Source organism: Lutra lutra, chromosome 17, assembly GCF_902655055.1.
Source record: "Lutra lutra chromosome 17, mLutLut1.2, whole genome shotgun sequence".
NCBI classification, from domain to species: Eukaryota; Metazoa; Chordata; class Mammalia; order Carnivora; family Mustelidae; genus Lutra; species Lutra lutra.
In genome coordinates, this window is record NC_062294.1 from 42,468,797 (window position 1) to 42,539,694 (window position 70,898).

Below are 70,898 nucleotides of genomic sequence, written 5' to 3' on the forward strand. Positions count from 1 at the left end.
CAGTAACCAACACACTTCTGTATAATTTCCTTGCTGCTTCTCCCTTCTAGCCATGAAAGTCTTTCATTTTAAAACAACTCCTCAGAGATTGTCATCACCTAGATTGAATGCTGCCCAATTCGAATCGAGTTTTGCCCAAATAAAATTTTTAAAATATGCCTCCGTTATCTTAACACCCTCTAGAAAAGCTTTGCTTTAGAATCCTTACTTCTAGCTGTGGGAGTGTTTTGATTTCCTATCTCTTGACCACAGGGAATGTTACACTTTTTCTTTCGTTGGCTTCATAAGTGAAAAAATTTTTAAGTACTATTTTACATTTCTTCAATTAAATTTTTTTAAAGATTTTATTTATTTATTTGACAGGCAGAGATCACAAGTAGGCAGAGAGGCAGGCAGAGAGCAAGAAGGAAGCAGGCTCCCCACTGAGCAGAGAGCCTGATGTGGGACTCGATCCCAGGACTCTGGGATCATGACCTGAGCCAAAGGCAGAGTCTTTAACCCACTGAGCCACCCAGGTTCCCCTCTTCAATTAAATTTTATGTTTATTGATCATATTGTTCATTTTCTTTGTGAGTGCCTGTCCACATCCTTGGCCTATATTTGTTGCTCGGGTGACATTTGTTTTCTTGTTCATCTGTAAGAGCTCTTTACATACTGGGGCATGTGTCTTCTTTTTTTTTTTTAAGATTTTATTTATTTGACAGACAGAGATCACAAGCAGGCAGAGAGGCAGGCAGAGAGAGAGGAAGGGAAGCAGGCTCCCTGCCGAGCAGAGAGCCCGATGCGGGGCTCGATCCCAGGACCCCGGGATCATGACCTGAGCCGAAGGCAGCGTCTTTAACCCACTGAGCCACCCAGGCGCCCCAGGGGCATGTGTCTTCTAAGGTGTTAGCCTTGGCTCTGAGTTCAAACCCCAGGCTAAAAGGTGGCCCTCAGGTTTCCTAAAGCAGACCACGGTTCTTTGCCCGTCTGTGAAAAACACGACGGGGCTGGAGTAGAGCGGGAGGTGTACGAGATCCTTCGCGCAAAGCCCCACGGGGTACCAGGAGATTCTCTCCTCAGGTCCCGGGCGTCGCCCGTTCGGCGCCAACTGGCGGCCGTAGTGCGCAGGAACGGAAGCTGGGCCGCCCTTCCCCCACCTGCTTCCGGCCGCGGCTCAGTTCTCGCGCCTCCGCCTCCGCCGCGGCTCGTGGTCGTCCCGCCATGGCACTGTCGCGGGGACTGCCTCGGGAACTGGCCGAGGCCGTGGCCGGGGGCCGGGTGCTGGTGGTGGGTGCGGGCGGCATCGGCTGCGAGCTCCTCAAGAACCTCGTGCTCACCGGCTTCTCCCACATCGACCTGGTGAGGGCCAGGCGTGCGCGCGGGCTGAATGGCGGGCCGTCTTGCCGGGGCCGGGGGCTCGGGCTCCGGAGGTCGGGACCAGAGTTGAGGGGACGGGGGTGGCGGCAGCAGGCCGGTAAGCCCCGGGGTCGTAGCTGCCTGCGGAGAGGGCGCTCCTCGAAGGGGCCTGAGCCGGCCTCGCTGCACGCCGGGTCTGCTGCGGACGCCAGGGAGGCCGCGGGCTGGGGTCTTCCGGGCGTCGCGCCGCGCGGCCGCCCCCTGCCTCCCTGGCAGCGCCAATTTGTGGCGGCTCTGGGCTGTGGAAGCGGCCTCGTGTGTGTTCGCGTCAGAGCAGTTCCCCAGCTGTAGTAGGAGGCAGGACGTGATTGTTTGAGTCTCGTGGATGTTGTGACTTCATTTCGGCGGTCTCCCTTAACTCAAATACTGGTCCAGAGCAGAGGGTGGCGGTAATAGGAGCCAGTACGTCGTGAGCGCTTGTCCCGAGCCCGGCGCAGTTCTGAGCGGTTAACTTGCGTTAACGCGTCTAATCTTGCTACCTCTATAAGGTTGCAAACGCCATTTTCATCCCATTTTTTTTTTTTTAACAGACGAGAAGAAAAGTGAGGTTTAGAGGGGTTTTAGTAACTTATTTGGGTCACGAAGCAAGTGGCAGGACTCCTTTGGAACTCGCGCTCCTCTGTTGTGGGTACGATCTGCGTGACTGTCATTGTTATCTCCATAGACACCGTCACTCAGGTCGTTAAAGATGTCGGTGAGGATTTTAACTTTTGCACTCACGTACAGTGGCTGTAATTTTAAATCATTTCTGTTAAACTTTAGATATTGGGGATGTTTGGAGTTCGGATGTGAGTTTAAATTGTCTTAAAGCATAGTGGAAGCACGGAATGGAAAAAAGTGGAAGTGGCAGACTGAGCTAATAAAGGCGTGACTGAGGAGGGGGGAGAATTCACACCTTTTTTTCTTTTTTTGGGGGGGGGGACTGTTAAAAGGTTAGTCTTCCCATCCAGGTCTATACTGCAGATCCAGATGTGATTGTGCCTTAGCTGGTAACTATTGCTGCATGTTTAAAAGAACAGTTTTGTAATAGACAAGACAGTGGATTGGGCACCTGAAAAATAAATGCTGACTTTTTTATTTGATTCAGTTTTTGTAATAAATGTGGAAAGTACAAATAGAAAATGTTTAGGTGGTTATATAATATTTTCCAGAATTATAATCAAAACTGTTAAGATGTTTCATGATTAGAATGTTTGATTACTTGTCATATAAATTTATTGAAATGGAATGAAAGTCATTATTATTTTCTTCCCTTATGTTTATTTTAAAGCAACAATTAGATAAAATTAAAATGTGACACTTTTGAAACCTCATGTAGACATTTCCTTTAACAGCCCTTAGGTAATAATAATTGTAAATGGAATTGTATGTAGATGAAGACTTGAACTAAAGTAGCAAAAATTCAATAACTCTCCCAGGTATCATTTAAGAAAAACAAGTCACAGTTGAATCTAATGTAACAGACTTGGAAGGATAATTAGATTGGTAGATAAATGAATTATCTATTTATTTTCAACAGACACATAATTTTATGCCATCTAAGGAATTTCCAAACATGCTTCTCAGGATGATTAAACAACAACAAAACATGGGTCCTTCCTTAAAATAATATTTTTTTAAGATTTTATTTATTTATTTGACAGAGAGATCATAAGTAGGCAGAGGCAGGCAGAGAGAGGTGGAAGCAGGCTCCCCGCGGAGCAGAGAGCCCAATTTGGGGCTCCATCCCAGGACTCTGAGATCATGACCTGAGCCGAAGGCAGAGGCTTAACCCACTGAGCCACCCAGGCGCCCCCTTTCTAAAATATTTTTGAGAAAGTAATCTCTGAAATTAGATCCCAAGTTTTTAAAAATATGTTAAATTATTTTTATCAGCTTAATAATTTTGGTATTACTGGTTGAAAATGAAAAACTTTTTTTTCTGCTAATGTAACAAATAGCAAAAGTTTTGGGTTATGGATACTGAGGATAGTGATATTGCTCAAACATACCAGAAAACTTGTGGTTTATCTGGAGTTTATGCACTTGTAGATTGATCTGGATACTATCGATGTCAGCAACCTCAACAGGCAGTTTTTGTTTCAAAAGAAACATGTTGGAAGATCAAAGGCCCAGGTAACTTTATTTTTTTTATGCTATTTCTGTTTATTCATTAATATTTCTGCACTTTTTTGAGGGATCTTCTTTTTATGATATCAGATTAATTGGGACTCTTCAGTAGGCGGGAGAATATATTCTATACACACACACACACACACTCAGTATACTCAGTGGGAGGAGAATATACTCAATACTTGCGAGATTGTGAAGAATAAAGTTGTAAAGGACTAAAGACTAAACCCTCCTGTTTTGGTCTGCTGAGGAAATAAATAGATGTGCTCTACCCAATCCTGTAAATGGTGTCCCATTCATATTTAAGTTTCAGATTGTTTCTTAGGATGAGCATTGTTCCAGTGTTCCCTAGAGGTTGACTGTTCTATATATATGAGGGCCAGAGAAGCTACAGCCTATTCTATGCTCTTGTTGGGTGGCCTTTCCTGAGGTTCTAGCCACCTTGACCTTTCTTTAGTTCCTTGAATGTTCCATCTTGATTCAGGGTCTTAAAGCATCTTTTCACTTTGCTTTTCTCCCAGCCTTTTTGGCAAACTCCCACCCTTTTCTCGTTTTTAATTTTCAAATTTTGGCTTTCTTCTCTAGGGATACAATCTGAATAAACCTTGTAGACTAAGTCAGACCTTCCTCTTAAAACAACTTCTACTTTTTCTTTTCTTTAAATTTTTTTTTTTTTAACTTATTTAAAAGTAATCTCCACACCCAATGCAGGGTTCAAACTCACAACCACGAGGTGAGATCAAGAGTAGCATGCTCTTCCGACTGAGCCAGCCAGGCACCCTATAGCTTCTACTTTTTCTAGGTGTGATTTATCATAGTTAGTAGTTTCGTTTATCCACATTGATTAGTGTCACTTTGGCTCACCAAGTGCTTCATGCAGATCCTGGTACGTAGAAGATACTCAGTAAATGTTGAATGAATGAATGAATGAATCACACTTAGTTACTGCATTTTATATTTTTGTGGAAGCTTGCCATTCATGTAGATGTGTATAAAGGAAGGGGCCAGCTCTCCTGTTATTTTATAATTATGTGTGTATCTTAATGAAGTTTTGTCACATTTTTATATTTCTTTAGTTTTTAATAAATAGGATATGTAAGTAGGTGAAATGAAAGTGTTATGTGCCATAAATAAACTTGAAATACAGAGAGAAATGTTGTAGCTATTTAGTAGATTAATAATTTAGTGTTGTTTGTTTTTCCAGGTTGCCAAAGAAAGTGTACTGCAGTTTTACCCAAAAGCTAATATCATAGCCTACCATGACAGCATCATGAAGTATGTTCTAATTATTATGTTGCAAAATTGTGTTTGTTGTGAATTAAACTTTGAGAGCATTAGGTATTTTTATTAGCCAGATACAGGAGTTTGAAGTCATTCTGCTTTTTTCTTTTTCTTTCTTTTTTTTTTTTTTTTTAAGATCTTACTTATTTGAAAGGGAGAGACAGGGAGAGAGGAAACACAAGCAGAGGAAGTGGGAGAGGGAGAAGCAGGGGAGCCCAGTCTGGGGCTCTACGCCCAGGACCCTAGGATCATGGCCTGAGCCAAAGGCAGACGCTTAACGACTGAGTCACCTAGGCACCCCATCATTCTGCTTTTAAAAAATGATTTTCCCCTCCTAACTATAGAGAACAAACTGATGGTTATCAGAGGGGAGGTTCATTGGGGGTGGGTGGGTAGAATATGTGATGGGGATTAAGGAGGGCACTGATGATGAGCACCAGGTGGTGTATGTAAGTGTTGAATCACTGCATAACTAATATTATACTGTATGTTTACTAACTGAAATTTATTTTTTTTTATATTTTTTTAAAGATTTTATTTATTTATTTATTTGTCAGAGAGCAAGAGAGAGAGAGACAGCACACAAGCAGGGAGAGAGGCAGGCAGAGGCAGAGAGAGAGAAGCAGGCTCCCTGCTGAGCAAGGAGCCCGATGTGGGACTCGATCCCAGGACCCTGGGGTCATGACCTGAGCCGAAGGCAGCGGCCCAACCCACTGAGCCACTCAGGCGTCCCTACTAACTGAAATTTAAATAAAAACTTAGAAAAGAAAAATGATTTTTCTGGAAAAATTAAAATGTGGTAGTTGTGCCCACATAATAAGTTGAGTTTTATTAACAGTTTATACATATGATTTAAATGAGTTCGGTAAGAGGTAAGATATTTTAATAATTTAAATAAATAAGTTACTTGGAAACTTATAAGGGCCTCATTTTTTTTTTTAAAATAAAGATAAACTATGAAAAATCATTATATGTGATGATTCAGACTTCTAAATATATTGGTCTCTTTCTGATTGATTTCAGCTCTGGTCTTTTTCAGTTTAAAAGGTTCTTTCCCAAAATAATTTGTTTATTTGGACTTTGACTTCTGTAATATAACACTAGGAATTGTAACAGGGCCATAGTTTTCACCGCTCATAAATATGCTCTGATCTCAGTAAAGATAGAGCAAATATGTAATTTTGGAAGTGTTGAAACAAAGGAACCCTGGGTCTAAATTATCCTTTATAGTTGTCTAACTTATAAGTAAATGATATTAGAAATAATAACTTATTGTTTAAGGTCTGGAGTTAGAGAAAATCTTAAGACTTTTTCAGGAAATTTGTATCTCCAGTTTTTTTTTTTTTTTTTTTTTTTTTAAATTTCTGGATGTTTGCTCTGCAACCTTCATGTGGTTCTATAACCTCTTTACCCTGTGTTGCTTTCCCAGTGCTGCTAAAAGCGGGGACCCTAGAGGCCTGAACCCTGCCTGATCCTGACCATGTGAGGTGAAGCTAGAGGCCAGGCAGATCCTGGGAATGTGTTTTTTGTATGTTCCCAGGCTGCCCGGGGTAGGCCTGGTGGGACTGGTGAAGTCATGCCATCTTTCTGCCAGTGTGAGATCTTGGTCTTGGGCCCTAGATTGCTGAGCAAAAAGCATGTCTAGTCAGGGGATTAAGGGGAAATGATTTCTTTGAAATCTGCTGTGGAGTTTTGAAGAAGTCAAACCTATTATGTGATATAGACCCCTAACATCAATTATTTTAGCACTGTTACTTTAATATACCTTTTAGGACCCTGTATTCTGCTGTGACGATCAGGTATAAGGCCAGTTGTTTTGGTGACACTTGTTTTGTTTTGTTTTGTAGCCCTGACTATAATGTGGAATTTTTCCGACAATTTATATTGGTTATGAATGCTTTAGATAACAGAGGTGAGATTATTTTAATACATTTAATTCCTAAGTATTCCCCTTCACCCCCTAACAAGGCCATTTCCACTTTTAGTGTTTAAAGTATTCCTTATGAGTTACATCTAGAGGGAAGTAAGGTTAGGTTTAAAATTTGCCAGTTGATTGTAATTTTAACTAGAACTGGTTTCAGGCAGGAATTTAGCTATCATATACTCTGCTGTTCCATCAAAACGTGTGAACATAGAAGTTGTTAAAATCGCTAAAGAGGGTGACTACATATGGTATGTGGGTGTGTGCTTGTTTCAGAGTATCCCATCACTTAAGCACAGTGTGACTTCCTTCGTTTACATGGAGATCTAAGAAATATCAGTGCCTGTATCTCACATCTCATCTCATCTCAAGACCAGTTAAGTCAGACTCTCAGAATGGCGCCTGATCATCACATTTTTTTCAGTTTCCCACGTGATTCTAAAGTGCGATCAAGGCTGTAAGCAAGAGGATGTCAAAGTTAGTATAGATGCCATGGATCCTGAATTATTTTAGGTATAGGTGGTCCTGTAAGAGAACAGACTGGATTCAGTTTAGATGTACAATCTTAGACCATTTAAAGCTTTCCACAATAGGAGGTAATGTTTCTTCAGTCAAGTGTTGTATAGCCAGTCATAGTTCTACATGTAAAACAACATTTGTGGGATGGTTTGTAACCATTTTGAGCCAGAAATACCAAAAAAAAACACAAAGTAGCATGAGAAAGGGTCAGAATGACTTTTTTTGGGTAAGATTTTATTTGAGAGAGTGCACATGAGTGAGGGGGTAGGGCCAGAGAAAGAAAAAATCTCAAGCGGCCCTGCGCTGAGCATGGAGCCCAAAGAGCCTAATCGCACGACGCTGAGATCACCTGAGCCAAAGTCAAGAGTCGGGTACTCAACCGGCTGAGCTACCTAGGCGCCCCAGAATGACTTTTAACTAGACTCTTTATTTCCCTTGCCTTAAACTGCCTTAACAGTTCAAAGTTGATATTCCACATTCTCCGTCTACTTCCATGTGTTACCTGATATTTTATTAGAATAATAGTAAGGACTCAGAATACATCGAAACAATGTTGTAACCAAGATTAATAGAGTAGGCACATCAATAGAGTAAATTTGTGATATAAATTCCTTATGTTTGGAATTTTGCTAGTGAATGTCTCAAGTATAATAGTTTTATTACTCTGGTCATAGCTATAAGAAAATTGCATGACAAATTTAAAAAAATAGTTTGGGTAAATGTTATCTTAATTGAAGTAACTGATTTTTTTTCCCCATAAACCCATGCTAACTAGTGTTTTTCTTCCAGCTGCCCGCAACCATGTTAACAGGATGTGTCTGGCAGCTGATGTGCCTCTTATTGAGAGTGGAACTGCTGGTTACCTTGGGCAAGTAACTACCATCAAAAAGGTAAAGTAAGTTTTTTTTTTTTTTACTTCCCAGATATTTATTTGGGACCTTAAGGAGGGAAGACATAAACTTTGAATTTATATGATACGGGCTGGTCAGCATCCAAAATGTGGGGATTTTTGTGCTCTGATAAAACTTAGATACTATAAAGGTGATACAAAGAATATAGTTTTTTTTTTTTGTTTTTTTTTTTTTTTAATTCTGTGCTACTTGGCTTCTATAGCTTATATATTAAAATTACTAGAATGGTAAGTATAATAACATTACCTTTTTAAATTCTTTATAGCTATGAGACAACATGTCATTCTATAGTTGATGGATGATAAAACAGCCTTTTGCAACTTTTCTTATTATCTAAAGTATGGACTTAATAGACCTGAAGAATACTTTGAAAATTTTTGGTGTAGTTGTGAAATACTTTAAGCGTTTAGAAGAAATTAGAGAATAGAGCAAATAAGGACCTGTGGGCTCATAACCTAGTTTCATAAAATTCAGCATGGTGATCTTCATTCTTTTGGTTCTTTAGGAAGTTAAACCAGATACATTTGAAGAGTCATCTTGCAGGTTTTGAAACCAAAAGTCAAATTGAACTCCACTTAAAATTTGCAACTTTTGTCCATTATTTAACAGTTTACCCATGTTGGAAATTGTGGCACTGCTGCTTTTGTTTTAGCTGATAAATACTACTCTTGGAAGATTTAGTATCCTTTTACAAAGACTGTTATAAATATCTGTGTATTAAATTTAGTTAGATCAGTGGAGTCCTTCAGAGTCTGTTCATAGGTCACAGCAGTAGTTCTCTTTTTCACTGTGATTTGAGGGATGGCTGCCCCCAAGAAGGTTTACTGAAAGGACACCAGAAATGGTATTGTGGAGAAAATCCTGGATCTGCTGCCATTTATATTAAAACGATTGGCAGGTTTTGGTTCTTTAACCATTATTAGAAAGACATGGCTCGTTAACCTGATCCTAAGGTACTAGTATGTATTAAGACTGAGGTTAAGAATTGCTGAAATGATGAATGTTCATTTGATGGTTTTGAAAAATTTTCTTAGGTGCCTCAAGGATTTCTTATGTTGCAAATTAAAATGTAACCCTAGCTCAACAAAATGAAGAGTATTTTGTTTGGTAATATCTAGGATTTTTCTGTGTATCTAGGTGGTTCTTGAAATTACTACTTTCAGTTTTCTTAATGTTTAGGGTATTATAAGGTAAGGCTATGAATGATAATTAAATAACTGGGGTCCACACCTTTGAGAGAATTGGTTAGAAAGCTGTTGTTTGTGTATCTAGTAGTTTTTCCTTTGTTTAGTGTGATTAAGGTAAACTTCTTGTATTTGATACTCAGGTGCAGTGTGGTTTTGTTTTGTTTTTTTGTTTTTGGCCTGTTGTAAGTGCTGTTTACGGGGCCAGGAGTCAAGAATCCTGGCTTAGAATTAGCTGTCCGTGTGATCAATTCAATTCACTTTTGTTTTAGTTCCTTGTGTATAATGTAAGGATTTTGGAGTCACTGATACTGTAAAATTTCCTTGACAGTTAGAATGTAGATGAATGAATATTTATGATGATACTATTTTATAATGTTGAAAAACCACCATCATGGGATAAATACTTTTCTCATATTCTGACTTTGCAGGGTATAACTGAGTGTTATGAATGTCATCCCAAACCTACCCAGAGAACTTTTCCTGGCTGTACAATTCGTAACACACCTTCTGAACCTATTCATTGCATCGTTTGGGCAAAGTATTTGTTCAAGTAAGAGTGTATATATTTCCTGGTGTATTTTTAGTACTGATGATGGGAAATGAGGTCATTTTTTATTTATATAACTTAGAGTATACTTAGGAGCAATTTTATTTAATTTATTTTTTACGATTTTATTTATTTATTTGACAGAGAGAGAGATTACAAGTAGGCAGAGAGAGGAGGAAGCAGGCTCCCTGCTGAGCAGAGAGCCCGATGCGGGGCTCGATCCCAAGGACCCTGAGATCATGACCTGAGCTGAAGGCAGAGGCCCAACCCACTGAGCCACCAGGCACCCCAAGGAATATTTTTTAAAATATGGCAAAGAGACTTTCCGTTAACTTTCTTGTAATATTTTTTTTTTAAGATTTATTTATTTGTCAGAGAAATCATAAGTAGGGAGAGAGGCAGGCAGAGAGAGACACAGGGAAGCAGGCTCCCTGCTGAGCAGAGAGCCCAATGCGGGATACGATCCCAGGACCCTGAGATCATGACCTGAGCCTCGGCAGAGGCCTAACCCACTGAGCCACCCAGGCGCTCATCTTGTAATATTTCTTGGGCTCAATTCAGCCAGCATTGCGTGCATGTCTGTTATATACCATGGACTATTTAGATTTAGGAAGCCTGATACTGGAGACAGGCATATAACTAAATTCAAATCTATATAACTGAATTCATATCTGTGTATTTAGAACTATAAAAACATACTTAGAAGTAATTTATTGGTTAAAAAGTAAATTATGGAAGTTAAAAATACTTTGTAATGATAATGAAAATAACTGCATGTGAAACTTGGATGCATGGAATGTGGCAGTTGGAAGAAAAGTTGTAGGCTTACACACATGAAGAAAGATGGGCATTAACGAGCTAAGAACCCAACTTAAATAGAAAAAGGATAAACTCTGAGGAAATAAGTGGGAAGGATGTAATTGAGGTAAGAGGAAAAAAAATACTTTGTTGAGTTCAGTCATGAAAAGGAGAGAGAAATAACAAAATGGGGAATGTAATCTCAGCACAGATTTAAATGATAGTAAAGAACAAAAGGATGATGATAAAAAGATGGTGCCTGTATATAGAGATTTTTAATGATCTGGATAAATTATTTTTATATTTACTTTTTCTTATTTTAGAGAGATAATACAGGGAGAGGGAGAGAATCTCAAGCAGACTCTGGGCTATAATGCAGAGCTAGATAAGGGGCTGATCTCATGACTCATGAAATCACAACCTGAATTGAAACTCAAGAGTTGGATCCTTAACTGACTGTGTCACCCAGGGGCTTCTGGATAAATTCATTTGGGAGGGGGGGGAACCTGACTTAAAAAGAAGTAAGAAAGCCTGAATAGTACTATATCTTAGGGGAATTTTTTTTTAAATATTTTATTTATTTATTTGACAGATAGAGATCACAGTGGGCAGAGAGGCAGGCAGAGAGAGAGAGGAGGAAACAGGCTCCCCGCTGAGCAGAGAGCCTGATTCGGGGCTCGATCCCAGGACCCTGGGAACACGACCTGAGCCAAAGGCAGAGGCTTTAACCCACTGAGCCACCCAGGTGCCCCACTTAGGGGAATTTAATAAGTGGTTTAAATTTTGAATAATATACCAAACCTATGTGAATTTACTGGTGATTTCCACTAAACTTGCAAGTACTGTATCATTATAATGTTAAATAAATTGTCCTGGAGACATTTTTAAAAACGTGAATACTTCTTAGGTTGTATTATGGTGCTGTTGTCTCTTATCACGAACCACTTAAGGCCATTATGGAATAAAAGGAGAATTTCAAGACTTTTTTTTTTTTTTTAATAATTTATTTATTTGAGAGAGCACACATGTGCATATTTAGCCCTATTAGAATGTGGAAGGAGCAGAGGGGTAAAAGGAGAGAAACAGATTCCCCATGGTGTCTCAGAGCCTGAGCGGCTCAGTCTCATGACTCTGAGATTATGACCCTGAGCAGAAATCAAGAGTTGGACATTTAACCGATTGAGCCACCCAGGCACCCCTCATGACAAAAATTCTTTTTTTTTTTTTTTTTTTTTAATTGCTAGCGAGAAGAGAGCACAAGCAGGGATAGTGACAAAGGGAGGGAAAAGCAGGCTCCCCACAGAGCAAGGAGCTGGATGTGGGACTTAATCCCGGGACCCTGGGATCATGACCCAAGCCGAAGGCAGACACCCAACTGACTGTTCCACCAAGGCGTCCCAAAAATTCTTAATAAAATAAGAACATTTTATCAGCCTGATAAAAGATATTTAAAACCCTGCAACAAACATTGGTTTTCCTTATTTTTTGATTAAGGTATAATGTATATGCACTCAGAAAAGTACATATACAATGGTATAACAATGAAATTTCATAAAAAATACACTTTGTAGGGCACCTGGGTGGCTCAGTGGGTTAAGCCTCTGTGTTCAGCTCAGGTCATGGTCTCAGGGTCCTGGGATCGACGCCCCCCCCATGGGGCTCTGCTTAGCGGAGAGCCTGCTTCCCCCTCTCACTCTGCTTGCCTCTCTGCCTACTTCTAATCTCTCTCTTTCAAATAAATAAAACATCTTTAAAAAAAAATACACTTTGGGGGTGCTTAGGTGGCTCAGTGGGTTAGTAAGCCTTCTGCCTTTGGCTCATGTCATGATCTCAGGGTCCTGGGATTGAGCCTCGCATCGGGCTCTCTTCAGCGGAGAGCCTGCTTCCTCCTCTCTCTCTGCCTTCCTCTCTGCCTACTTGTGATCTCTGTCAAATAAATAAATAAATAAAATCTTTAAGAAAAAACCCCACATTTTGTAAATTATTTGGCAAACGTTTTTTCTTTTTAACAGAGTTAACAGTTTAAATTTACAGAAATACTGAGATGATAATACAGTGTTCCTATCCAGTTTCCTCTTTTAAAATTGTTTGTTAGTATGACACTAACATGTAGTAATTAATGAACCACTATTGATACCCTGTTTTTTTTTTTTGTAAGATTTTATTTATTGGACAAAGAGATCACAAGTAGGCAGAGAGGCAGGCAGAGAGAGACAGGGAAGCAGGCTCCCCACTGAGCAGAGAGCCCATGCGGGGCTCGATCCCAGGACGCTGAGATCATGACCCAAGCTGAGGGCAGAGGCTTAACCCACTGAGCCACCCAGGCGCCCCAGTTGATACCTTATTTATTAACTGAAGTCCATAGTTTATTCAGAGAGTTCTTTGTTTTTACCCCGCATCCCTTTTCTGTTCCATGATACTGTGTTACCATTAATTGTCTGTCATGTATCTTTAGGCCTCCTTTGGCTCTGATAGTTTCTTAGACTTTCCTCCTTTTTTATGACCTGATAATTTTGAGGAGGGCTGGTCAGGTATTTTGTAGGATGCCCCACTAGGGAAATTTTTTTATTGTGTTAACGCTGTTATTATGAGCTATTGGGAGGGAAATCACAGAGGTTGATAAATTGCCATTTTCATCACATCATATGAAGAGTAAATATGTTACTGACATGATTTATAACTGTTAGTGTTGGCCTTGGTCACTTAACTAAGGTAGTGCTTGTCAGGTTCTTCAGGATAGTTACTCTCCCCATCTTCCCGCTTTTACACTGTACCATGCACTTTGGAAGGAAGTCACTGTGCAGCTCATACCTAAGGAATGGGAGCAGTGTTCTATTTCCTTGAGGGCTGAGTATCTACATAATTAGAGTTTTCTGCTTAGAAGGTTTGTCTCTTCTCAACTATCTGTTGACATATTCATCATTTATATCTGCATGCATTCATATTGAATATATTTTATACTTAGGGTTAAGTCCAATAGTATATTTTGTTGCTTAGATTGTTCTAGCTTTGGCCACTGGGAGCTCTTTCTGTTAGCTCTATGCTTTTAGACATGCTGCCATCAACGTGGGTGGAGGTGTTTGGGGAGCAGTTCCTTGCTTTCTGGTACTAGATGTTCCAGGCTCATTATGTTATTTCCTGCCGTAGAATCAGACCTTTCTCCAAGGAACCCTGATACCTTTTATTGAAGGATGGCATTAGAAACCAAGATCTGAATGCTTGGCATGCTAGGTGTCATATCTTTTGGGCCCTCTTAGCCAACAGAGCAAAAATATATCTATATTAATTTGTATATATACACAAATTTGTAAACATATCTGTATATTAAGCTAAACATGAATTCATACTGGTTATACTTATTCATACTGGTTATTCATGTTGGTCCAGCTCTAATCTATTATAATCATTCTAGCTTTCTCCCCTTGCTTTTCTGTACAGTCTCACACTCAGTCAGATACTTCCACTATTTGCCATCCATATACAATATAAGCATTACTTTTAACATATTTTTTTAAAGATTTTATTTATTTATTTGACAGAGAGAGATCACAAGTAGATGGAGAGGCAGGCAGAGAGAGAGAGAGAAGCAGGCTCCCTGCTGAGCAGAGAGCCTGATGCGGGACTCGATCCCAGGACCCCCGAGATCATGACCTGAGCCGAAGGCAGCGGCTTAACCCACTGAGCCACCCAGGCGCCCCTATAGGCATTACTTTTAAATATTTTTGAAAGTTTCTTTTGTTTATTTGAGAGAGCATGCACAGTGGGGGAAGGGGCAGAGGGAGAAGAAGACCTCTGCTGAGCCTGACACAGGGCTCTATCCCAGGACCCTAGGATCACGACCCAAGCTGAAGGCAGATGCCCAACCGCCTGAGCCACCCAGGTGCACCAGTATAAGCATTATTTTTAATGATAAAAGTTACAAGTCATCCCCTTTGAAATCAGAGCTGGCATGAGGATGCCCATTATTGCTGCTGCTTGAAATGACGTTCCGAGCCCACACAATCAGACAAAATGGAAATATAGGAGAAGAGATGAGGAAAAAAAGAAACATCACTCTTTATGTACAATATAGTTACTTGTATAAAAAGTTCCAAAGAACCTATAGACAGATTATTAGAAATGACGACAGTTCGGGGCGCCTGGGTGGCTCAGTGGGTTAAGCCGCTGCCTTCGGCTCAGGTCATGATCTCAGGGTCCTGGGATCGAGCCCCGCATCGGGCTCTCTGCTCAGCGGGGAGCCTGCTTCCTCCTCTCTCTCTCTGCCTGCCTCTCTGCCTGCTTGTGATCTCTCTGTCAAATAAATAAATAAAATCTTTAAAAAAAAAAAAAAGAAATGACGACAGTTCAGCAGCATGGCCGACTAAAAGATTACATTTCTATATGCAGCCTCAGGCAGTTAGGAAGTATAAAAATAGATAACTCACTATAAATCCTATAATTAAACATTAAAGATAACTAAATATAAAGCATCTAAAAACATGAAGTACCTGATACTCTCAGGTACTTATAAATCTTGATTTATAAGACCCAATATGGAAAATTATAGTAACTATTGGAACATAAAAAGGAGGATAAAGAGTAAAGAATGTATTTGTGGATTGGAAGTGTTAGTATTGTGTATGTGTCATTTGTCTTCAAGTTGATCTATAGATTCAAATGCAGTTCCAATTAAAATCTCATGGTGGGGGGCTTGGTTGGCTCAGTGGGTTAAAGCCTCTGCCTTCAGCTCAGATCATGATCGTAGGGTCTTAGGATCAAGCCCCGCATTGGGCTCTCAGGAGAGAGCCTGCTTCCCGCCGCCTGCCCCCCACAACCCCCCGCCTGCCTCTCTGCCTACTTGTGATCTCTGTCAAATAAAAATAAAATTAAAAAAAAAAATCTCATCAGGGTTTGTACTGGAACTTGTTCAGCTGATAATAAAATTTATATATATTCCTAGAAAGGAGTAGGTTGAGGTGACTTGTTCTGATAGATGTCAAGGTTTGAAATAAGCTAAAAGGAACTTACAGTGTGTTGCTGGTATAGAGATAGGAAAAGAGACCATTAGGACAATGCAGAGCTCATGACCAAGGTTGGGTAAGAGATCCCAAATGAAAGAAGGGATTAAATGAAAGATAGAACAATTCATTATCAATGTAGAAAAAGCATTCTCTACTTTAAATAATATATAGGGCGCCTGGGTGGCTCAGTGGTTTAAGCCTCTGCCTTTGGCTCAGGTCATGATCTCAGGGTCCTGGGATCAAGCCCTGCATCGGGCTCTCTGCTTGGCAGAGAGCCTGCTTCCTCCTTTCTCCCTTTCTGCCTGCCTCTGCCTACTTGTGATCTCTGTCAAATAAATAAAATCTTAAAAAAAAAAAAAAAAAAAAAATATATATATATATATATATATATATATATAAAAATTAAGTCCAGATGGATTAAGTATTTAGATGTCAACAGAAAAAAATCTTTCTAATAAAGGGGAGAATCTTCAGGGAACAATGTCTCAAGACACAAAGTGCTAATCATAAAAGAAAGGGTTGATGCATTCAAATTAATTAAATACTTCTTGTCAAAAGACATTATGAGAAAATATTTGCAGCATAAAGTCAACTAAAAAATTATGATCTTAGGAGTGCCTGGGTGACTCATACGTTAAGCCTCAGCCTTCGGTTCAGGTCATGATCCCAGGGTCCTGGGATCAAGCCCCCTTATCAGGCTCCCTCCTCTGCGGGTAGCCTACTTCTCCCTCTCCCACTCCCCCTGCTTCTGTTCCCTCTTGCTGTGACCCTCTCTGTCAAATAAATACATAAAATCTTTAAAAAATAAAATAAATTATGATCTTAGAATATATTCATCAAAAAATAGACAGCCTGACAAAATAATATGAACAGGCATTTTTTCACTTAGAGGGAAACCGACGTAGGTAATAAGCAAATGAAGAAATGTTTAACTTCATGACTAACATGAAAAGTTAATAATAAAATCACAAGATACTATTTTATACTCAGTAATTTGGCCAAACGTTAAGTCTGGAGAGGAAGTGAATGGATAGGAGCTCTTACATGCCTTTGTGGGGGTGAAAATTGGTACAGTGACTGGGAAACAAGTGGGCATTTTCTTGTAGGGTATATTAGTTTTGAGAAGCTTTGAGATTGATAGCTTTTCCTTTTTTTTTTTTTTTTTAAACTGCAAAGGATTCCTTTGAAAAGTACTTACAAGTACTTATAAGTCAAGTACTTGAGGAAAGGTGGAACATTATATTCCTGTAAGTGTTATTAAATAGTTTTTAGGATGACTGGATTAACAAAAGAGAATTCCTGCTTAATACATTGTTTCTGAAGGCCTTTTAGTAGTGAAGAGATACATTACCATGGAAAGAACATCTTTTTTTTTTTTTTTTAAGATTTTATTTATTTATTTGACAGAGAGAGATCACAAGTAGACGGAGAGGAAGGCAGAGAGAGAGAGAGAGGGAAGCAGGCTTCTCGCTGAGCAGAGAGCCCGATGCGGGACTCGATCCCAGGACCCTGAGATCATGACCTGAGCCGAAGGCAGCGGCTTAACCCACTGAGCCACCCAGGCGCCCCTGGAAAGAACATCTTAACTCACTGCTTATTCTTAAACCTAGATGAGCATCCAGCACATAGCAGATGTGTAATAATGTTTTTCTAATAGCTAGCTGCAGGTGTATTTCACAAGTATCATCTGGCGTTAGAATGCTGTCCAAGTAAAATGAAAAAGCTGCTCACCTATGTCTTTTCTTTCTTTTCAAGATTTTATTTATTTGTTTGTTTGTTTATTTAAAGATTTTTAAATTTATTCACTTGACAGACAGATCACAAGTAGAGAGGAAAGGAAGCAGGCTCCCTGCTGAGCAGAGAGCCTGATGCGGGGCTCAATCCCAGGACACTGGGATCATGACCTGAGCCGAAGGCAGAGGCTTTAATCCACTAAGCCACCCAGACGCCCCAAGATTTTATTTATTTGACAGAGATCACAGGTAGGCAGAGATGCAGGCGGGGGGTGGGGGGGGCAGGCTCCCTGCCAAGCAGAGAGCCTGATGTGGGGCTCAATCCCAGGACCCAGAGATCACGACCCTAGTTGAAGGCAGAGGCTTTAACCCACTGAGCCACCCAGACGCCCCTCACCTATGTCTTGATCAAAGATTTTAACAAGAATTTGCAGAGCCTAGATGATAGGAGTGAATATAGGTGTACAGAAATTTAGCCTGCCAATTGTTTATTTCTCATTCCTCCTAAGGATTTGGAATATTCTAAATTAGTTGTTTTGAGGGGAAGTAGGAAAAGTAAGTATTCAGAATATTTTGTTGAACATAAATATTTATTACTTTTATTATAGCCAGTTGTTTGGGGAAGAAGATGCTGATCAAGAAGTGTCCCCTGACAGAGCTGACCCTGAAGCTTCCTGTGAGTAGACTGGGATATGTTCTCTTATTTAATGAGGACTGCCTTTATTTTGCTAACTTAATATTAGTAGCATAAGAGGAGAAAAAAGTAATTGCTGTTTTGTGTTAGACAGTCTGTGTTTAAGATGGGTTATTTCATCTTTAAAACAATGTTTTAAAAAAGTGAGTGGTTCCATTTACTGGTGAGGACAAGGTGCAGAAATTTCACAGATGTAAATAGAGCAGAGAGTTGTTTCCAGATCTGATTATAGGTCCATATTTTGAACTGTTCTACACGTGGCCTTCAGAAACTGAGGTAGAAAAAGATTGTGAGCATATTATTCTTTATTTTTGAACTCTGAATATGTCTTGTGCAGGTGACTTCCACGAATGACTCCCCCCCCCCCCCCGAAGGTAGATGAGAGCTTAGTTCTACATTTATTATAGCTGAGAATGAAACGGTGTTTGTTTTGTAGGGGAACCAATGGAAGCTGAAGCCAGAGCCAGAGCATCTAATGAAGATGGTGACATTAAACGTATTTCCACTAAAGAATGGGCTAAATCAACTGGATATGATCCAGTTAAACTTTTTACCAAGGTTATTTACTTTCTTTATAATTATGGATAGATTGATTATTCTGTTCGTTTTAAAATAGTATATGAAACACATGCTTTTTATGCCTAATGCTGTCTTAATAAGTTGATTGATGTCATCAGGCTAAGCAGGTTTTGGAATTTTAAAGATTTGAAAGAGAGGGAGCAGGAGAGAAAGCATGAGCCAGGGGATGGGGAAAGCAGACTTCCCTCTTAAGCAGGGAGCCCATGTGGGGCTTGATCCCAGGGTCCTGGGATCATGACCTCAGCCAAAGGCAGTGGCTTATTAACCAGCTGAGCTGTGCACGCACCCCTAGGTTTTAGAATTCTAGCACTCAGGCTAAATCAATATAGCATCTTCATAGGAATTAAAATAGAGGGGCCCACTTATACACTCTTGGTTGGCTTTCCTTCCCTCACTTACACTGAACTTCTTGGTTTCCCTTTGGTTCCTGCTGTTTCTCGTCTTATATCCCTTTCCTGCTCAGATCTCTTGGGAGTTTGACATGTACTGAATTACTCTTGAATTCCTAATCCTCTCATTCTTGGTTGACTCCATCTTCATTAATATGTATTCTGTATGTACTTGCCTGCTGAATATTTCTAGAGAAATCTACAAGATTGTTTTAATAGGCTCTATCTAATTATAGTCCAGCTAGGTCTTCACTTCTATGTTTAAAAGTCTTTTTAATTTCTTTTGCCTTACTCCCTAGTAAGTTTATCGTAATTAGACACTGGAAGATTTCTCAGCTTTACTTGAACTGCCTTATACATTCCTATCATCCTTATTGAGCAGATGACCTTAAGGATTTATTAAACAGGTGTGAAGCCATTGGACAAAATGTACCCGTCAAGAGAAGGTTGCACTTCGTGCAGACTCCCCCCTATATGAGAGAAATCTTTTTAAGTAAACGTCAATTCTACTTTTTCTTTCCCCTTGTACCTTAGTCTTTTTTAGTAGGCTCCATGCTGAATGTGGGGCTTGAACTCAAAACTAAAATTGAGAGTCACATGCTGTACTGACTGAGCCAGCCAGGTACCCCCTGTACCTTTTAAAATTTTTTTCTTTATCATTCTGTTTTGCCAGTTTAATTATAGTATGTTTTGGTGTTTGTCTGCTTTTGTTGATTTTTTTGAAATTCTATTTTTAATTTAATTTTTATTTTTTTTTTGACAGAGATCACAAGTAGGCAGGGGGAGTGGGGAAGCAGGCTCCCCGCCAAGCAGAGAGCCTGATGCAGGGCTTGATCCCAGGACGCTGGGATCATGACCTGAACTGAAGGCAGAGGCCTTGACCTACTGAGCCGCCCAGGGGCCCTGCTTTTGTTAATTTTGATGGGAGTTCTCTGTGCCCGCTAGATCCTGAATATTTGTTTCCTTCCCCAGATTAGAGAAGTTTTCAGCTATTACTTCAAATCAGTTTTCTCTCCCCCTTTCTCTTCTTCTTCTGGTAATACGAATTTTAGTTATGTTTGGTAGAGTCACTAAGTTCCCTAAGTCTGTCCCATTTTGCATAATTCTTTTTTCTCTTTTGTTCAACTTGAATACTTTCCATTACCCTGTCTTTTAGGTCTCTGATTGATTCCTCTGCTTCTTCCATCCTGCCACTCATTTCATCAAGTGTGTTTCTCATTTTTTGTGAGAAAGACAAAAAATTTTGTGGTTCCTGAAGATTTTCTCCGATCCGTTTTTGTCTTTCTCTCATTCATGGCTTGCGTATTTTCTTTAGTAATACATTTGGATTTCTTTCTCATTATTCTTTGGGTATTTACTAGTGGTTTTGGTATGTGCTTGCCATTAAGTTTGTATTATAACCTCTTCTCCATATAACAGTCTGTATTAAGTTGATGGTTGTTAACGTTTGAACCCATTCTTTATGCCTCCACACCTCCAACAGTGTAACCTGTTGTCATGCTTTACATCCTTTTATTTTGTGAGTTCCTTGACTGACTTTTTACAGAAATATTCATTCTTACTGCTTTTGTGTTTACTACTTTCATACTGCCACTTTTGGTCTCTCCTTTCCACTCATGGAGTTGCCTATAATATTTCTTGCTGGTTTAATGGTCATGAACTTTTTTTTCATTTGGGAAAGTTTTTAATCTCCTATTCTGAATAATAGCTTTGCTGGATAAAGTATTCTTGGCCACAGGTTTCTCCCATTCAGCTCTTGGAATATATCATGTGATTGCCTTCTGGCTTGAAAAGTTTCTCCTGAAAAATCTCCTGCTGGCCTTAAGGGGTTTCCTTTGTAAGCTACTATCTTCATTTTTTCTTGCTGCTTTTAAATTTTTTTCTTTATCACCGTATTTTACCAATTTAATTTTTTTGTACCTTAGTTTTCTTTTTTCTTTTTTCTTTTTTCTTTCTTTTTAAGATTTTATTTATTTATTTGACAGAGAGAGATCACAAGTAGATGGAGAGGGAAGCAGGCTCCCCGCTGAGCAGAGAGCCCGATGCGGGACTCGATCCCAGGACCCTGAGATCATGACCTGAGCCGAAGGCAGCGGCTTAACCCACTGAGCCACCCAGGCGCCCTGTACCTTAGTTTTCAAACAGTATTTTCTCTCTGCTCTCTTGATTTTTTTCGTGGCTCCTGTCTGCTTTCCAACATGCATAGGTCCCAATGTCCTAACCAAATGGCCTACTACTCCCTCCAATTTATGTTTCCTCTCCTTTCCTTAGTGAAAGAGATGTCACAGGTTGACTCTTAAAACCTGTTGCATTTATTTCCTTGTTGCAGTCTTTTCTTTAGAAAACAGATGTTGGTTATGCTTAAAATGTTAACGGATAGTGAAAGTATTTTCCAAACTTGTGTCCATATTCCTCTTCCCATTCTAGTCTGAGCAGTTTGAATGCCAGCATTATCTGAAGCACATCTCCAGTCTGTTCAGTAGATAACTAAGCAACTGCTATGTGCTGGTCACCACTCTGACAGGAGATACAGTAGTGAATAAGATAGAAAATAGGGTCCCAGCTCTTTGTAGTAGAGCTCTTTGTTTAGAGGAAAAGTCAAACATGGAACATGTAATATCGAATTCAGAGTGTTATAGCATTAAGATCAGATGTATTGGAACCCTTTTTAATACTAAGTAGACTTAACATTGTTATTAGACATTGTTATTGGATCTAGTATGAGGGTTCAAAAGAGGTGTTCCACAGGAAGTGACATTTCAACTGAAGACTTTAAAGAATTGGGGTGGGGATAAGAATGCTACATATACGAAGAAGGTCTCAGGTCGGAAAACTGAAATAATTCCCATCTAAGGGAAGAGTGGGAAGAGGACTAGAAACACAACCTGAGGCCACATCAGGCAAGACTTTTTAAAGGTCATGACAAGGCAATGGGAATCCATTAAAAGGTGGTCTGTAGGATCAAATATAGAGGGTATGCTGTGCACCATTCTAGGACCTGATACTCCTGTTGTAATCAATATGGGATGGTGCCTTCTGAAGTTGTATAATGCTAGAATAATCTGAAATACAACCTATCTGCATTCCCAGTGGAGGGTGGAGGAAAAAGTAGATTTGTTTAAGGCACTGGGTAGCTCAGTTGGTTAAGTGTCCAACTCTCTCTCTCTTTTTTTTTTTTTTTTTTTTTTAAGAAAAAAAAAATTATTTGTGAGAGAGAGCACAAGCAGGGGAAGCAGCAGTCAGAGGGAGAGGCAGGCTCCCCATTGAGTAGGGAGCCCTATGTAGACTTGATCCCAGGATGCTGGCAGCATGACCTGAGCTAGAGGCAGACACTTAACCAACTGAACTACCCAGGCATTCCCCCCCCTTCCCTTTTTTTTAAGATTTTATTTTATTTATTTGACAGAACAGGCAGGGGTAGGTGCAGGCAAAGGGAGGGAGAGAGAGAGAAGCAGGCTCCTGTTGAGCAAAGCAGCACGATGCAGGGCTCGATCCCAGGACCCTGGGATCACGACCTGGGCCAAAGGCAGCTGCTTAACCACCTAAGCCACCCGGGAGCCCCAAGTGTCCAACTCTTGATTTTGGCTCAGGTCATTTCTCAGGGTTGTGAGATTGAGCCCCACGTTTGGCTCCATGCTCAGTGGAGAGTCTGTTTAAGATCTGATCTCCCCTGCCCCTCCATGCTCAGGCGTGCTCGCTATCTCTCTCTTTCTCTCTCTGAAATAAGCAAATAAAATCTTTTTTAAAAAGAAAGGCTGGGGGGCGCCTGGGTGGCTCAGTGGGTTAAGCCGCTGCCTTCGGCTCAGGTCATGATCCCAGGTCCTGGGTTCGAGCCCCGCATCAGGCTTTCTGCTCAGCAGGGAGCCTGCTTCCTCCTCTCTCTCTGCCTGCCTCTCTGCTTACTTGTGATTTCTCTCTGTCAAATAAATAAATAAAATCTTTAAAAAAAAAAAAAAAAAGAAAGAAAGAAAGACTGGGCACCTGGGTGGCTCAGTGGATTAAGCCTCTGCCTTCAGCTCAGGTCATGATCTCAGGGTCCTGGGATCGAGTCCCGCATCAGGCTCTCTGCTTGGCAGGGAGCCTGCTTCCTTCTCTCTCTCTCTGCCTGCCTCTCTGCCTGTTTGTGATCTCTCTCTCTGTCAAATAAATAAATAAAATCTCTTAAAAAAAGAGAAAGAAAGAAAGACTTAGGATGTTTATGGTGAGGAATAGGAATGATGTCTGGTTTCCTGCTGGGCAGAAAATTAACAAGGTGCCATTCTCTGAGGTAGGTAAGAGGAAGCAGGTGTGTTGTATAGGGATTAGAGGATGGAATAAGGCAATAGAATCAATTTGAGATTCCTGTAGAATAATAGAGTAAGGACAGGTAATCCTAAAGGCAAGCAGAGAAAGTTTAGATGGATTCGTAGGCCTAAGAGAAAAGAGCATGAAAATGGTTTGTTTAGTACAGAATTCTGAGGGATTCCCAGTATTTAATAATTGGATAAAGGGCATGGAGCTTCTGCATCGAAAACCATGCTAATTCTCCATTGCCTGGGAGGCTTTTTAGCCAAGCGCTTAAGGTCCTCTGTAAAATGTGTCTAACCACATTTGTTGCCCAAATCATACTGAAGTCATTTCTTTACCTATGCACCCATTTCAGATGTTACCATCTCCTTGAACTCTTTCCTTATTCCTCAGAACAAAATTCCTGTTAGTACTCAAAGCTATGTGATATTCACACTAAACTTATATTCTATTTGTATATTCGGCTGGTTTTCCAAATGTTTAAGGATGCTTCATAAATATTGATTGAATTGAATATATTTTGATAGAAATAGTTCGAGTTTTGGGGACACCTGGGTGGCTCAGTCAGTTAAGCAGCTGACTCTTGATTACAGCTCAGGTCATGATCTCTGGATTGTGGTATTGAGCCCTGCACTGGGCTCATTGGGGTATCTGCTTGAGATTTTCTCTCTCCTTCTGCCCCTCCCCTGCTCATGCTCACTCTCACTCTCTCTCTCTCTCTTTTTTTTTTTTTTTTTTTAATTTATTTGACAGAGATCACAAGTAGGCAGAGAGGCAGGCAGAGAGAGAGGAAGGAAAGCAGGCTCCCTGCTGAGCAGAGAGCCCGATGCGGGGCTCGATCCCAGGACCCTGGGATCATGACCTGAGCTGAAAGCAGAGGCTTTAACCACTGAGCCACCCAGGCGCCCCTCACTCTCTTTTTAAAATAAATAAAATCTTTTTTTGGGGCGCCTGGGTGGCTCAGTGGGTTGAGCCACTGCCTTCGGCTCAGGTCATGATCTCAGGGTCCTGGGATCGAGCCCCGCATCGGGCTCTCTGCTCAGCGGGGAGCCTGCTTCCTCCTCTCTCTCTGCCTGCCTCTCTGCCTGCTTGTGATCTCTGTCTGTCAAATGAATAAATAAATAAAATCTTTAAAAAAAAAAAAATAAAATAAATAAAATCTTTTTTAAAAAGAAATGGTCCTGAGTTTTTTTATTAAGCCAAATTTAGGTTCATAGCTGATACATAAAATAAGCGTATTGACTAAATAAACTGACAGTAGAAAATACAGCTGAGGAAGAAGTAAATATACTAAAATCATCTGAAATTCTATAATAGGATAGTGTACTTGATTTTCTCAGCTACATATAATAATGCTTATAACATGTTTCTATCTTGAGCAGGCTCCACTCCGGGACAGAGCTTGACTTAGGGCTCGATCTCATGACCCTGAGATCATGACCTGAACTGAAATCAAGAGTTGGACATTTAACTGACTGAGCCGCCCAGGCACCCCATAACACTTTTGAAAAAGAAATTGTTTTGGTTTTGGGCTTTTTGAGGGGGCAGACCACATTTCAAAGATGTTACAGGTGGTTAAATCCTGGTTTTGAGAGCAGTACTTTTAACATATGTATGCTTGTGGTGCCTGGATGGCTCAGTCAGTTAAGCATCTGCCTTCATGATTCCAGAGTCCTGGAATCATGTCCCGTGTCGGGCTCCCAGCTCAATGGAAAGCCTGCTTTTCCCTCTGTCCCTCCTCCCTGCTCGTGCTCTCTCTCTCCTGCTCTCTCAGATAAATAAATAAAATAAAATGTTTATGCTTTATTGCTATATCTGTGAACTTGATGATATTGCTAACTGGTATCTCTGGGCTCTGATTTTACTCAATTCTTGTGGAACTGGTATATGTTTATTTACCTTCTTGATTGGCATGATTTTGGTTCAGATTGATCTTTGGAACTTTAGGTATGCTTTGGGGTGGTGACTTAGGAGGGCAGGGACCATGAGCACTATTCAGGTTTCCTTTACTCCGTTTTTCTCAGCATTTCTGCTTTCACTGTTTCAGATACAGACGTTCTGTGTAAAATTTCTTTTAATAAAAGGTTTATGTTTTGTGGGTTATTCTTTTGGAGATTGTCAGTCTACTGGTACAGGACATGTCTTTAAATCAGAAGATTTTATGGTGTAATATAGTAAATCAGCAGTGAAATTTTATGTTTTATCAGCATGGGGACTGTAGGATTTGTGGGGTTTTATCTTTTATTTATTTATTTTTTTGTTGTTTTTACTTTTTTTAAGCTTTTTAAAGATGATATCCGGTATCTGTTGACAATGGACAAACTGTGGCGGAAAAGGAAACCTCCAGTTCCGTTGGACTGGGCTGAAGTACAAAGTCAAGGTAAAGAAAACATTTTATGGGGTGCCTGGCTGGATTTGTTAGAGGAGCATATGGCTATTGACCTCAGGGTCGTGAGTTCAAGGCCCACTTTCTTTGTAGAGATAGCTTAAATAAATAAATAAACTTAAATACATTTTAGTCTTTTGGATAGCTAAATTGGAAATTCTCTCACCTAAAATCTTTAAATAACCCTGAATTTCATGGTAAGAATTTCATAAACATACAGAGAAGGAAGTTGCTAGAAATCTTGTCACCTAGAAAAATAGCCACTGTTAACATTTAGGGAATGTCTTGATCGTCAGCTTCTGTGCACAGGAACAAAGGGCAGTTATTTATGCACTTGACATCCGTGGAATCTTACACATTTATATAGTCTTACTTGCTCTTTCCAGTCAGTATTATTTAATTAGTCCCTTACTGGTTATCCTTTGTTTCATATTTTCCCTCAAATAGTGTTGTGATAAGAATACATGCACATATATCTTTGTACCTTTGTGTGATTATCTCTTTAAGATTTAAATTAGGGACATACTTAACAATTTTAAATGTGAGGAAAACTATTGTAGTAATAACTTCTTCCTTATCCTTATCCTACTGCCCCTTCCACACATTATGTCTGTGCCTTATCTAAGTGACATTGTAATTAATATATGCACAGCATATTCAATTCAGTGTGGTCAGCACATTGAAACTTAAAGGGTCCCAGGAGATTACAGGTGTCAGTTTGGAGCAGTTCTCTACAATAAAGAATATTTGACTTCATGGACTAAATTTAGGTATGGTTCCGATAGCTTCTACTTACTGAGTGCTGTGTGCTAGGCATAATGCTTATCATCTTACTGACATTGTATCTTTGAATTCTCCAATGATTTTATGACCTTCATCACTATTAGCAATTTTCTTGCACAAATATTTGCAGTTTCCTGATAATTATTTTAATGGAATTTGTTTCATTTTTATTTTCTTATTAGTCAAGCACTGAGTTTTTAAGTAAAATAGAGAAATGATGTTTAATAGTGAAATTTCTAATATTTTTTTCCCTTAGGAGAAGAAACCAATGCATCAGATCAACAAAATGAACCGCAGTTAGGTCTGAAAGACCAGCAGGTTCTAGATGTAAAGAGCTATGCATGTCTTTTTTCCAAGAGCATTGAGACTTTGAGAGTTAATTTAGCAGAAAAAGGGGATGGAGCTGAGCTCATATGGGACAAGGTTTGTTTTGAAAATTTGTGGCAATTCTATATCACATGCATATTTTTTTTTCTTGAACTATAACCAGAAACTAGTAATTTTTTGGATATCATTTATTCTACCAGAATTTGAGGACATAAGGTTGATTTTGCTTGGATGTTCTCACTTCTAATTACTACATTGAACTATGAATTTTCTGTACGTGAATTCAAGTAATATCATAGAACTTCATTTTTAGATGCTGGGTGTGGATTTGTGGTTTATAATTATGTTTGGAGAATATAATTGGACTAGAGAAATACTGTGAATTTACTGGAGAAAATGTTTCACTGGCTTAAAAACTTCCTTGTGTAATACAGATTTGTTAATAGAAGTCATAAAATCCTTTTGGAGACAACAGCTCATGGGCCTGATTTAACCTTGAAAGTAATAAAATTGCCCTTTTATTGAAATAGTGAAAGGTCTGAGACCTCTAAATACAAAAATGTAATTATTCTTACAAGTTAAAATAATATTTAATAGTATTTTGTGTTTAGATGTCATTTTGAAACTTAATGAATTAATCTTATTTTTAATTGTAATCAGTGTTTTCTATGTCTACAAGTGATTTAGTTGTGATAAAGTTTATATGTTTCTATGATGGTAGATATTTGCCATGAGATGTAAGGGGAGGAGTTTGGTCAGTTTTACTAAGCTACGATGGTAATTTTGTGCGAATTTTGAAACTGTGACTGAATTAGACATCTAAAATAGAGTAAGTTTATATTTTGGGGTGGGGATTCTTGTAAACATCCTTTTGGGTTTATGTTGTATAAAGATTACTTAATAAATACATATTTTCATTGTTATAATAGTTATTTGGTACATTTTCATTCATACACAGGGGCTAGATAATGAAACTGAAACTGGGGGTTGTTACCCTCTGATTAAAATCTACATCTAGTGGATATAGTGAGCCTAGGGAAGTACCTGATGTACACTATTAGGTACTGTTAAATATTCATACTTAATCCTCGTCACAACATTGTAAAATATTTATATGGTTTTCCCTACTTAATAGTTAAGGAATTACGAATTTAAGGAATTTCATTTGTCCCGGGCTAGCCACCCAGCCAGTAAGTATATAGAGAACTCACATCCTGTCAGTGCTTTTTCTAAGGTGCTTTTGAATTACAGGCTAGAATAGTATGTTCTTAGTGAAGCAGGAAACCTTGGTGAAATCTAAAGCAACCAAGATACAATCTCAGGAAGAATAGAAATGGTCAGGGAAGACTTCTGTTGTATTGCCATATGTGAGAAGAAACTGCAAGTACAGAAGCGTGGTGTATCTGAAGGGAATTTGGAGACGGAAGACCAAAAGGTGTAGTCCAGATGTTTGAGTCTTTAACGAAGCCCTTTTCTCTAAAAAGCCTTTATCTCTTTGCTGTTACCAGCAAATGTAACCTCCATTACAGACAGATGGGCCCAGGAGAGGGTTGCCACCGTCCGTGAATGGAATTGGTGTTCTGGTCTATACACTTAGTGTCCACTGTGTTTGTTTAAGCAGGAGTGAGTTCCTAGAGGCCTGGTGGGTCTTGGCATTCTTGTCAGGCTACAGTCCTGGATCCAGGAAGTTGATAATGAGACCTTGGCTTCTTCCTTAAGGCCATTTCTTGTTCTGATTACTGTCTGCAGTGTTACAAAACATGTGAAAGTACTGTTCTGAAGGTGATACTAACTAAATTAGTAAGTTTGTGGGAAGACATTTTAAATTGCTTCAATTGTTGGCAGGATGACCCATCTGCAATGGACTTTGTCACCTCTGCTGCGAACCTCAGGATGCATATTTTCAGTATGAATATGAAAAGCAGATTTGATATAAAATGTGAGTCATTATATACTTTAGTTGTACTACCTAAAATTCTAAGTTACTCTTTTTTAACAGGTAAACATATTCATCTTTGTTTTTCAGCAATGGCAGGCAACATTATTCCTGCTATCGCTACCACTAATGCAGTGATTGCTGGGTTAATAGTACTGGAAGGATTGAAGATTTTATCAGGAAAAATAGACCAGTGTAGAACAGTGAGTATTCTATTTGCATTTTTTATGCAAATTTAAAAAAAACTATTATTATTATTTAAGTAAGTTCTGTGCTCAGTGTGGGCCTTGAATTCTTGACCATGAGGTCAAGAGTTACATGTTCTGCCAACTGAGCCAGCCAGGGTCCCCTGTCCAGCTTCTTTTTAATAGTAGTCTATGGTACCTGGGTGGCTTAGTGTGTTGAGCATCTGTCTTCAGCTCAGGTCATGATCCCAGGATCCTGGGATGGAGTCCCACATCGGATCCCTGCTAAGCAGGGAGTCTGCTTCTCCCTCTGCCTCTGCACCCCAGCTGCCCACCCCTCCCCGCTGCGTTTATACTCTCTGTCTCATTCTCTCTCAAATGAATAAATAAAATATTTTTTAAAAATAGTAGTCTATACTTCAGGGGGAAAAAAGTAACTTATAAAAAGCACATTAAACAGATCATTTAAGGGGAACCTGAGTGGCTCCTCTGTTGGTTAAGCCTCTGCCTTCACCTCAGGTCATGATCCTAGAGTCCTGGGATCGAGCCCCATGGGACGGGCTCCTTGCTCAGTGAGGAGCCTGCTTCTCCCTCTTCCTCTGCCATTACTTCCTGCTTAAGCACTCAAGTGCTCTCTCTCTCTCTCTCTCTCTCTCTCTCTCTCTGTGTGTCAAATAAAATCTTTAAAAAACAAACATCATTTAAAAAGTTAAAACAGGGGCGCCTGGGTGGCTCAGTGGGTTAAGCCGCTGCCTTCGGCTCAGGTCATGATCCCAGGTCCTGGGTTCGAGCCCCACATCGGGCTTTCTGCTCAGCAGGGAGCCTGCTTCCTCCTCTCTGTCTGCCTCTCTGTTTACTTGTGATTTCTCTCTGTCAAATAAATAAATAAAATCTTAAAAAAAAAAATAAATAAAAAGTTAAAACAATAAAATTGATTAAAGCAGTGGGAAAACCATTGTTCCAGTTATCTTGTGAGTTTATGTGTAAGTAAGCTTCCTGGAAATTATAGCAAAAAGGAAAACATTTGTTTCTCTCATTTTTGTCTGAGCTAGTCAAGCTAGTTTTGTCAAGCTAGTTTGCTTCTAACATTTGCAGTTTTACTGAATTCTTGCCAGCTTAGTGATTCAAAAAACTTTTTTCTTTTTTTTTTTTTAATTTTTTATTTATTTGTCAGAGAGAGAGAGAGAGATCACAAGTAGGCAGAGACAGAGGGAGAAGCAGGCTCCCTGCCGAGCAAGGAGCCCGATATGGGACTCGATCCCAGGACACTGGGATCATGACCTGAGCCGAAGGCAGCCGCCCAACCAACTGAGCCACCCAGGCATCCCTCAAAAAACTTTCTTAGAAAAATTGTAGCCAGTACTTTTGCTCTTGTTTAGGTTCTCCTTTGTACTACAATGTTGAAATGACCAGTAACTACCTCCTCTGCAATGGTAGTACTCCTACTTTTTAGTGCCATTATTGATAAACTCTGAAAATATCTTACATTGTTGGGGCATCTGTGGGTGGCTCAGCTCAGGTCTTGATCTCAGGGTTGTGAGTTCAAGCCCCACGTTGGGCTTGAAGTTGGGCTTGGAGCCTACTTTAAACAACAAAAACCTTTTGTTTTCATGAAATGTTGGGATGAAGGACTATAGAATCATTGCCAGTCTGTCATCTTCATTTGGTTTGCTGTTTAAATTTTTTTTGGCTGTCATTTTTTTTTTTTAAAGATTTTATTTATTTGACAGACAGAGATCACAAGTAGGGAGAGAGGCAGGCAGAGAGAGAGTAGGAAGCAGGCTCCCTGCTGAGCAGAGAGCCCAGTGTGGGGCTCGATCCTAGGACCCTGAGATCATGACCTGAGCCAAAGGCAGAGGCTTTAACCCACTGAGCCACCCAGGCGCCCCTGGCTGTCATTTTTTTTTTTTTTAACTTCTTTTTGATTTCTAATTTATAGTAGCCTGAGTTGTCCTGTGGCTACTGTATGCATCCCTTTGAGCTCACAAACAGTATTTGTCGAATTTATTAAAATGTCTGTTTCCTATAGCATCCTTCTTGTTTCTTTGCTTACTGAGCTTTGTCCTTCTCTTGGGTTAGTGACGTTTATGCCTGGTTTTTTTGGTTCCCACTTATGTAGTGGATGTTAGGATGGAGTAACAATTTAACCTGCATGTTAATGTTTTGTTTATTTTCCTGTTGATTTCCCTTAGCACAGTTACCTTCCCAGTGAAGCCTCAGGTCAAATCTGTTCTCCCATTGAACCCTGCCTCTGGCTCTGATAGCAGTGACTAACTACTAGCAGTACTGGTACAGGAGCCCTCCCCCCAGCACTTACTGCCTCGCACAGGATTTACTTCATTAAAATTGGGGACTCCCCCCAAAAAAAAAAAATTGGGGACTCCATAGGGTTCCTCTTTAGAATTAAGTCATCTTAGCAGGACCACACTTAACGGTCATCAAGAAATGAGACTTTGTGTATTTGCTTCCAGCATTCCTCTGACATTTTTTTGTATTAATCTTGCTATTGTTTGCCAAACTTTGTAGTAATATGAGGCTGGTTCCTTTTTACAATTTTTTTTTTTTTTTTTTTTTTTTAGTGCTGTTTTAAAAAATTTGCATTGGCTTTTAGTTTTTGTGTGGGTACCAGGGAAATGGTAAATAGGTGCTAATACTGCCTGAAGTACATTATGTTTTCTCATAATTAATAAACGTTTATGTCGTAATCATAGACAACTTGAAAAGAAAGGCAGCATGTTGGTTCCGTACATCTGTGAAAGCATTATCCTTAATTGGAGAAGTAAGTGTATTGCTTTTGAGAAGTTGGCTTCATATTGATAAGAACAACCACTAGGAAGACACCCAAAAATTGTTTTAGTGTGCTACCAAGGATGAGTACAGCTAGGCCCTTACTTTTGCTAAATTAGTTTGCAGAATAGTTTAGTTGTTAGTACAAGATTTCTTTTCAGTAAGCACAGCCTTTCACATGGCAGCTAATTAGAAAAGAAAGTTGAAAGATCAGGCTCTTATTAAAAAGGCCATGATTTGGGGCGCCTGGGTGGCTCAGTGGGTTAAAGCCTCTGCCTTCAGCTCAGGTCATGGTCTCAGGGTCCTGGGATTGAGTCCCCGCATCAGGCGCTCTGCTCAGCAGGGAGCCTGCTTCCCCCGCCCTCCCACTCCTGCCTGCCTCTCTGCCTACTTGTGATCTCTCTCTCTGTCAAATAAATAAAATCTTTTTTTTTTTTAAGGCCATGATTTTTCTTCCGTTTTTTTCCAATCTAAAAGGGAATATTTAAGTTATTTTTTTATTAGCTGTACAGTAAAGAAGATGGTGGACGTTAGGTTGTATGGTATATAAAATCGTAACTCAGATTTGTGGATTCTGCATGTATTTTTTCTCCTCCAAAGATTTTTTTGAATAAACAACCAAACCCAAGAAAGAAGCTTCTTGTGCCTTGTGCACTGGATCGTCCTAACCCTAATTGTTACGTATGTGCCAGCAAGCCAGAGGTGACTGTTCGGCTAAACGTCCACAAAGTGACTGTTCTCACATTACAGGATAAGGTAAGTGCAGGGGCTGGTTCTCTTCCACAAGGTTTGTCTGTTTTCCTTTCCTAAAAACAGGAAACCTAGGTTCCCTTCTGCTTGATAGTGTTAGTGTGTTAACAAACTAAAAGCCACGTAATGATTCTGAAAGATTCTGACTACTAAAGTGCGTTGCTCTGATATTCTAGGTTGCTTTACTGTCTGGGTTCCTACTGGTTTTTCAGTCTGTGGTTCCAGAGTGTGTGCCTCACATCCCAGAAAGGAATAGATGAATTTGGATGGAATGTGCACCACGGGTGGTACAGACATGATACAGTGTGTTGGCGAGTGAGAGACACTTTGTCCCCAGATAGTGTGCAATTTCTGTGTTTCCTGACAGGCAGTATCCTTAAACGGTCTGGTGATGGTCCTGATTCTAGTGTGTTAAGTTGACCTCTTATGACATGCTGCATTTGTGGATCTGGATTCACCAGTAATAGATCTCTGGAGTGAAGGAAATGGAAGTTTAGGATGTGATCTGGTCCTTAGGTTCCTTCTAAATTAGTTTAGATTAGTTTCTCTGTAAATGGCCCACATGGGTTCCACTTCTCACTTTTGGCATCACTTCAGATTGCTCTCTGTTAATCCCCATCGTCATGTTTCATATTTATATGACATGGGGGAGATAGATTCTTATGGCCCAGACTGCTTAAGAGGGAGAAAAAGCTTTTCTCCCAGAACTGATTGCATAGGGCAGATTGATTTGAACTTATGCTTCTTGGAGAAGCAACAGGATTTGGTATACTGGCCAGCAGAGGGTGATTGCCCCCACTGCTTTCTTAAGAAATAATTATAGTTGGTACATAGTCATTCTTGAGCTTAAAGGCAAGCCCACTATTTGTGGGATAATGAGACTTTTAAAGAATTCCTCTGTTATTTTTAAGAGCAGATAGTATTTGACAGATTACTCCTGATCCATCTTGGAATTTAAAGAGATGGAACTTGGGAAGAGAAAAACTATCCGAGAATCAGTTTTATGAGAAGTTTTCCACCTACAAAACATCTGCAAATACAGGATTGGCGTAGAGACTAAGACGAAATATGCCAAGTGTCTAGCTCAGTCTAATCTGTAGGGAAGGACAAAGTACTAAGAGCCAATCAAGAGTTGTCAGTCTCCCGTTTGGAGGAAGTTTTATCTGAACTTTATCAGTGGTTATACGTGGGGGTGGATGGTGGGCAACATGGGTATGGAGTAATTTGGTGAATTTCCAGTGCTTTCCTGCATACCCTGACATTTCTTAAAGAATGGCTTTGCCCCTTTCCAATGGAAGGGAAAGTAAGAGCCTTTATGGGAAAATGTGTGTTTTTTTTTTTTATGGTCTTTAGCTATATATATTAATATTTTGAATCTTTTTTTCTTATAGATAGTGAAAGAAAAATTTGCTATGGTAGCACCTGATGTCCAAATTGAAGATGGGAAAGGAACAATCCTAATATCTTCAGAAGAAGGAGAGACAGAAGGTATCATGCATCGTGTTTATTCACTCCCCTGGTTTGGGTGGAAACTGTATCCATGAAGACATAACATTAGTTTGTCCATTTACCGTACATGTTATTCAGTATCACAGCTGAAGGGGCAATATTTGGTCATGAAAGTGTGCTCCCCAGGTGGCACTGCCTTGCTGGGATCACCACAGTTCCAGGTTTGGGGCTCCCATGTTGTCAGGGTATCTCAGGGGCTGTTTCTTGAGAACCCAGTGCATAGTTAGGTTTACAGTGACCCTGATGCTCTTCTCCACTAACAAGGAACCACCTTGCCTGTATCATGGATCCTGGGAGTTAAAGTAGTAATGAGAAGATTGCCCTGACCGTTAGGGTAGGAAGGGTAATTTAAGGCTATGAAGTGTTTCATCCAAGAGTAGAGAAAGAAGCCTTGATAGCCTGCTGTAGAGCAGAAAGTAGTGCTGAAAAAACCACCACCCACTTTTGGCTTTCTAGGCTTTCCTTTTCAAAAGTTCAAGCAGGTCAGGGCGCTTGGGTGTACAGTTGGTTAACCATCCAACCATTGGTCTGGGCTCCGGTCATGATCGCGGGTTTGTGGGTTTGAGCTCTGCGTCAGCCTGTGTGCTCAGCACAGAGTCCGCTGGGATTTTCTCTCCCTTTGCCTCTGCCCCTCCCACTTGTACTCTCTCTCTCTCTCTAAAATAAATGAATCTTTTTAAAGAAGTTCAAGCATGTCATCCTTTTTGTTAATGTATTTGTTGTACAAAGTACAATGCATTTGATTCTTTTTTTTTTTTTTTTTTAAGATTTTATTTATTTGACAGACACGGCGAGAAAGGGAACACAAACAGGGAGTGGGAGAGGGAGAAGCAGTCTTCCTGCCAAGCAGGGAGCCTGATGTGGGGCTTGAATCCAGGATCTTGGGATCATGACCTGAACTGAAGGCAGACACTTAACGACTGAGCCACCCAGGCGCCCCGCATATGAATCTTTTTAAGCTTTCTTAGAATTGGTTATCGTTATGTTCCCTTCAGACTGCACTAGTCAGTCTGGTTAGACTTAGATGTTCCCATACCTCTTTGGTCACTTTGGCAGCTCATCTCTTTGGGCTTCTGTTTTATTTGATTTTGCCACATCCCTAATTTTGTCAGTGTACCATTACTTTTTTTTTTTTTTTTTTTTTTTTAAGATTTTATTTATTTATTTGACAGAGAGAGATCACAAGCAGGCAGAGAGGCAGGTAGAGAGAGAGGAGGAAGCAGGCTCCCTACCGAGCAGAGAGCCCAATGCGGGGCTCGATCCCAGGACCCTGAGATCATGACCTGAGCCGAAGGCAGTGGCTTAACCCACTGAGCCACCCAGGCGCCCCGTGTGTACCATTACTTTTAAAATCTGGACGCACTCTTTTCACCAAATACTTGATGTATTTATTCACACATTTTTTTCATTGGCCATTTTACTTATTTAGGACACTTTGCCAGATCCTGATGGGATTAATCAAATGTCAAGCTCTGGGGCAGCTGGGCGGCTCAGTGGGTTAAAGCCTCTGCCTTCGGCTCAGGTTATGATCCCAGGGTCCTGGGATCGAGCCCCACATTGGGCTCTCTGCTCAGCAGGGAGCCTGCCTCCTCCTCTCTCTCTCTGCCTGCCTCTGTGCCTACTTGTGATCTGTCAAATAAATAATAAATTTTTTAAAAGTCAAGCTTTTTTTTTTTTTTTTTTTTAAAGATTTTATTTATTCGTTTGACAGAAGAGAGCGAGAGAGCACAAGCAGGGGGAGCAGCAGAGGGAGAGGGTGAAGCAGGCTCTCTGCCGAGCAGGAAGCCCAATGTGGGGCTTGTCCCCGAACCCCGGGATCATGACCTGAGCCGAAGGCAGACGTCCAACCATCTGAGCCACTTAGGCGCCCCAAATGTCAAGCCTTTACATTAAAACCTAGTGTCGGGATTCTTGACTGTTGTTTTTTGTCCAGAAAATGTTTGCGCTACTAAGTCATGAGAAATTCGAGGCTATGTTTTGGATAGGTAGTAGTCTATTTAAAGAATCTAGTTGAGTATTTAAGCCCCATTTTAGCCAGCTCTCTTCATAACACACAAAGTTTATCCATGACTATACATTCTCTCCTTCATTCTGTGGTTCTGGCCAGCTCTTTCAAATGTTAGGACTTTAAAAATGGAAACTTGTCAAGAATCTCTGTGGCTTAGGGGCGCCTGGGTGGCTCAGTGGGTTAGAGCCTCTGCCTTCAGCTCAGGTCATGATCCCGGGGTCCTGGGATCGAGCCCCACATCGGGCTCTCTGCTCAGCGGGGAGCCTGCTTCCTCTTCTCTCTCTCTCTGCCTGCTTCTCTGCCTACTTGTGATCTCTGTCAAATAAATAAATAAAATCTTTAAAAAAATTTGTTAAAAAAAAAAAAGAATCTCTGTGGCTTAAATCTCTGGGCCTTTTCTGCAAAATACATGTGCTGCTGAGGGTGTGAGCATTTGTTCAGGGTTCTGTGTTATAGGTCTAGTCTTAGGTATTTATAATTCAAGAGTGAATAAGGCAGCAGTCCCTGTTTTACAGTACTTGACAGCCTGGAAGGAAAGGAGAGGTGATCAACAAGTGGATTTACTACAACCTGAGAAATAACGATAGGAACAGTGTGTGTAAAGTAGGAGTTACAGCCTTGTGAAGAGAGAAGGGTCACAGGAGAGAGGACTTCTGGGCCGGTTCTTAAAGATGGGAATGGGCCGGTTCTTAAAGATGGGAAGGTCCTCTGGGCAGAGAAGGCAGTATCTGTCCGTAGGCAGAATCAACGGCCTTTATAAACATAAGAGGCTTTTGGCACGGCCAGTTACTTGTTTCACTGGAAAGTGGTATTCCGCAGGGTTGCCAATGCTGGCACAGCAAGAGGGATTTCTGTGGCATACATGCGGCGTGTGTTTGTTATCCTCTTCCTCCAGAGCCCTGCTCTCACCAGGGCTTATAACCAGGGAAGTAATATATTACCTTCTGGCATAGTCTGCAGAGGGGGAGTTAAGCATGTGAAAGAGGAAGCCGGGAGCTCTTTAGGAAGAAAAAAATGAAAATAGTGAGGGATGTTTACTGAGGCATTAGCAGATGACGTAGTTGAGTTTGGGAGTCAGAGCTCACGGGCCAGGTGAGGAAAAATAGCGTTGTTGCGGTGATACAGGACTGTCCCCAGGAGTATGAATTAGAGATGATGCTAATTGACCAGGATAGAATGAATGCACGGTAACTATTCCTCTTTCAAACATGTTGGGTCTGAGGAGTTTGTAGTGAGTGGACAATGTGTGAAAGGGCTTAAGGATGGAAGTCTGGGTAAGAACTATCATTCTCTAAAGGTACTCCAGGTAGATTAAGAAGTTAAAATAAGAAATCTGTAGGGGCATCCCGGTGGCTCAGTCAGTAGAACATGCAGCTCTCAATTTCTGGGTTGTGAGTTTGAGCCCCACATAGGGCATAGAGTTTACTTAAAAAAAAGAAAGAAAGGAAGAAATCTGTAAGAGAATTAGAAACTGTCTGTAGTTTCTGGGTTTCAGGGTCAAGAAGGGAGGATTCTTTTTTTTTTTTTTTTTTTTTTTCTTTCAAGATTTTATTTATATATTTGAGAGAGCGCATGAGAGGAGAGAGGTCTGCAGGAGAAGGAGACTTACTGCTGAGCAGAGAGCCCTACTGGGACTCAATCCCAGGACTCCAGGATCGTTACGGGAGCTGAAGGCAGTTGCTTAACTAACTGAACCATCCGGGCACCCTGGGAGGATCCTTTCTAACCATTTTCCTTATAAACAACAAAAGAAATCACAAAAACCCAACAAAGAAAAAGAGGTAATTAGATTATCTAGAAAAGTCACATAAATTTAATGATAATTAGAATTTATTTATTTATTTTAGATTTTATTCATTTATTTGAGAGAGAGCATGAGAGGAGAAAGGTCAGTGGGAGAAGCAGACTCCCTGCCGAGCAGGGAGCCTGATGTGGGACTCGATCCCGGAACTCCAGGATCATGACCCAAGCCAAAGACAGTCGCCAAACCAACTGAGCCACCCAGGCGCCCAATAACTAGAATTTAAAATGGAATCTACTGGGGCGCCTGGGTGGCTCAGTGGGTTAAGTCTCTGCCGTTGGCTTGGGTCCTGGTCTCAGGGTCCTGGGATCGAGCCCCGCATCGGGCTCCCTGCTCATTGAGGAGCCTGCTTCCCACCCTCTCTCTGCCTGCCTCTCTGCCTACTTATGACCTCTCTGTCATATATATATATATGTATATATATAAATGTATATATGTATATATATATATGTATATATATATATGTATATATATAAATAAGTATATTTATATATATACATATATATATATATACATATATATATATATATATAAATAAGTTAAGTACGTACGTAAGTAAGTAAAATGGAATTTACTTAGTCTGTGCCAGGCACTACATAGGTAAACAGGTTTTATGCATTCTGTGCCCCTCGTGGAGCAAATACTCATTAAAGCGCAGTCTGTCATGAAGATGGGGTGAAACTGGGAGCCAAGTGAGTAAGCACTTCATTTTGTAAGTGTCACTTGAGTGCTTTTACAGGTCAAGAGAAGAGCATTTGAATGTGCAGGAGAGAAAGGATAATTAAGACAGAAAAACTCAAAAATAGGGAGGAGGAGGTGGTGACATCAGAAGTTTGGTTGGAGGAATTGTTCTTCGTCAGAGTATTTACAATCCATGTGGCAAAGGCTTATTGAGTGCCAGTGGGTGTTAGCCGCTGTGCTGCATGAAGCAGAAGTGACACGTGGAAGCTAAAGCTAGATTGGAGGGATTATTTCTGGGAGGTCCCAGAGGCTCGCCATTGAGAAATGTTGAAAAATGGAAAATCCTTTCAAATCAACAAAGTTTTCTCTGAATTATAGAATTTGCTGAAAAGTAGTTTGTTGAAATTGGCCTGGATAACTTCTTTGCAAGTAAAACATATTTTGAACAACTCCAATTTGTTCTTTAGCTCCTCCGGGATTCCAAATTAATTTGGTGTGAATGGGAGAATGTTGCCAGAACTTCTCACAGTTTGGTTCTTTTTAACCAGTTTTAGTAGTTGAATATTCTTCATTCAGAGTTGAATTTCTAAGTGCCTAATATTTTGGTGGATTAGTTTGGTAGAGCCACCATTCCAGAGTACACAGGGTGACTTAAATAATAGAAATTTATTTCCTTGGGGCGCCTGGGTGGCTCAGTGGGTTAAGCCTTTGCTTTCAACTCAGGTCATGGTCTCAGGGTCCTGGGATTGAGCCCCACATCGGGCTCTCTGCTCATTGAGGGACCTGCTTCCCCTTTCTCTGCCTGCCTCTCTGTCTACTTGTGATCTCCCTCTTTGTTAAATAAAAAAAATTTTAAAGAAAAAAAGAAAGAAAAACATTTGTTTTCTCATAATTCTGGCAGCTGTGAGTCATTCAAAATGTCCACAGGCTCGCTTTCTCTTGAGGGGGTTCTTACAAGAATTCTGGTTAGGTTGATTTAGGGCCTACCCTAACAGCCTCATTATAACTTAATCACCTCTTTTAAAAAGCACTGTCTCCAAATACAGTGACGTATGCTGGGGTTAGGGCTCCAACATATGACTTTGAGGGAGTGACCTGATTCAGCTTATAGTAGGGGTTTAATCTTTTTTAAACTACTATGACTGCTCCATGGAATATATAACTGAAGTATCTAAATTCCTTTCCAATTTCTTAGCTAATAATCACAAAAAGCTGTCAGAATTTGGAATTAGAAATGGGAGCCGGCTTCAAGCAGACGACTTCCTTCAGGACTACACTTTATTGATCAACATCCTTCATAGGTAGGAACTATTAATATTTTAAGTCTAAGATAATATTTGAATATAAAAACTTAAACTGGAGAAAAAATATTTTCTTACCTTAAGCCCTACTGTTCATTTGAAGCCATGAAGTGTATTTACTTGAGTTGGCTACTAAGTTCCCTGAGGCTTCACCTACAGATTCATTAGAAGAAAGGAAGAAATCTTTCTCCCAGTAGACAAATATTTCATTAGTGATATATAACAATACCAAGACATTTAAAAATTATCCTATAGAGATTTTTGAATCATGTATTTTTTTCTTCTTCTTTGATTTAATGTCCTGCCCATTTTTATATAAAAAAGCATTCTTGTGCTTGCGTTACGGAGTATTTGCACGTATTTAACAGAGGACAGATGGCCCTCCAACTGAGTATGATTAGCTGTTGAGTCAGGTGCATTTTGGTGCACTGCTCCCACTGATACACCTCAGCTACACCCTGACTTGGGACTTTTCGGGTACCATCCCAGCAAACAAATGTGAAGGGAGTTGCCATTAGCATCCAGTTGTTTTGCCAATATTGCCATCTCTCTGTGAACTTGAAGCTTATGTAGTTGTTTGGAGAATATCACATTGTAGTACTTGGTTGGTTTCTAAAAAGCACAGAATGACAGGAAAGACTGAATGTGACTTAGTAAGTATGAGTTTCCCAGAGTTAGACAGTTGAGTCAAAAATAGGTATTGCTAGGGAGTCATCTCTGGCTTCAGACGCCACTGGATGCCGGTGGTGTGCTTGTGTTCAGTTATATAAGAGAAGACAATGGAAGGACATGTACAATAAAATGGGAATATATCAGATGGTGTCTAAAGAGGAGGCATAATTAGGGGTTTTTTTATCATATTTTTTAGCGCTCTGGGAACAGAAACCCCCTTATAACATGTAAGTCTTTGGCTTGACTTTCATGCATTAAACTTTCATACATGTTTTTGGGACCTCATTACAAAAGCAGGGTGTTGCTGGTAAAGATGGGGGGACCCAGAGTCCATGGAACCTCCCTATTCCTAAAACACCAGATGGCTCTGGTCAAGAGCAGTGTGTGTAGAATCTTTAAACATGGTAGCTGAAGAAATAATGCCTAAGAGCTAGATTGGGTCACAGAGTTTTGAAGTCCATTTTCTGCTCTAGCAGTAAAAGTTGTGTAATTTTTTTTTTCTGTAATATTTTTTAAAGACCTTTTCCTTGATTTGAAGGGGCAGTGGTATTGACCGTTTGAATTATCACAAAAATTTGTTATGTGCAGTCCTATTTTTCATGTTATCAGCTCTTTGAAAATCGGGCTCTGTTTGCTGTGTACATAGTATGTGCACTGAGAGCTTTGAGGAGCAGTGTCTCTGCTGTGCCTTTGCTATTGTAAATAGTCGCGTGGTCCAGTTTCACAGTGTGGTGTTCTTTTACAGTGAGGACCTAGGGAAGGATGTTGAATTTGAAGTTGTTGGTGACGCCCCAGAAAAAGTGGGGCCCAAACAAGCCGAAGATGTTGCCAAGAGCATGACCAATGGCAGCGACGATGGAGCGCAGCCTTCCACGTCCACTGGTGAGTCGTGGCCCCAGTCAGCCAGCGCCCTGTTAATACCCACCGAGCGGGCTGCTGCGTAGAAATGAACTGTGGTTATTTGATGAGTTTGACCATAAAACAGAAATCCATAGGACTCTTGCAGGTGTGTATTGATTTGGCATTGTTTTAATGGAGCTCTGAATATAGGAACCCTGAAGACATTTAAGAATGGGAAATTCTATGGAAAATAGGAACTGTTCTTTTTTGTTAGTGGGTTTTTACAACTGGAAAATATCAGTGAATTTGCTAGTGCATGAGGACGCTTCATTCTTTGTAGCAGTAGTTTTGGATTTGGGGTGCCTGTTGTATTTAGGGGAAACAAATCAGTGCACCTATTTGGAGTGAACAGATGCTGTAAGTATAGGATTTTTCGGGCGCCTGGGTGGCTCAGTGGGGTAAGCCTCTGCCTTCAGTTCAGGTCATGGTCTCAGGGTCGTGGGATCAAGCCCCACATCATGCTCACTGCTCAGCGGGGAGCCTGCTTCCGCCTCTCTCTCTGCCTGCCTCTCTGCCTGCTTGTGATCTCTCTTTCTCTGTCAAATAAATAAATCTTAAAAAAAAAAAAAAAAAGTACAGGATTTTAGCATTTCACAGTTTTCTCGGAACCATTATAACTTTGGTAAAGTGCATCAGAGGCTCTGTTTCCCTGGGTTTTCTGTGCTAGTGCTTGATGCTTTACTGTGTACTCAGATTGGGATGTTTCCTACCTACTCATGTCCCACAACAGCCCCCCTTCCTTCATTCTTTACTTAGGAAACTAAAAGTTATCAACTTTTTTACTACTATATTTCCATTTCTTTAGCCATGTGTCTTTGGTATTCTTTGGAATATGATTGTTCTTGGTTCTTATATTCTCAGAGAATTTTAAAGATGGACTTTGAGACTAGCTAGAGTGTGGTCCACTTATGAGCCATGGGTTCATGACCTTTCCCCCCCTCCAAAAATAGAAAAGAGAAAGGGACTATGGTAGTTTTTAAAAAGTCATTAATTCAAAATGTGCATTGCTTGATCCCTTACTGTGGGTCGGTTTGGGAGGCTTTAGCAACGAGTAAGATAGGTAGGTACTCTGCCTTTGCTTTGGCGTGGGCATGGTGGGTGCGTTGGGGGTGGTACATGAAACCAGCTGTGGTGTAAGGTTATGAGCATGTATGGTAGAGCCCACTGCGTGGATTTGAATCCCAGCCTTATCCTCTGCTATTGTGTGACCTTGGGCAAGTCAATCTCTGTAGGTCAGTTTCCTTTTCTGGAAAACGGATAATAATGTTATCTTCTTTATAGGGTTGTTGTGATGATTAAATGAGTTGTTATATGCAAAATGCTCAGAACAGTTCCTGGCACATTGTAAGTGCTATATATATGTTGTTGTCGTTGTTTTATTATTATTACCATCACTACCAGTATTAGGATATGCACCCTCCCCTTTTCTGTTGGAGAAATAGAAACAAAGAGCTATAAGAATTTGAGTTCTATAATGCTTGTTACAATTTTTTGTTTAAATTAGAAAACAGATTGGTGCTTGTTACAGAAAACATTAAAACTACAGTAATGTGGGGGCGCCTGGGTGGCTCAGTGGGTTAAGCCTCTGCCTTCAGCTCAGGTCATGATCCCAGGGACCTGGGGTTGAGCCCCACATTGGGCTCCCTGCTCAGCAGGGAGCCTGCTTCCCGCTCTCTCTCTCCCTGCCTCTCTGCCTACTTGTGATCTCTCCCTGTGTCAAATAAATAAAATCTTTTTAAAAACCCACAAAACTACAGAAATGTGTAATGTATAAAGTGAAGGTTCCATGAGGGTAGCCTACCATTCTTAAGTTTGGTATATATTAGAGATGCCAGCTCTTCACTTTCATAAAATATTAGTGAATCACTAGTAACTCCCACACTTTTAACCATTTTTTCCCCTTTTTTCTGAAATAAGCACAAGAGCAAGATGATGTGCTCATAGTTGATTCAGATGAAGAAGGTCCTTCAAATAATGCTGACATCAGTGAAGAAGAGAGAAGTCGCAAGAGGAAATTAGATGAAAAGGAGAATATCAGTGCAAAGAGGTCCCGCACAGAACAGACAGAAGAGCTCGATGATGTTATAGCATTAGATTGAACAGAAATGCCTCTAAACAGAACCCTCTTACTGCAGTAGGTCATCTGGGCAGAACCAGGTTATTTGTTATGTCCTTTGTTCCAAAGGGAAAAATTGACACCAGTGGCTTGAAGATGATTCTTCTCCCTTTGAAAGCATTCATTTTGCTAGAACAATTAGAAACATTGCGGTATGCTGTATTGAAAGTAGGAATATAGTTTTAAAGCCCTTTGAACAAAGTGTGTGCATAACCAGTCATCAGATGAAACAACACAATGCATGTTGCCTTTTTAATGTAAATACCCTTAGGTATCATTTAACAGTTTTAAAATATTGTGGTTTAGTAAAGTTGATACCTGGTTATAAATATTACGCCTTTATTTTTGGTTAGAAGAAGAATTATTTTTAGCCTAGATCTAACCATTTTCATACTCTTAACTGACTGAAACAGATTCAAAGAAGTATCAAGTGCTATGCATTGAAATGTGTTTTTAAATGTTAACTGGCACTATGTATATTAATGTAAAACAATGTTAATTTACTCAAGTTTTCAGCTTGTACTGCCTGGTATGTCTGTGTAAGAAGCCAATTTTTGTGTATTGTTACAGTTTCAGGTTATTTATATTTGATGTTTTGTAGAACTCAAATACGACTATACTGTACTTATGGACCAAATAAATGCCATCTGCATACTTGTTACACATGCCTGCAAAGTTCACGTTTCTGCGGCCTTATCGGGTTTATATATTACTGCAGGCATGCTAAACTCTTTCCTTCTAAAGAGTTAACTCATAGTGGATGTGAAGGTTAAATGATCTCCACTGTTTGCCACAGATAAGTACTTTCTAAAATAAAACTTTTAATGGCATTGTTACTTTTTAAGTTTGGTGGTAAACAACTGGCCTTCTGTTGAGAACAGTAAGTGATCTTTGCCCAGCCCCAGGAACTTAGAACCTTGGATTTGAGATTCCGGAGCAGGGGGGAGTCTTCATTCTGCAGTCTTCTCTGGGTTGCCCCTCCCCATCCCCACCCCTGATTCGTCAGAGTCCCTTCTCGAGTGTACCATTTAGGGCCCAACTCCAACCTACAGAAGTGGCCAGAACAGTCCTGGATGGATCAGCACCCATGTCTCTGCCTTGGACCTCAGCGGGCCTTGGCCCTTAGGGTACTCTCCTCACACAGATGTGCCTTGGGTTTTCAGATAACAGAAACCCCTGAAGCTGTTTAACCACCCCCCCCCCATTCGATACCCTCAGCCTTTGGTGGTTTTGGCTATAGTCAATTAAATTCCAAATTGTCAACTCATTAAATTTTGCTCCGTTCTGTTTCATTCTTACTCTGACACCTAGCTTATTAACTTTTGCTCCTTGTTTTGTATCATTTGTAAATTCAGCATGTAAGCAAAGCCTTCAGAAAAATCATGCTGAACAACACTCTGCCCTCAGGGGCATGCCTGCCTGATGTCTGCAGGATGGACTGACTTCCAGCCTCCAATACAGCACTGAGCGAGCTAAATCCCCGCCTACAACTATACGAGCCTATGAGGTTCACTTTGCCTTTAGATTTTTAGATGTTCCCATTTTCTTCCAGAAAAAGATCTCAAAATTACAAAACCATGTAACGGACAATAATGAATTATTCTGGAATTCCACGTCAGAAATGTTTTCAGTTAATTGGTTTGTCACTGGTGATCATGTTCAATTTTGAAATTCCATTCCTAAAACCTCACCTTGCCCTTTTAGACTCAATTATCAGTCGTTTCCAGCATTTTGTATGTTTATTTTTTTCCATTTGTATGTACATGGCAGTAAGTGCCAATTTGATCTGCAGAGATAGATTTCTGTTTTGGCAGACCAGTGGTTTTTATCTCTGCAAAAACTCTATTACTACCTTTTCCAGCAGGTTCTGTCCATTTTCTACCTGTTTTTATAAAATCTGGATTTATCAGCTATGCAGGTCTGATACATGGGTCTTGCCCAAGTAGACTAAGCAGATCCAAGCGGCCTGCAGGCTCCTGGAGCATGGACACACTTTTTAAATGTGGGCTGGTATTTGCGGTTTTCCAGTGTGAGTTGTCTTCTCAGTTGGGGAGCCACATGCAGAGCTCATCAGGGGCCTTTGCCCAGCAGCTCTACCCTGAAATACAGTCTGACAAACCGGTCTTCCAGCCTTAATGGGCACAGTCTGCTGACTCAAGTTTACCTATCTGTTGTCCCAAAGACGAGTCTGCATACTTGGCATGTACGAGAGGATTCAGTGTTTTAATATAGAGCCTGACCACTTGAGTCATCAATCAGGCAGGCATCAGTGGATGCCAGAACCTTCAGAAAAAGGCTGTTGAGGAACAGAATCTTGACAGTGCTCAAACGTTTCTGTACAGATAACTCGCAGAAGGAAAAAAAAAATCAACCTTTGATAATGGACTGATCTGTCACCACTGTAATCACTCACTCAAACCTGGCATCAGTGACAGCCTGACGTGTGTTTCCAAATGAGATGAGATGAAGACTAGAACAGCACCAAGGAAAAAACATGTTCACCACAACCAAATGCAGCAGCTAGACCCAATCTCCAGCTGACAGGAAGGGGGGAGGTGCGTAAAGGAACAAGCTAAGCAACATTAGGAGGAAACAGACAAGTACAGAATGTGGGACGTTCTCAAACTCAAGTGTAAATAAAACACGACTGGCAGTGAGGTAATTGGAAACTGGGAAATGGGATAAAGTGATAATGGAAGTATTTTCTTAGGTATGATAATGTCCTTGTACTTAGGCCAGTGTCTTTACTCTTCGAATATTAGGGATGAAGATTCATAACAATTTTTAAATGACAGCAAAATACACAATACAGGAAGAAAAAAGATGAAATTAACATTAATTGAATCTAGGTGGAGCCCATATATGTTGTTCATTGTTCTATCCAACTTTTCTCTGAAAACTTTCATAATAAAAGTGGAGATATATATATATATATACATATATACAGTCTTGTATTTTTCTTCTGTGCCTATGTGACTTTCAAGTTTTGTAATGAATATATCCTATGATTTAAATCAGAAAGGCAATAAAGATTATTAAAAATATAAGTTGGCATGAAAAAGTGTCGCAGTGATTCCTGGGTCTAACATGGATGAAGTCGGCTTTGTTCATCCTTGTTGCTAGGCTGTGACTTAGGAAGAATTCTCTTTCATGAAGAGAGCCAAGTTGCTCCCAGTAGATTAATGGTTCACTTAGAAGTTCCAGAAAATATTTGTTTCATAATAGATGTTCCTCTTCCTGGAAATTGCCCATGGGTGGCACACATGTCTAAGTGGACTTGCTCTGTGGCCAAGGGACATGGGCAAATTTAAGCTTCCTACTAGCCTTTTGTAATGCACAGAAAATAGAAACTTACAAAGTAAGTAAAAGAAAACCCAAAGAAGTCAGGGAAGAAAAAATGACAGATGTTTCTAGTCACTGTGACTTGGGGAGGGGGTGAAGGCCTCCTGGAATCTCCATTTGACCATTTGCAGGAGGATATATTTAGAGAAGTATTTTTATAGACCCTTTCATACCGGGAATACATTATTTGCATTCTGCACACAAGGAACTCCCCCCCCCCCCCGCATCTAATTTAAAATAAATTCCAGCCAAAAGTTTGAGAAGTTTTTGAACTGTTCTCAATAAAAAGATCATCTGAATTGAACTAGAGGACTATGGTGATGCTCTGGAGTTTGACTATATCCCGAAGATATGTTTTCCTGGTAAAATAACATTTTGAGGGTTTTGCTAACTGATTTCAGCTTTAAAAATTTTAAATCTTCACAAGGGATGACTTATATAAGGAAAAACTGAGAAATTTTTTACTAGAATGTTCAGATGCTCCAAGAAGTTCCTCAGGCTTTTACTTTACAAATTCACCCAGGCGGGACACCTAGGTAGCTTAGTCGGTTAAGTGCGTGCCTTTGCCTCAGGTCATGATCCCAGTATCCTGGGATTGAGTCCAGCATTGGGCTCCTTGCTCAGTGGGCAGCCTGCTTTTCCCTCTGCTTCTGCCTGCTTGTGCTTTCTCATCAATCAATCAATTGATCAATTTTAAAAAGAAATCCACCTGGGCACCTGGCACTTTGGTGGCTCAGAATGTTGAGTGTCTGCCTTCAGCTCAGGTCATGATCTCCAGGTCCTGGGATAGGGTCCCACATTGGGCTCCCAGTTCAGTGGGGAGTCTGCTGCTTCCCCGCCCTGTGCCTCTCCCCCTGCTTGTGCCGTTTCTCAAATGAATAGTTAAATGTTTTTTGAAAATCCACCAACAATTCACATTGATTCTCAGGTCAATCTCGAAAAAACGTAGGCATTGTGCACACTGTCATTTGCTTGATCTGTAGACGTGTGTTGCATCCCTACTCTGCACCATGCTACTACACTTCTTAACCGTGCCAACCTTGTCAGCCTGGGAAGAAACCTTTGAAAGCAATAAGACCCTAAGGGCTGGTGTTCACAGAAACTTCTTACCTATGGCAGCAAGAGGTGGTGGGATGGGTATCCTGTGTGTCGTCCAGCTTCCCATTTGGTCCCAGTGTCAGCTTCCGGCAGCACTAAAAGTCATGAACACCAACCTCCTGCTCAAAAACGTGGTAAAATTGTAGAAATCAGCATTCCCAAATGTCCCACCCCATGGAACTGCTGGGGTGTTTGCCACATACAAAGGTTGTGTATAAATTCCCTTTCCTGGATGCAGGATAAGGTTTCAGGGGAAGAAAGTGAAGGTCCTTCCAAGGTGTCCATCCTTATGAAGGAAGCAAGCTGTAATTATCTGATCTTAACCCTAATTCTTAGATTGGGGAACCAAGCCTGTCCATGGCTTTAGCTGTTGAAGCTTTGACCCTTCTGTGCCCCTGAAGAGGCCAAAGGGGGATACCAGGACCAGGGGAGATTGGTAGACTCAATCTGGTTGAAAGAGTTGGGCCTCAAAGAGAAGATGGAAAAATCCCTTTGGGCACAGCTCCCAGATGTCCTGCCAGTAGAGGAGCATCAGAGAGAACATACCTTGGGTCTGGTGCTGGGTGTGGGGAGACTGGCCCTTAGGAGCTGGACTGGGAGATGTACCAGTGGGCTTCAGGTGAAAGACTTCCCGCTGCTCTCCCCAGGAAGTACTTTTTTTTTTTTAAGATTTTATTTATTTATTTGACAGAGGGAGAGATCACAACCAGACAGAGAGGCAGGCAGAGAGAGAGGGAGAAGCAGGCTCCCTGCTGAGCAGACTGCCCGACACAGGGCTCGATCCCAGGACCCCGAAACTACAACCCGACCGAAGGCAGAGACCCAATCCACTGAGCCATCCAGGCGCCCCAGGAAGTACTATTTTATAGGGGTAAAGATTGCTGCAGTTTGAAGGAGAGAAAGAAGAGTGGGTCCCAGAAACTCCCCGACATGGCATTTGCTGATTGCCATCCCTCTTCCCTAGGAATGCAAGTTAAACAGCCACACTTGATTGGCATGAGCATGTCCCAAGACTAGGAAAACCCCTGACTCGTATCAGTAATTGGGGTCCAGACAATACAGAAACTACAGACAGGTAAGGGGGTCTGATGAAAGCCAGAGCACAAGGAGAAAGAGGAGGGGGAATCTTTGAATTACCATTAATGTAGACAGTCTGGGTAGGATTGGCCTCTAGAGAATTAGAAGGAAAAGACTATGATTTAGGACTTGGTGTGAGACTAGACTGACCATGTCCCGTTCCAGCCTCCTGAGTGTGTCCCTCTCCCCAGGCAATGGGAAGATTGTGGTTGAAAGGATGATAGCACTAGAGTCCCCACAATTCCGTTGTGAAACTTCAACGGCATAACCCACAGTAGCTAAAGCCAGCTCACACTGGCTTCCAAGAGGGGGTCGTACCTGTCTCTTCCCAACTCTCTGCAGTAATCCATGTTGGTGGTGTGAAATCCACCATGGTGGGATTGCTGAATGCTATAAATCAGGACTCCTGCTTGGTACAGTTCTCCCCCAACAAGCACTGGTTGTTAAACACCTATCTGCACCCCACTGGATGGAGGAAAAAAAAAGCCAGAGAGAAAGGTGAACACAGAGAACTTCCCTCCACCAGTGGAAGAGGGAGAAGGCGTCAGCAGAGGTTGGGGAGTGAGAAAGCAAATCTTTTGGGTTGTTTCTGTTGGTGGGTCTTTGTGAGTAACTAGTTAATTACCACTAGGGTAAGCAATGTGTTTTAGCTGACTCTATATAATGTTACTTTGCTGACTCCAACAGACCCTTCAAATCTTGTTCAAGGTTCTAATTTGGCAGGTGGGATGAAACAGTTATTTAAGAACTACCTTGGAGGGCAGAGAGGTCCTCTTCAAGAGGCGAGACATCCTAGGACTGTAGAGATTACAGAAATAATATGATAAACACGTTCATACTTGCATCATTATCTGCAGTTTGGATTACTTCTCTGGACCAGAAGCACTGCTGTGTAGTCTGAGTGTTTTTGTCTGTTTCTGACGCTGTTAATACCCCCAAACTGCTCTTCCTGACAGGACGTACCCACTTACACTCGAACCAGCAAAACATGTGCCAGTTTCACCATGGTCTTGCCAATATTTCCATTTTAAAATAGATAATGTGGTCAGTGAAATGTGATATTTCATTGTTGATCTTCATTTGCTTTTCTTCTCTCGGAGTGGAGATCATTTCTCAGGGGATGGCTCCTCTGGGTATTTGCTCCCCCCAAACGCTTGCATCCACCTGTGCCTGCCCCCGACACCCTGAGCTTGGCTGGGTGGTGGGTTGGAAGTCTGCAAGATCTGAGAGGCGCTGGGAAGGAGTTTCCTGGTGAGACACCGCTCCAAGGCTAACTGAGGAGAATGGACTACCGCGGGCTCCTCAGCAACGTTGAGTCCACAGGTCCTCCCCCCATTCAGGATCCCTGCGCCCTGAGACACTGTCCAAGTGTCCTGAAATTCTTTGAGCAGAAATGATCCAGGAGGAGGTGCCTGCAAAAGAGGAAACTCTTCCACTCAAGTCGTTTCCCTGAATCCGCCAGGTCATGACAGATAATGGTTTGCTTTTCCCAACAGGCTGTGCGAAATACACACGGACTTTATTGCTTGCGTTTTGGGGGGATAAAGCCCTAGTTACCTCCCCGCCGCCCCTCTCTCCCAGTGTGGTTCCCAAGGCTCTACCGTGGTGTCCCAATACCTGGGGGAGGGTAAGTGCTTTCTGGAGCCTCCTTGGTGCCTCACCCAAGCCGCTGAGGGCAGGTGCTGGAAAAAGGGGGTGTCCTCGCAGCTCTTCCTGCCTGTCGGGGTGGCCACATCTGGGGCTCACCGGTTCGTTGGCTTAGTCTGAGGCCTGCTTCCGGCCTGGCCTGGCCTTGAGGGCCTGCGCACAGCGACCAGGCGGGAGGACCAGTCGCCAACCAACCCCAGCTTCCAGCCCTCGGCGCCTTCCCCACCAGGCAGTCCGGGCACCACCACCACCATCCCTGCAGACCGATGCGCACCCACATGGCTCCCAGACGGGCTGGGGCGGGGGGAAGTGGTGGTGGTCGAGGGGTCACTCGAGGTCCTGGGGGCCGCATCTGCACGAGACGCCCAGTGTCCTCCTGGGTCCTGAAGCGGGAGCAGCACTTCTGGCCCGGGCTGAACTAGGCCGGCCCCGCGCCCGAAACGCTGGCGGCGCTGGTTAGTAAGATGGGAGGATGTGGGAACCGTTTGTCGACTGCTCGTATTTCTTACTCGGGCCGGGGGCTGGGGGAGCCGCCTCCAGCTCAGCCCGTGGGAATCCCAGGCCTTTCCAGAGGCCCGACGGCCCCGGCGCCCGGCCGCGCCCGCCTCTGTCCGCGGCGCCGCAGCCGCCGCTCCCGCCACCGTGGCCAGCTACCGGCTGCACGCCCCGGCGTCCCGGCCCGGCCTCCGCGCCCCTCCAAGCTCCGGGCAAGAGCGGCCCCCGCCGCTCCGCCGCCGCTCCGCCGCCGCCGCCGCCACTCCCCCCGCATTCCAAAGGCCGCAGCGCCGTCTCCTTCCTCGCATTCCTGCCCCCACAAAGGAGTCCCTCCGCCCCCCGCGCGCCCGCCGGGAGGAGGGGGCGCGGCCCGGCGCCTCGGAGCGCGCATTCCTCCGCCTCGCGCGCCACTCAGCGGAGCGCCGCGGCCCCCGGACCGCGCGTGGCCGGCCGAGCGACCCCGGCCCGGCGCCGGCCCCGCCCCGCTCCGCGCCCAGGGGTCCCGGGGCGGGCTCCGGGCTTGGGGCGGACGATGCGGCGGCGCGGCCGGAGCGGCGGCGGGAAGCGGAGGCGGAGGTGACGCGCCAGGGCCGGCGGGCCGGGCCATGCAGCGCTCCCGGGCGGCCGCGGACGAGGCGGCCCTGCTCCTGGCCGGGCTGGCCCTGCGGGAGCTGGAGCCGGGCGGCGACTCTCCAGGCCGGGGGCGGCGGGGGCCGCGGCCCGGGCCGGGAGACGAGGCGGCGCAGGCGCTGGGCCGCAGAGGGAAGGGCGGCGGCGGCGGCCCCGAGGCCGGGGCGGACGGACTGAGCCGTGGGGAGCGAGGCCCGCGGCGCGTGGCGGCCCCCGAGCTCAGCGCGCAGCCCGCGGGCAGCCCGCGGGCCAGCCTGGCGGGCTCCGACGGCGGCGGCGGCGGCAGCGGCAGCGCCCGCTCCAGCGGCATCAGCCTGGGCTACGACCAGCGCCACGGTAGCCCGCGCTCCGGCCGCTCGGACCCGCGCCCCGGCCCCGGGCCGCCGTCGGTGGGCAGCGCCCGCTCCAGCGTGTCCAGTCTCGGCTCCCGCGGCTCGGCCGGCGCCTACGCCGACCTGCTGCTGCCCGCCGCCGGCCCCGCGCCGGCTCGCTCCCCGGAGCCCACGGGGCCGGCCCCCTTCCCTCTGCCTTCGCTGCCGCTGCCCACGGCCCGAGAGTGCGGCCCGAGCGCGGCGGAGCGGCGGCTGGAGGCGCTGACCCGCGAGCTGGAGCGGGCGCTGGAGGCGCGCACGGCGCGGGACTACTTCGGTGAGCGAGCTCGGCCGCGCGGTCCTGAGCCCTCCGCGGTTGTCGGGGTGCACCGCGCCGGGAGAAGCGTGGCTCCCGGGGTGGGGGTGCTGGGCAACAGGGGGTGTGAGTGCGACCCGCGGGGTCCGAGGTTTACTTAGAGCAGCGACTTCGCCCGTGGATCTCCGGTCGGGGAAGGGGTTCTGGCAAAGTGAGTTGATGCCCTCACTGTTCTTCACTTGGAGAGTAAGTCAGGTCAGTAGGCGGAATAAGGCGTTTTCGGATCATTTCTTCATCCTCAGCGCCTGCCTCTGCTCGCGGTGCTTTGTGACCGGCCTGGTAGCCCTGGCCGGGTAGGAGCCCGAGGTACTGGTGTTCCCGTAGCTCCCAGCAGTGTGGGGAGTGGCCAGGAGCAGGCAGGTGGGCTGAGCCAGGTATCACCGGACCCTCCTGACCCGAAGCTTTGGTGATGGCAGTGACTGGGGGCAGAGTGTGTGAGGGAGGGGAAGCCCTTACCCCGAGGTGTAAGGGGACCAAGCCAGTCACACTGGGCTGTCCTCGCTCTGGGCTGTGCTGCGTGAATGGGCTGTTTCCAAAGGGAATCCTGCTGCGCTGCGTTTGCAAAGCCCACCAGTCTCTGACAGCCTGCATTTCCCAGTCCGACCCTGGCCGCTCCCTGCCTACCTAGGTTTTTTTTTTTGATAACTCGTAGGTCTCTTCTTTAGGTTCGAGATCCCTACCCCGCTTACTGATAAGTAAGCGGGAAGGCGGAGACACCTGGCTTTGGCGGGGGTGGGAGTGGTTATCACGCGGAGCAGGACGGAGGCTGTCCGTGGGTTTGTATCTTTCGTGCATTCATTCCAGCCAGCAGCTCAGGACCGCCCGGAACTGGATCTTGAGGGAGGAGGAAGCTGTATGTGACAGGCTAGATGGGGGCATTTCAGGCAGACAGAAGAATGCGGGCCAAGGGAGGCGAGTGAGAATGGGCATTGTTCCACTCTGCGCGGGGGGCTGCAGCCAGGGAGGGCTCAGGTGTTCAGGGGAGTGTCTGCGCCACAGGGTCGGTCTGCCTTTGCGAGGGGGCTCCCGCGGGAGGGTTGCAGGCTCATCTGGGAGCGTTGGGGTGAGAAATGTGTGGTTTGGTAGGTAGGTCTTGCTGCCGTCTGGTGGCCTTGGGAGCGCAGAGATGGGTTAGGAAGCTGTTGCCTCTCCTGCCAGGCAGATGGCAGGACCCAAAGGTGCGATGGTGTTCTGAAGGGGACGACTCCAGTGCTCTCTGCCGGCAGGACTGCTTGTCTCCTGTCCCCCTGCACTACAGGGCCCAGGGCGGCTGCTGGCGGGGTCTTTGTGTGAAGCTGAGGTGGCCGGCCCCAAGCTTGTAGTGGGAGAGGGAAGGAAGGGCTGAAGCTGGTGGGTCATCCTTTCTAAAGGGGCCACCAAGCCACCGAGGAGTGGGAGGTGAGGGATGATAGATCTTTTTTTCCCCCAAGAGAAGCCAGATCCAGGTAACATTTTCCTAATTTATAAGAATATGGGCAGCTACTGCATACTACTGCATACATATTGCTGATAACTTAGCGCTAACAAATTTGAGTTCTTGGAGCTATAAAAAGTAGCAGTTTCATACAATTGAGCTCCAATAATGCGAAGTTCTGCAAAAGGAAGTCGGCAGGTAGCATGAGCTCCAAGGGATGTCCAATATTCCACAACCTCAGTGTGCTTGTTCCTTTCTGTTGCCATCCGCCCTCCTCCTTGGCCCTGACACTTGCTGACGTCCTGGTCCCTCTCTCTGTTCACTGACATCTTTGGAATTACTCCCATCTCTCCTCACCAAGTTCCTCTGCCCTTAGCCAGCCAACAGCCTCAGGCTTCCGGAACCTTTTTTTCTCCCCCCCTCTGGAACTTCTAACCTTGGTGACTTCTTTCCTTTCTCTCGAGCCTCCTCCTCTCAGGGCCACACCCTGTTTTTGCATTGTTCTGGCGGTCTTCAGTGCTCACTGCCACCTGGTCTCACTAGTACCTTGGGTTCCTCTGGACCCCCTCTGCCCTGCAGAACCCTGACTCTGAGTCCACGCCACAGCACCCTTTTTTGCTGCTATAAGGGGTGGGGTGGGATGATGGTCTTGAACCCCTGTGATCTTCTGGGCACCACGCATCTTCCTAAGCCTTGGTCTGTTCCTTCTTTGATTCCCTCAACAACCTTCCTGTCCCTCCGGTTCCTGGGCTCGCTTTTGACTTTGCTGCGAAAATTGAGGTCAGCATTTGGAGGGTGCCTGTTACCCTCAGGGTGTCAAGTCCACGTCCAAGTCTGAGGACCGTGGTCATTTCACCTCCAACCCCCACCTCCTCCATCTTTGGCTTTCCTCTTTCCACTGGCCCTTTTGCTTTGGTTAATAAGTATATACAAGGGTCTTTCGTGAAAAAGAAAAGAAAGGAAAATGCAAGAATAGGAGAGAGGCGAGGAAGAAGCCCACCCACCCTAGTTTGGTCGCAGACTCTCTGGCACTCCCACCTCTTCCCATCCCAGCATCTCCTTAGCGTCGCCTTTGCTCACCCGCCTGCCGTCGCCCCTCCACTGTCTGTCCCCCCCCATCACGGGACTGAGCCGACTCTCGCACAGGAGGACCCTGTGATGCCCCGGCCGAGCTGCTGTTTGCCAGGCCTTGGCCTCTCCCTGTTCCATCCCAGAGGTGGAGTCCATTCTCCGAAATGCTGTACCCCCTGAATGAATTTTGTGTGGACTCCGTGCTCCTGGTTCTCTTTCTTCAGTGTCTTTTTATTAAAGTGATGCAAGCACATATTTAGAAAACAAAGCAAACAGAAGTCAAAATGAATCGTTCAAAGTCATTAGCTTCCCCTCTTGCCTCGCCTCCCGTCCTGCTTCCCACGGGCAACTGACTTTCACTCTTCACTGTGGATTCTGGTCACTTAGGAGAGGGACAAGGTCAGGTGTTCGAGCTTGATGGACAAGAGTAAGGGGGGAGTGGTGGGTCATTTTCACTTTAGAAAGAGGAGTCCAACAGCGGTTTGCGGGAAGGACCGTTGGGGGCCAGGTCTTGAGGATGCTTTTGAAATGGCCTTTAGGATGAGAACTGGTGTTGAGTCAGGCTAGTGGCGGTGAGAAGAGGGAATGAAGTGGAAATCAGGCAGCAGAGGAGCTGAGATTCAGCGTCGGGGATGACAAAGGGAGGGGACACTGGGATGCCACCCCGAAACCCAGCCACGCACCAGTGCTGTTTCCCCAGTGGGGACCCAGAGGCCAGACCGGTCTTACGGGAGATCCACCGGCTCCGTGGTGATGGGGCCAGCTGGGAGGTGGATCCATGACTCAGGAGAGAGGTCTGGGCTGGGGCAGAGCACCCGGAGCCCTCGGGAGGGGTGAGGCGTTGCGGTGGATAGGACCCCGGGGGAGCCCAGGAATGGCTGTGTGCAGAAACCTGTGGGCCTAGTGTGTTTGACCTCTGCATTTTCAAATCATGTAAGTTAGTAATTCACTTCAGTGTGGAAAGATGTCACAAATGTAGATTTCTAGCTTCTTTTGAAAATTTGGCCCCTTCAGCAGCTCTGGGCCTGCGTTCCCACCCAGTAGCCATCCACAGCCGAGGCTCTGTTCTCCACTCACCTGGGTCCCCATCCACTGCCTTGGAGTGCCTGCCTGGTTTTGAGGGCATCAGAGCTGGCCTTCTCTCCCCTGGGGAGGCTGAGGCATGGGAGGCCCAGCACTGTGCAGGGCGCTCCCACTAGGGCTGGGATGGAAGATGTGGGTGTGGGTCGGATCCTGGAAACAGAAAAGGAGGAGCTGGCCCACCTTGATAGCAGGATCAGGACGGGAAAGTGTCAGGAGGCGGCTGAGTGTGGACTGAGCTTTCTTGACGTGTGGTGGTGCTGATGGGGGTGAGGCTCTGCCACGGTTAAATGCTGATGAGAGAGATCTGGGAGAAGGCAGGAGGGAGAGGGGGAGGGCAGCATGTCCTGGAGCAGCCAGCAGACATAGGGTCCAGAGGGCCAGTGGAGCCCATCTTCCTGCCCTGAGGGGTATGGGGACCCTGGGTAACTGAAGGGGGCTTCTGGGCTGCCCCCCCACCCCGCGTTCTGGGCCCCTGGCATTGCTGGTCACCCTTTTCCTTACCTCCCCTTCCCCGCCTGCTGGGCGCTGTCCTTCTGGGGGTCGTCCCCGATTCCACCCAGTGATCCCAGATGCCTGCACGGCACCTTCCTCCCCACTTTCTTCTAGACTTAGCTCAGATGTCACCCTGTCACTGGGGCCTTCCCCGTCATCATCCTATTTAAGACACACACACTGATAGATACTTAGCCAGCCGTATTTTCCTCCATAGCACTTACTTGCCTGTTGTCTGCTGACCCCCTCTGTGGGCCCAGAGGCTCCTCGAGGCTGGGGACTTCTAGGGGACTTCTAGGGCAGAATCTCTAGGACCTCAGCTGTGGGGCATGCAGCAGCCTAGCAGTGTCCACGTGCTGGTTGAACAAAAGAACAGACGCCCCTTCTGCTCCAGAGGAGGAAAGCGTGGCTGGGGAGGTTCAGCGACCCTGCCCTCGTTGTGCCCATGTGCGCTTTATTCTTTCTGGCCCAGAGATGGCAGAAAGGATTTTCTGTCAGTCCACGAACAGGTCACTGGTGAGGGGGCCAGAATGACTTTCTGGTATAAACATGTCATTAACAGGGGCGCCTCGGTGGCTCAGTCGGTGAAGCATCTGCCTTCAGATCCCCCATGATTCCAGGGTCCTGGGATAGAGCCCGCCCCTTGTCAGGCTCCCTGCTCAGCGGGGAGCCTGCTTCTCCCTCTCCCTCTGCTGCTCCCCTCCCCGCTGCTAGTGCCCAGATAAATAAATAAAGTCTGTTTATATAAAAAAAAGTCATTAATATGTATCTATTTTTTGTCATTAATATTTTTTAAAGATTGTTTCTGGAGAGAGCGGGAGCGCATGCGCGCATGCGAGTTGGCGGGAGGGGCAGAGGCAGAGGGAGAATCAGCAGACTCTGCACCGAGCCCGGAGCCCAAGGTGGGACTCAATCTCGCCACCCTGAGATCTCTACCTGAACCAAAACCAGGAGTCAGACACTGAAGCGACTGGGCCGCCCCAGCGTCCGGCGTGTCATTAACATCTTACTGGCAAGGACAGTGTTGGGGAGCCCTGACTCGGGGCCAGTTTCTCTGCTTGCTCTTTTAATCCTCAGACAACCCCAGGCGCAAACCCTAGGATGCTCCGTATGGTTCCCACATCAGCCATTAATAACTGAGCGACGGAGGCCTTGGGAAGTTCATTCACCTGAGGTCGGGGAGCATCAGGATGTTCCCGGTGCTAACCTCGGCTCTCTCCTGCCTCTCTTCCCACAGGCATTTGCATCAAGTGTGGGCTGGGCATCTACGGAGCAAGGCAGGCTTGCCAGGCAATGGGCAGCTTGTATCACACGGACTGCTTCACCTGCGACTCCTGTGGTAGGTGACCTCTTCCTCGGCCCTCCTGTGCCGCGGGCCCCCTGGCACCTGAGTCCCCTGCACATGGACGGTCCAGCCCTGGCCCCAGTGGGGTGTGGAGGAGGCTGAGTTGTAACCCCTTTACCTCTGGGTCCGGCCTGTTGGGGAGGCCCAGGCCCCTGGGAGATCAGCTGGGCCGGGTCGGGGGGTGAGGTGTGGAACCAGGGAGGAGAGCCTTTTGCTGACCTCAGGGAAAGCTGTAGCCCCCTGCCCCCCACCTTAGCATTGGTGCCTCCGTCCCATGCCAGGCTATTGATGTCTCCTGGCTGCCTGGGTGTGGGGCTGAAATTTCTTTTCCTGCCATATATTTTTTCTCCCAATTTGACACACAGTAAAAACTATAAATGTTAAAATTTAATCAAGACAAAGTTCAGAAAGGAAAAAAAAAATGGCTATCATCCAACCAACCTAATAAAGCTGCCCTCTGAATTCTCCTACCGTTCCTTCAGGCTTAGCCCCCAAGCAAATGTCTCTCATTTATTTACACGAAGCATTTTAATGTTTTATTTTATAGAAGTGTAATACATGCACAGTGTTAAGTAGCTAGTCCTGAGAAGCTATTTTTCAAGAGCAAAAAAACTAGTCACCTTTCCACTCCTGGTCCCATTCCCCATGGTGTTTGTTTTATCAATTTTTAGAATCTAGTAGACACCTTTGTATCTGTAACAAGCATACACTGTCCCTTTTTTTTTTTTTTTAATTTTAAAGATTTCATTTATTTATTTATTTAACGCAAGCAGGGATGTGTTCTTTTTAGCCTTACTTTTGCTATGACAGATGAGGAACACTGTCCGTTTTTCTTCCTTCCGTTTTCTCAGTGTACTCCCATCAGACACTGAGGTTAAGTCAGTAAGCCTGGTTTATGTTACTTTGACTGTTTAAAAATTCACTGCAGAGCCTAGAATTATACAGTGATTACATCCCTTTTTTTCCCCCCTGTAGTCTTTTACTTTTCCTGGAGTTTTTTTTCTTTTTAACCTTTTTCCCCCCTTGTATTGGTTTGTTTCATCATATCTTCACTTTCTGCCCCTCTCCCCTGGAGGCTCCATTATATAAGGCATCCTACTGAATTTCCATGGGGAGGCTTGTCAGTCTGAGTTGGTTGCCCTCTGGACCCCTGTAGATTCCCCATCCTGTGTCTTCCCATGTATACTCTGCATTGAATCCACTATTTTCTGGAAGTTTTTAGCTGGGGATGACAGAGAAGCTGCTGAGGAGGCTTAAACTCAAAGAATATTTTTTGGCTCAATAGGGCTAGCTTCAGGTTGGGATTGATCTGGTGGCTCAAGCCCTGTGAGTAGCTTCGCTGGGTTTCCCTTGGGTTTGGCTTTTTCCTTGGGGCAACTTCTCTTATGGTGGTGAAATGTCTTAGGCAGCTTGAGACCTCCATTGGCACCCCACTAATCTGGAGGAAGAGGGGGCATCTCTTCTGGTCATGGTTTTAGAAACTTCTTTTCCAGAAAGCACATAGCAGGGATGCCTGACTGGCTCAGTTCATTAAGCATCTGCCTTCAGCTCAGCTCATGATCCTAGGGTCCTGGGATCGAGTCTCACATCAGGCTACTTGTTCAGCAGGGAGCCTGCTTCTCCCTCTGCCTGCCTCTCCCCTTGCTTTGCTTGTGTGTGCTCTCTCACTGACAAATAAATAAAATCTTAAAAAAAAAAAGAAAGAAAGAAAGAAAGCGCATAGCAAATATCTCCTTGTATGTCATTGGCCAGAGCATCTCACACATCCATTCCTGATTCGAGTTCTTGGGTGGTGGGGAGGGCTATGATTGATTGACCCACAGGCCTGAGTCTCTGAATAAGACCGTAGTAAGAGAAGAGTAGTTGTCTTTATGCTAATCAAGCCCATCCATGGATAATGGGAGTGAATTTGGGTTTCCCTTAAGTGAACCAGATTGTCTGAGGTAAGGTTGGAGACTGAAAAACTTGGAGGAGAAGCAAGGAATCAAAACTGTGGAACATTGCCTACCAAGATTTTCTGTCGTTACCTAAGAAAAGGCACCTGGGAGGACCGTTCTGAATTCTGCTGTGTCTAAAATGCCTTTATTCTACCCTCATACTTTCTAGATTGGGAACAGATTTCCAAATTTGAAGCGATTTTCACTCAGCGTTTTTTTTTGTTGTTGTTGTTTTTTGTTTTTTAAAGATTTTATTTTCAAGTAATTTCTACATCCAACATGGGGCTTGAGATCAAGAGTCCTACTCCCCGAGGACGGAGCCAGGCACCCCTCACTTAGCATTTTGTTATGGTTTTATCTTCCAGCAGCTGCTTTTGCTGCTACAGGTTTTCCATTGAGGAGCTCTGGGGAGGAAGAATGTCGTGTTGCACAAAACCCAGCTATAATTGTGTCTGGAAACGGCCATGTACTGCTTGGTTCCAGGGGGCACCATTTATGTAGATGCAATGCAGCAGTGCTTCTGAACTTATACAAGACAGCAGCAGCCTGACTTGGGACATTTTATTTATGTTTGTTTTAGGGTTTTAACCATTGTGGTTGTGCTGGGCACACACAGAGCCCTCTTGGACTGAATGTTTGCCCCCTCAGTTCTGGGAATTTTTGGGGGGGTACTATTTATTTTATTCACCTCTTATTTCCTCCAGAACTGAATTCACCAGTGTATAGTCAAGATAATACATTATGTCCAAGGTGAGTTTATTTGAAGAATACTAGGGTGGATTCACATTAAAAAATGTGGTTGGTTCAGCCTGGTTGGTTCAGTCAATAGAGCATGCAACTCTTTTTTTTTTTTCTTTAAGATTTTATTTATTTGAGAAAGAGAGAGCAAGTAAGAGAGAGCATGAGCAGGGGGAGGGAGAGGGAGAAGCAGACTCCTTATTGAGAAGCAGATTAAGCCTGATGCAGAGCTTAATCCTAGGACCCTGGAATCATTACCTGAGCTGAAGGTGGATGCCTAATTGACTGAGCCACCCAGGCACCTGGAGGATGTGATTCTTGATCTCAGGGTCATGAGTTTAAGCCCCACACTGGGTATAGAGCCTACTTAAAAAAAATTCATTAATGTAATGCACCTTGTTAATTAATTAAAGGAGAAAAGCTGGACATTCATCTCACTAGGTATAGAAAAAGCAGTTGGTAAAATTCAACATTGATTTATGATGCAAATCCTTAGCAAACTAGGAATAAAAAGGAACATTCTAAAGTTGTTTACTAAAAATCTATGCAGGGCGCCTGGGTGGCTCAGTGGGTTAAGCCTCTGCCTTTGGCTCAGGTCATGATCTCAGGGTCCTGGGATTGAGCCCCGCATCGGGCTCTCTGCTCAGCTGGGAGCCTGCTTCCCTCTCTTTCTTGCCTGCCTCTCTGCCTACTTGTGATCTTTCTCTGTCAAATAAATAAATAAAATCTTTAAAAAAAAATCTATGCAAACATCACACTCAGTGGTGAAATTAGAGAAAAATGGACCTTTAAATGAGGAACCGACAAAGCTACCTGCAGTCATGTCTTCAATTCAGCATTGTACTAGAGGTCCTGGTCATTGCAGTAAGACAAGAAAAATAAAATATACCATATTCATGGATGGGTATATTCAATAGTGTAAAGATGTTGGTTTTTTCCAAATTGATCTATAATGCATTGCAGTTACAGTTAATCAGTTTTTCATGAATTTGACAAGCTAATTCTAAAATTAAAATGGAAGTGCAAAAAGCCTAAGAATAGTCAAGATGATTTTGAAAAAGAGCAAGTCAGGGAAACTTCCACTGTCAGGTCTCAGTATGTATTGTCATTGATTGATTTCTTTCTTTTTTAAGATTTTATTTATTTATTTGAGAGAGAGAGTAATCAAGAGAGGGAGAGGATGAGAAGGGGGAGGGCCAGAGGGAGAAGCAGGCTCCCCACCAATTAGGGAGCCTGACGTAGGACTCGATCCTTGGACTCCAGGATCATGACTTGAGTCAAAGGCAGTTGCTTAACCAACTGAGCTAGCCAGGCACCGATATTGATTAATTTCATATGGTATTGGTGCAGGGATAGACAGACCAGTGAAACCAAATGGAGAGTCCAGAAACAGACCCATATCTGTGTGAACAATTGATAGGTGATATAGATGGCATTGTAGATGGTTTTGGGAAAGTTGGTGATCCATCCGAAAAAATCAAATCAAATCCAGCTGGATCAAAGACTTAAATGTATAAAGAAAAACTTGACAGTTTTAAGAAAAGATTGCTTATCTTTACCAGTCTTCTGATAAGGAAGTTTTTGTTCTTTTTTTTTTTTTTTTCATAGAAAAAGAGCCAAATGTAAAGGGAAGGATTGACAAATTTGACTACATCAGAATTAAAAAACCCTATTCATTGAAAGATACCATGAAGCAGGGCGCCTGGGTGGCTCAGTGCGTTAAAGCCTCTGCCTTCAGCTCAGGTCATGATCCCAGGACACTGGGATGGAGCCCGCATTGGGCTCTCTGCTCAGCAGGGAGCCTGCTTCCTCCTCTCTCTGCCTGCTTCTCTGCCTACTTGTGATCTCTGTGAAATAAATAAAATCTTTTTAAAAAAAGAAGATACCCTTTAAAAAAAAGGGGGGGGGGTGCCTGGGTGGCTCAGTGGGTTAAAGCCTCTGCCTTTGGCTTGGGTCATGATCTCAGCGTCCTGGGATCGAGCTCCGCATCAGGCTCTCTGCTTAGCAGGGAGCCTGCTTCCTCCTCTCTCTCTCTGCCTACTTGTGATCTCTGTCTGTCAAATAAATAAATATAATCTTAAAAAAAAAAAAAAGAAAACCAAGAAGATACCATGAAGCACATGGTAAAACATGCATACCTTCCAAGGATTATTTTTCTAGGATATTTAAAATACTTTCACATATCAATTAGAAAAAAAGTACTGATAATTTAAAGTGTTCTTTTATAGTTTAACTCTGATGTGTGTAAGCGTGGGTTTTCTTTTATTTGTCCTGTTTGGGATTCATTTTGACTTCCAGATCTGAAGATTCAGGTAGGTATGTATGTCTGTATTTGCGGGGGAGGGCATGAGTGGGGGAGATGGATAGAGGGAGAGAGGCAGAGGAAGAGGGAGAAGCAGACTCCCCACTGAGCAGGGAGCCTGACTTGGGGCTCGATCCCAGGACCCTGAGATCATGACCCGAGCCAAAGGCAGAGGCTTAACTGTCTGAGCCACCCAGGTGTCCCTGAAGATTTAGGTCTTTTATCAATTTGGGGAAAATCTCAGCTATTTCATTTTCAAAAATTGCTTCTCTTCCATTCTCTCTATTACTTACTTCTAGAATTCAAATGAGGAATATTAGACTTTCTCATTCTATGGTGTCTTTTTTTTTTTTTAAATATTTTATTTATTTATTTGTCAGAGAGAGAGAGAGAGAGCAGGCGGCAGGCAGAGGGAGAATCAGACACTCTGCTGAGCAAAGAGCCTGATGTGGGACTTGATCCCAGGATCCTGGGATTATGACCTTAGCTGAAGGCAGATGTTTAACCCACTGAGCCACCCAAGTGTCCCATTTTTAAAGATTTTGTGTATTTATTTGAGAGAGAGCCAGCTTGAGCAATGGGGGTGCGGGGGTGCAGAGGGAAAGCAGGGAACCCAATGCAGGGAGCTGAAGGCAGATGCTTAACCAACTGAGCCACCCAGGTGCCCGCTATTGTGTCTCTTAATTTCTTCCTCTCATATCATCCATTTCTCTGTCTCCCATTCTGTTTAATTTCCTCAGATCTGTCTTTCGGAAGCCAGAATACAGATCACTCACTTTTTTCTCTTCAGCTGTGTTAATTCTCCTGTTGAACTCTTTGTTTGAGTTTTTCATTTCATTGATTGGATTTTTTTTTTTTTTTCTAGAAATCTTCTTTGGTCCTTTTTTCAAATCTGCCTCAACTTTGATAGTGTCTTGCTTTCTATCAAGATTGAAAATACATGAAGAGTGTAAAACAGGGACGCCTGGGTGGCTCAGTTGGTTAAGCAGCTGACTTCGGCTCAGGTCATGATCCCAGCATCCTGGGATCGAGTCCCATATCGGGCTCCTTGCTCGGCGGGGAGCCTGCTTCTCCTTCTGCCTCTGCCTGCCATTCTGTCTGCCTGTGCTTGCTCTCCCTCTCTCTCTGACAAATAAATAAAATCTTAAAAAAAAAAAGAGTGTAAAACATATTAATCTTTTTTTTAAAAAATTTATTTATTTGATAGAGATCACAAGCAGGCAGAGAGGCAGGCATAGAGAGAGGGAAGCAGGCTCCCTGCCTGACCATGACCTGAGCTGAAAGCAGAGGCTTTAACCCACTGAGCCACCCAGGTGCCCCAAAACATATTAATCTTGAGTGCATTACAGCTTGATACATTTGTACCTGTCTGTGTGCCCGTGTAATCACCATTTGGGTCAAGTGTAGAACATTTCCATCACTCCAGAAGATTACCTTATGCCCCTTCCAGGCATCAGCACGTGACTTTTAAGCTGTTCCCATAATTTGGTGATTATAAATAAAACTGTCATATTGTGTCTATGTCCATTGATGAATCTTTATATTCTTTCTTTATTTCTCTTTCTTTCAAAGATTTTATTTTTAAGCTATCTCTACACCCAACATGGGGCTTGAACTCACAACCCTGAGATCAAGAGCCACATGCTCTACTGACTGAGCCAGCCAACCAGTCCTATACTTATTTTTCTAGCAATGGAGTTTCTGGGTCCTGGAGTTACATTAATATATGCTGCTAAGCAGTTTATCATAGTAGACGAAGCAGTTTTTTATCCCATTGGCAATGTATTAGAATTCCAGTTTTTCCTTATTCCTGCCGGTATGTAGCATCACCAGTCTTCAGCCATTCTAGTGGGGGTGGCGTGGTATTTTATTTCATTTTATTTATTTTATTTAATTTTTTTATTTGACAGAGAGTGATCACAAACAGGCAGAGAGGCAGGTGGGGGGGTGGGTAGGGGAAGCAGGCTCCCGGCTGAGCAGAGAGCCCGATGCGGGGCTCGATCCCAGGACCCTGAGATCATGACCTGAGCCAAAGGCAGAGGCTTTAACCCACTGAGCCGCCCATGTGCCCCTGGCATGGTATTTTAATGAGATTTTTTTTTTTTAAAGATTTTATTTATTTATTTGACAGACAGAGATCACAAGTAGGCAGAGAGGCAGGCAGAGAGAGAGAGAGGAGGAAGCAGGCTCCCTGCAGAGCAGAGAGCCCGATGCGGGGCTCGATCCTAGGACCCTGGGATCATGACCCGAGCCGAAGGCAGAGGCTTTAACCCACTGAGCCACCCAGGCGCCCCTTTTAATGAGATTTTAATGTGAATTTCTCTGATGAATAGTGAAGACTCATATACCTTTTCATGTCCGTTGGCCATTTGAATGCCTTTGTTTGTAAAATGACTGTTGAAGTCTTCTGCCCATTTCTAAATTGGGTTGTTTGACTTTTATTGATTTGTAGGACTTCTGTACATGTCTTGGATACTGAGTTCTGTGTTGGATATGTGTTGTAAATTCTTTTCCTAACCTATCCTTTTTTAAAGATTTTATTTATTTATTTGACAGAGAGAGAGATCACAAGTAGGCAGAGAGACAGGCAGAGAGAGAAGGGGAAGCAGGCTCCCTGCTGAGCAGAGAGCCCGATGCTGGGCTCCATCCCAGGACCCTGAGATCATGACCTGAGCCGAAGGCAGAGGCTTAACCCACTGAGCCACCCAGGTGCCCCTTCCTAACCTATTCTTGCTTTATTACTTTCTTAATGACATCTTCTGCTGAAGAGCAATTCTTAGGAAGTCCAATTTATCTTTGTTTGTTTTTAGTTATCGCTTTTAACATTCTGTCCAAGAAGTCTTTGTAGTCTCCGGTTTTGGACATCTGGTTTTTTGTTTTTTTTTTTTGCAAGCATGTTAAATACACATATTCTGTATCTAATAATCCCAATATCTGATGTCTTTGAAGTCCTACTTCAATTATTTATTGTTTCTCCTCACTCTTGGTCGTGATACCTTGTCTCTTCCCATGTTTGCATCATTTTTGGTTGTGGAAGTGTGTCCGTGGGAATCGGGTGAGGTCTGTGTGGAGGGGGATTTCCCCAAGGAGCATTTTATTTTATTTATTTATTTTTTAAGATTTTATTTATTGGACAGAAAGAGATCAGAAGTAGGTGGGGAAGCAGGCTCCCTGCTGAGCAGAGAGCCCGATGTGGGGCTCTATCCCAGGACCCTGAGATCATGACCTGAGCCGAAGGCAGAGGCTTTAACCCACTGAGCCACTCAGGCGCCCCTCCAAGGAGTATTTTAAAACTTTAGTAAGGGAAGTTTTAAACTTGAAGAGAGGGAAAATTGTTTTTCTTTTACGAGCATTTTTTTACTCATGGACTTTTATTCACACACACTATATTTTGCAATACAGCCCTTACTCTCTTTGATGCTCAAATTTGGCCAGAAGAGGTTCCTTCGAGTTGGTCCGTGTGCCCTTTTGGCAAGCCTCCATTGGTCTTGGAGCACTTCTTTACTCTGGCACGAGATGTTTCCAGTTTATCTTTGTGTGTGTGTGTAACTGGGTTCCATTTACAGATCTAAAGTGTGTAGTTCAAAGACTTTGGATTCATATGTACTTTTATGTATCTCACACCCCTAACAAGGATACAGAGAAATTTGAACACCCTGGAAACTCTAATCTTGCCCTTTTTTCTCTGATGCCCAGTGTTTCCCATCACACCTGCCCAATCAGTGTTCCGATTTCTACCATCACGGATTAGTTTTGTCTCTTCTAGAACTTCATATAAATGAAGTCATATATTATATACTATTTTATGGCTGACTTTTTTTTTTTTTTGCTAAACATTTAATTATTTTTTAAAAATCCCTGGGTCTTTTTTTTTTTCTAAAGATTTTATTTATTTGACAGAGAGAGAGAGCACAAGTAGGCAGAGCAGCAGGCAGAGGGAGAGGGAGAAGCAGGCTCTCCATTGAGCAGGGAGCCCGATGCGGGGCTCAATCCCAGGAGCCTGGGATCATGACCTGAGCTGAAGGCAGACGCTTAACCGATTGAGCCACCCAGGCGCCCCCCACCTCCGTGTCATTTTTCAAAGATTTTATTTATTTGTTTATTTTAAAGATTTTATTTATTTATTTATTTTTAAATTTTTATTTTTTTTTTAAGATTTTATTTATTTATTTGACAGAGATCACAAGTAGGCAGAGAGGCAGGCAGAGAGAGAGGACGGAAGCAGGCTCCCTGCTGAACAGAGAGCCCGATGCGGGGCTCGATCCCAGGACCCTGGGATCATGACCTGAGCTGAAGGCAGTGGCTTTAACCCACTGAGCCACCCAGGTGCCCCAAAAGATTTTATTTATTTATTGGACAGACAGCACAATGAGGGGGAGCAGCAGGCAGAGGGAGCGGGAGAAGGACCCTGGAATCAGGTTCTGAGCTGAAAGCAGAGCCACCCAGGCACCCCTCTAGATTTTATTTTATTTTTAAGTAATCTCTGCACCCAACGTGGGGCTCAAACTTACAACCCCAAGATCAAGAGTCACCAGCCAGGCGCCCCTAACCCACGTATTAGTAGCTCACTCCTTTCTACTGCTGAGTAGGATTTTCTTGTGTGTGTAACTTGTGGTATATTCACACACTGATAGATTGTGCTGTGAACATTCCCGTACAGGTCATTTGTGGACAAATGTTTTCATTTCTCTCTCGGGTAAATTCCAAGGAGTGGAATTTCTGGGTCAGAGGCTAAGTGTATGTTTAACTTCATAAGAGACTGCCAGCGTTTTCCAGAGGGGTTGTGCCATTTTCATACTCCCACTAGAAATGTTAGAGACTTGGTTATTCTACATGTTTGCCAACAATTGGTATTTTTGTCTTTTTAATTTTAGCCATTCTGATGGATGTGAAGTGATATCTTATGGTTTTAATTTGCGTTTCCCTGATGACTAATAAGGTTGAGGAGCTCTTTGTCTGCTTCTTGGCCATTTATATCTTCTTTTATGAAGTCTGTTCAGGTCTTTGGCTCAGCTTTTGAATTGAAAGTTACTTTAAGTCTTTTATTACTTAGTTGTAAGAATATGTATATCCTGAGTACAAGTTCTTTTCAGATGTTTTGTGAATTTTTTCTCATAGTATATATATATATATTTTTTTTTAAGTAGGCTCCAGACCCAACATGGAGCCCAGTGTGGGGGTTGAACTCACGACCCTGAGAGAAAGACCTGAGCTGAGATTAAGGGTCGGACACAACTGACTGAGCCATGCAGGCGTGCCTCTATTTTCTTCTTATTTATTTATTTTATTTTATTTATTTTTTTAAAAGATTTTATTTATTTATTTGAGAGAGAGACAGTGAGAGAGAGCATGAGCGAGGAGAAGGTCAGAGGGAGAAGCAGACTCCCCATGGAGCTGGGAGCCCGATGCGGGACTCGATCCCGGGACCCGGGGATCATGACCTGAGCCGAAGGCAGTCGTCCAACCAACTGAGCCACCCAGGCGTCCCTTATTTATTTATTTTAAAAAGATTTTATTTATTCATTTGTGAGAGAGGGTGCACAAATAAAGGGAGCAGCAGGCAGAGGGAGAAGCAGGCTCCTCACTGAGCAAGGAGCCTGATGTGGGGCTCGAACCCAGGACCCTGGAATCATGACCTGAGCTGAAGGCAGATGCTTAACCGACTGAACCACCCAGGCACCCCTATACTTTTTTTTTTTTTAAGATTTTATTTATTCATTTGAGAGCAAGAGTGTGTGTGAGAGAGAGCAAGCTGGGGAGGAGGATGTGGCAGAGGGAGAGGGAGAAGCAGACTCCGCTGAGCAGGGAGCCTGGTGTGGGGCTCGTTCTCAAGACCCCAAGATCATGGGGTGCCTGGGTGGCTCAGTGGGTTAAGCCATTGCCTTCGGCTCAGGTCATGACCTCAGGGTCCTGGGATCAAGCCCTGATTCAGGCTCTCTGCTCAGCGGGGAGCCTGCTTCCCTCTCTCTCTGCCTGCCTCTCTGCCTACTTGTGATTTCTCTGTCAAATAAATAAATAAAATCTTAAATAAATAAAAAAAAGACCCCGAGATCATGACCTGAACCGAAGTCAAGCGCTTACCTGACTAAACCACCCAGGCACCCCCCTCATATTATACTTTTGTGTATAGTGTGAGGTTAGGAATTGAGTTTCATTTTTGTTCCGTATTTCATTTTTTTCCTCCAGTTGTCACAGCACTATGGGCTGAAAAGACTTCGCTTTCCCACGTGTGTGTTTACTGAAATATTTATGGGACTATTTTTGCACTCTGTTCTATTTCGCTGATTTTTCTGTCTTTCCTAACCCCCGTGTTACCCTGTCCTGCTGACTTGAAGTCTTAAGATAGGTAGCGTCAGTCTTCCAGCCCTGTTGATCTTTTGGACGATTATTGGGCTATTATCCTAGGTTCTTTGTGTCTTTATATAAATTTTAGAATTGGAAGGCAGCCCTTAGCACAAGGGTTTGAAAGAAGAAAAACACACAGAATAGAATCGGCATGTCAGTTTCCACAAAACTAGTAGCAGTGCTGGGATCTTGACTGAGGGGCGTTGCATGTCTAGGTCAGCTGGGGGAGAATGATAGCCGAACATCCGAAGCCATGAAGATTGTCAGGGACTGAGACTTTTCTCTCCACTTGCAAGCTGACACGTTCATCAGCCGCTGTTGGGCTGATGCTGACTGAAGACAGAGCCTCCCGGGGTAGAGGCTCGCAGCCCCACAGACGGGGATGAGCTTCACGTTTGAATCCTTCTGCATATGCCCTCGAGGCCCACATCGGTGCTGCACAGGGAGTGGGTCTACGTCAAGGCTAGGGAACCCTGAACTGAGGGAACCCGATGTTTTATAATGGGCTTTCAGCAAAGCTCTCAGACCCTTGCTTCTGAGGAGCACATTATGGGTATTGCACTGGACAGCAGACACACCTGCTTTCTACTGCAGAGGGCAAGAAGCTGTCTGGCTTCTAAGCAGTGTGTTTCACAAATGCCCTTGGGGAGGTAATTCAGAATGAACGCTGCCAGTCCCCTGTAAGGTGGGCCGAAATGCGAGAGCCCCAGCAGGGAGCGGCCCTCCTGCAGTGGTACAGCACGCTCTTTACGGAGAGCTTCCGAGATTTCTCTCAGCCAAGTCTGGTGTGGCAGGGTGAGGGTCACAGCTGTCTTTTATTAAATGTACCCCCTCAGTATTTTGCAGGGTTTGGGGGGTGCTATTATGAATGCAGTTTTAAAAATTATGAGTTCATTTTCCAGTCATTTGTTAGCCGAATATACAAACATAGTTGGTTTTCACCTTCTGACCACCTATCTTAGAACCCTGATAAACTCATTTATTTGTTCTAGTAGGGTTTTTTGTTTTTTAAGATTTTATTTGTTTGTCAGAGAGAGAGAGGGAGAGCGAGCACAAGCAGGGGGAGAAGCAGGCTCTACGCTGAGCAAGGAGCCCAGTGCGGGGACTCGATCTCAGAATCCCGGGATCACGACCTGAGCTGAAGGGAGACAGACACTTAACTGACTGGGCCACCCAGGTGTCCTCTAGTAGGGTTTTTTGGGGTCGATTCCTTACAATTTTCTATGTAACATAATCATATCATCCTGATTAAAAATAGTTTTACTTTTTCCTTTCCAATTTCTTATTTTTAAAATTTTTATTTTTATTTTATTATTATTGTTAATTAATTAATTTATTTGACAAACAGAGATCACAAGTAGGCAGAGAGGCAGGCAGAAAGAGGGGGAAGCAGGCTTCCTGCTGGGCAGAGAGCCCGATGCGGGGCTTGATCCCAGGACCTTGAGATCATGACCTGAGCCGAAGGCAGAGGCTATAACCCACTGAGCCACCCAGGCGCCCCTAATTTTTAAAAAAAATTTTTTCCCTTGCCTTATTGCACTGCTTGGGCCTCCAGCCCAGGGCTGAATCCCCCGGAGAAGAGCATGTCATGTTCAACCCTGATGTCTGGTATCTGCTGACGGTTTCTCGAAGCCCCTTATCAGGGGAGGAGGCTCGCTCCTGTTCCTGGTCAGGCACTGTGGTCTTCCTCCCGACTC

The 70,898-nt window shown here is 43.5% G+C and overlaps 2 protein-coding genes across 3 annotated transcripts in view; both read left to right on the plus strand.

The window, feature by feature from the left end:
- Nucleotides 1-1,135: 1,135 nt before the first annotated feature.
- Nucleotides 1,136-44,328, plus strand: UBA2 (ubiquitin like modifier activating enzyme 2). Its single transcript, XM_047710941.1, has 17 exons — nt 1,136-1,341; nt 3,430-3,513; nt 4,715-4,785; nt 6,639-6,703; nt 8,021-8,121; nt 9,758-9,879; nt 18,016-18,083; nt 18,538-18,659; nt 25,637-25,736; nt 26,782-26,948; nt 28,698-28,791; nt 28,879-28,991; nt 32,361-32,516; nt 33,902-33,998; nt 39,705-39,810; nt 41,228-41,364; nt 43,300-44,328. Exons 1-17 carry the CDS (start codon nt 1,204-1,206, stop codon nt 43,479-43,481), a joined length of 1,923 nt encoding a protein of 640 aa, XP_047566897.1. The 5' UTR covers nt 1,136-1,203; the 3' UTR covers nt 43,482-44,328.
- Nucleotides 44,329-51,634: 7,306 nt separating this feature from the next.
- WTIP (WT1 interacting protein) overlaps nt 51,635-70,898 on the plus strand; it is a 26,382-nt gene continuing 7,118 nt past the window's right edge. For both annotated transcript variants that reach the window (XR_007124020.1, XM_047712071.1), the window contains exons 1-2: nt 51,635-52,435; nt 57,772-57,873. Coding sequence is in view for 1 of the 2 variants with exons in the window: in XM_047712071.1 (XP_047568027.1) it covers nt 51,763-52,435; nt 57,772-57,873 (775 nt within the window). In the remaining variant the exon portion in view is untranslated. The remainder of the gene's footprint in view (nt 52,436-57,771; nt 57,874-70,898) is intronic.

Excerpts from the sequence above, each read along its gene's own strand:
- UBA2 (XM_047710941.1), top strand. The coding sequence starts at position 1,204 with ATGGCACTGTCGCGGGGACTGCCTCGGGAACTGGCCGAGGCCGTGGCC. Across the intron at positions 25,737-26,781 it reads GGCTGAAGTACAAAGTCAAG|GAGAAGAAACCAATGCATCA; the intron begins GTAAAGAAAACA and ends TTTTTCCCTTAG. Across the intron at positions 32,517-33,901 it reads TTCTCACATTACAGGATAAG|ATAGTGAAAGAAAAATTTGC; the intron begins GTAAGTGCAGGG and ends TTTTTCTTATAG.